The 60,948-nt window shown below is 34.4% G+C and overlaps 5 protein-coding genes, 1 long non-coding RNA gene and 1 pseudogene across 8 annotated transcripts; 4 read left to right on the top strand and 3 right to left on the bottom strand.

The window, feature by feature from the left end:
* Positions 1–19,752: 19,752 nt before the first annotated feature.
* On the top strand, positions 19,753–20,677 carry LOC148547259 (uncharacterized; annotated as a pseudogene).
* Positions 20,678–20,689: 12 nt separating this feature from the next.
* On the top strand, positions 20,690–21,268 carry LOC148547258 (uncharacterized). The gene has a single exon (XM_088495363.1). The coding sequence runs from the start codon at positions 20,690–20,692 to the stop codon at positions 21,266–21,268; it is 579 nt and encodes a 192-aa protein (XP_088351489.1).
* Positions 21,269–22,764: 1,496 nt separating this feature from the next.
* On the top strand, positions 22,765–24,399 carry LOC148547257 (uncharacterized). The gene is made up of 3 exons (XM_088495362.1): positions 22,765–23,118; positions 23,260–23,703; positions 23,983–24,399. The coding sequence occupies exons 1-3, from the start codon at positions 22,765–22,767 to the stop codon at positions 24,397–24,399; spliced, it is 1,215 nt and encodes a 404-aa protein (XP_088351488.1).
* A 7,245-nt stretch (positions 24,400–31,644) lies between these two features.
* Positions 31,645–32,586, bottom strand: LOC107613651 (signaling peptide TAXIMIN 1). The gene is made up of 2 exons (XM_016315745.3): positions 32,220–32,586; positions 31,645–31,988 (listed from the first exon to the last, which is right to left on the bottom strand). Exons 1-2 carry the CDS (start codon positions 32,327–32,329, stop codon positions 31,865–31,867), a joined length of 234 nt encoding a protein of 77 aa, XP_016171231.1. The 5' UTR covers positions 32,330–32,586; the 3' UTR covers positions 31,645–31,864.
* Positions 32,587–33,013: 427 nt separating this feature from the next.
* Positions 33,014–36,312, bottom strand: LOC107613650 (diiron containing four-helix bundle family ferritin protein, putative (Protein of unknown function DUF455)). Of its 3 annotated transcripts, none has more exons than XR_015896094.1 (7): positions 35,734–36,146; positions 35,280–35,521; positions 35,080–35,176; positions 34,174–34,357; positions 33,997–34,078; positions 33,526–33,633; positions 33,014–33,452 (listed from the first exon to the last, which is right to left on the bottom strand). XR_015896094.1 is itself a non-coding variant. In XM_016315744.3 (7 exons), the coding sequence occupies exons 1-7, from the start codon at positions 36,127–36,129 to the stop codon at positions 33,381–33,383; spliced, it is 1,146 nt and encodes a 381-aa protein (XP_016171230.1). In that variant the 5' UTR covers positions 36,130–36,312; the 3' UTR covers positions 33,014–33,380. The 3 variants fall into 3 exon arrangements, 2 of the variants coding, with proteins under 2 accessions (XP_016171230.1, XP_020964547.1); XM_016315744.3 differs by having other exon boundaries at positions 33,526–33,598; positions 35,734–36,312; XM_021108888.2 differs by lacking the exon at positions 33,014–33,452 and having other exon boundaries at positions 33,528–33,633.
* Positions 36,313–44,309: 7,997 nt separating this feature from the next.
* On the top strand, positions 44,310–46,030 carry LOC107612195 (uncharacterized). The gene is made up of 3 exons (XR_001613633.3): positions 44,310–44,517; positions 45,178–45,296; positions 45,414–46,030. It is a non-coding gene; the product is annotated as an uncharacterized LOC107612195 (long non-coding RNA).
* A 3,858-nt stretch (positions 46,031–49,888) lies between these two features.
* On the bottom strand, positions 49,889–50,839 carry LOC107610518 (uncharacterized). Its single transcript, XM_016312567.3, has one exon. It carries the CDS (start codon positions 50,837–50,839, stop codon positions 49,889–49,891), a length of 951 nt encoding a protein of 316 aa, XP_016168053.1.
* Between the last annotated feature and the right edge of the window lie 10,109 nt (positions 50,840–60,948).

The following is a 60,948-nucleotide window of genomic DNA, read 5'->3' as shown; positions in this document are numbered from 1 at the left end:
CACCTAGGGCACGAACTTGTCCTGGGTGCTCCTTTCCGAGAACTTGTGCTAGCGAGTCATTCTGTGAAAGGTGCTTAGAGGATCCATCCTACCTCTCAACATTCGCAATTATTTCCTACAAATATACAACATTGGAAAGGAAGAAGTTAACAGTTGCACGATATATACATTAAGCTATATATTGCTTCAAATTTTCAAACATGACTTACACTAACAACACGTGCATCGGGGTGGATATATGAGCCATCTTTTTTCTTATGAGTCATGATAAACAACTCTTCTCTACCAACGTGCCTTCCTTGCTCTCTCTCCTATATCGTTGATATTGACACAATTTAGTAAACAACAACAACATTTTTCAAGAAGCTTAATCAAAATCTTAATGCAAATGATGACTTATTACCACTTCATCTTTTTTTCTTGCCAAGGTTTTGGAGCCCCCAGTATGTGTATAAAGTTGCTTGCTCCGATTTAAAGTGTTCTGTTTACACTTTTTCTATGAACAAATAACAAAACAAATGCAAATGAGAAAGATATGATGAATATAAAATGTAAGGGAATTACTATGTATACACGTTTTTTTATGTGGAAATAATAAAATATACCAAGGCTTACCTGTGTTTCTTCGTTCAGGCAATAGTCAACGAACTTTTTCCAATCATTTTTGTCTATTCCTTTCGGGTGATGCTGAAGATTTTTCTCATAAGTCCTTATTTGTTTGTAACACCTATGAAACAAGTGGTGCCTTGAATCCTTCCAGTTCTTTCCTATCCTCTTCAAAATACCGCGCTTTATTTTTCCTCCGGCATCGTCCTCATAGTAAAAGATCCGCTGTAATTAGTTTACATTGTCATTAACGAAGACCAACAAACAAGTATAAGTTTGATATATTTAAGACATGCCACAACCATTACAGGCTAATTTAAATTGTTGAAGTATGACCCTCAAATCCAGTACAAGCAGTCGCAATTACGTATAAATGAGAAGTGCTTAAATGATGATGTGAAAAATACAATATAAAAATTTTACTAACCATATAATTTACCCATGCAAAAGACCTAAAAAAAACCGAAAACTAAAATTGCTTAAATTGTAGAAGCTTAAAGTTCTATCTTAAGGATGTCGTACGCATGATCCCTCTTTGCTTTGCTCACCAGCTTCCAATTTTCTAAGTGTATGGGGAACTGGGAATAATCCGCACCCAAACTCCCTATGAAACCATTCAGTAATCCTGCCACCTGACCAATCGGTTGCAGCTCACTATTAACGGGAGTACTATCTTCGTATTGGAAGGGAGGGCTATAGCCTCCTTCACGCTCAGCTTAGAAACTTTTCTCACACCATCCTTTAAGAAGTGTATGGGAAACAAAATTACTCTCTAATCATTGCACAAAAGAAAAATAGAAGTAAAGGACTATAAAGATAACTGTTTACGAAAATGGGAGGAAAAAAATGTTTACCGATAACAGTAACTTCCCAGAAATCTGTATCTTTGGCTTTCTTGTTGTTATGCTGACCTTCGACTACTTGGGCAGCAAACAAGTCGTCGATGTGGTCATCAAACGACGCAACTTCATCCGCCTCTGGGTCGTAATCCTCATCCCCTAATTCATGATCAGCCACTTCCGCGCGATGCCGAGTCTCTATGTTGTCTGTTGGAGTTTGAGGGTCATCAGCAGTACTCGACTATGCATTCCTATGATCGATGCGCGGTGCACGAAACGGTTCATTCATACGGGTTGCCGGAGCTCTATTAGCTGAGGATGATATCGGAGGAATCCTATCACGTAGTTCCTCCCGTGATGTCTGAGCTCCTCTAGTCGTGGTCCCAACCTTATCGCAATGTGAAACCATTTAGAATTATATCTTAGAGAACGAATTAATATTGAGAATTATTTTATTTCATAAACTAATAATTTTGCGGGGAGGAAAATTAATGCGGTTCGATGAGTCAATTGAAGGACATATAATTTTCACACAAGGTTACGTCAAGAAAAGTTAACCACAAATACTAACCGCTGTCTCTTCAGTACCGGCATTAGTTCCAGCATCTTTTGGAGGTTCCCGTATAATGTTGTACCTTGGTTTCCTAGGCATCCTTACAAACCTGTATAGAAAACAATATTAGTAGACAAATGACAAGCATAGCGTAAAAAAAACGCTTAAAGCAAATAGAGAATACAAATTATATCCCAAAAATAGGAAATAAAAAATTATGAAATGTATATGGAACACTATAAGGCACATTACATGATACATCATAGACTGATAGAATATTAGAATTTATTTTTTTAAAATAAATTAACAACATAATCAACTAAGTCTAATTAAATAAGTTTAAAGTAAAAAACATTAATTAGTTTTAATGTTAGTTGAAGTCTTACTATTTAATAGGATTAATAACTGGTTTCTCAATAAATTTGAATGTGTCATAATTAAAAATGTGTATATCAATTTAATTCTTGATCCGGTAAGTAAAACAACTTGTATAAGTGTAAAATTATTTATTATCAAAGGCCAATAATCAAGCTTGACAAACTGCAACAGTTATACTAAATTGGATATTCAATATTCGAATATATAAACAAATAATAGTGGTATGGTATAATATTACAATAAATAGAAAGGTGATTTGTTATGTAGAGGCGGGTTCCATAATGAATCTTGCACTAAAACTCTTCCCTGCTCCCTACTTACCTTACTTATATTTGGCGATAAAAAAAGGGAGTAGAATTTAAATCAAGAATGCACAAATAATCCAAATTCATCAACCAAGGTCAAACTCACATTAATAACACCTTCCTCACAGTATAAGCAGCAACCATACCAAATTAATTAGCTGATAACATAACTTCAACGACAATTAATAAACCATATCAAGAAGTTCTTATCTCATAAGCCATAACATAGCAGCAGCAACAACCAACAAAATAAACCCAGAATTAACATATGCAATCCAATAAAAAAATACAAAAGGAACGGAACAAAAGCAACTAAAATCAGTCAAATGGGGATGGCGAACAATGAAAAGTATAAAAAATAAACACATAAACAAAAAAGGCAAGAATACGAACCAGTGAAGGGATGGCATAGAGACGAAAAACACACGACAGCCGGCAGGAGAAAGGGAAAAATAGCAGCAGCTGTGGGAGAATAAGGGAGACTGTTGGATTCCCGAACCATGCCTTTTTATTTGTTTCTTGGTATCCAAAACGACGTTCAGATCTTTCATTTATTTTCAAGAAACAAAATAAAAATATCATGGGAGTTACACTTATCTGTAAATATAATACTTGAAGAGAAGAAAGGAAAATACGCATAATAAAGTAATGATTAGTCTAAAATAATGAAAGAAGATAAGGGAAATTACATAAACAATCTACTTAACACATGTTTTTAATGAAAGGCTTGATTTGATTAATATGACTGTATATATGATAAGTAGAATGACATATTGATATATAATTTTTTTATATATATGTATATAAAAAAAATAGACCAAAACTAGTTTTTAAAAATCCAATTTTCAAACCAGATATTTTAACAAAAAATTCACTTCTAAAAACCGGTTTTTAGAAATTCAATTTTCAAACCATAATTCAGTTTCTTTCTGCACAAGGCACCATTTTTAAAAAATTCGTACCTCTCAGTCCATAGCTCTAACAATTCTGAAATTTTTATGCAACCAACTAGACTTCTTAGAGTTTCAAGAAAAATTAATTTCATTTCATTCAGAGGCCCATGTTCTCTTCATTTAAGCTTAATTCTGCAGAAACAACTTTGGTGTATTTTATTGATTCTCAACTATCCTTAAGCTTAATCTTTCATATCCTTGGTTCTCTTATCACTTTTCATCATTTAATCTCAGCCTCAAGTGTTTGATTAGCATTCAATCAAGCACAAATCCAGCAACACAAACTCAACGAATACAGCTTCATAATTTCACTTTATATATAATAATTGATTGAGCTTCTAACTACCCTAACCCTTATTCTTAGTAGCTGATTTCTCTTAGTATAATTCTCTTGGTCTTAAATCACAAAGAACCTGGAAATTAATCAACTAATTAACCAAAATTAATCAAACTTAATAAAATAAAAAAAATGTATATGTGTTTAATCAGTCTTCAGTCAGTCTCCGTGGTACATGTATATGTGTTTGGACATACATTGGGTTTGCACTTTTGATAAACCCATATTTCATGAGTTCTTTTGTGCTTAATTAGAGTGATTTATTCAACTCTTCACCTACTTATTCACATTAATTGCATAGTTTTACTTTCCCTTCCTTATTATGTCATATAATGAAAAACATGTTTTCTAAGCTTTAAAAATTAATTATTTTAATTACCTTTATTTCCATTCGATGCCGTGATTAGTGTGTTGAGTAGTTTCAGATTTTCTAAAGGCAGAATGACTTAAAAGGATGAAAAAAGGAAACATACTAGAATGGAAGGAGGAAGCAAAATGGAGCTTTAAAGAAACTGGTATCCACGCGATCGCATGGATGACGTGATCGCGTGCCAAGCACGAATCAGCAGCGACGCGGCCGCATGCCTGACGCAACCGCGCGCCTCAAGCAGAATACACATGACGCGGTCGCATGACTGACGCGACCGCGTGGCAAGGAAAAGCTCCGAATGACGCGACCGCGTGACCCACGCGGACGCGTGACAGAGGCCACGCACCAGAAATTACAGAATACGCCCCCAGCGAATTCTGAAGCCCTTTTTGGCCCAGATCCAAGTACAGCAGCATAGACCAGAGGTTATAAAGTGTGGGAATGCTTCCATTCAAAAGGGAGCTCGCATATTTTCACCTTTCAATGATTTAGATTTAGTTGAGAGGGAGATCTTCTCTCTCTCTCTTTTAGGATTTAGGATTTCTTCTTGTTTTAAGAGTAACTCTGGATCCAGGTTTAATGTTCTTTTAGTATTACTTCTATTTATTTATTCCAACATTTGAATTGATTATTATTATAAATTGATCTAAGAATTATTCCATGTTACAGATTTCTAATTGAATTAATGATAATTTGAGGTATTTTCAGTTTATGATTGTTCTCTTGATTTAAGTTGCCATTGCTTCCCATCTAAGGACACTTTTATTATTTCAGCAATTTACTTTTTCCCCTTTTGGTTTTGGTTAAGAATTCAGTAACTCAACAGTTATTAAACTCAACATAATTGATAATCGTTATCTTGCTAATTAAGTTGAACTTAAACAATCCCAACCTTTTCTTAGGAAGTAATTAGGATTCAAAGGTCAATTAAATTAGTCCCTTGACTTTCCTTTGCTCCGGTAAAGGTTGACCAAGTGGAATTAAGATACAACTTTCATTATTGTTGAGAAGGGTAACTAAGTTGGACTTCTAATTTCCCTTATCTTGCCAAAAGTTGTTTTACAGTTATTATTTATTTTTACTTGCCATTTAATTCACTCGTCATTTAAATTACTTGCTTCTCACCTTCTAAACCCCGATTACAACCTTTATAGCCAATAATAAGAACACACTTCCTCGCAGTTCCTTGAGAAGACGACCCGAGGTTTGAATACTCAGTTAACAATTTTTAAAGGGGTTTGTTACTTGTGACAACCAACACGTTTGTAAGAAAGGTTGATTGCTTGGTTTAGTAACTATACTCACGACGAGAGTTTTTATAACCTCTAAACCATCAATCTTCTGCTCTTTCAAAATGGCGCCGTTGCCGGGGAACTGCTAACGTGTGCTTTATTATTGGTTATTGTAAATATTTTTCTTTTGCTTGTTTAATTATTGTTGTTTTTTTTTCCTTTTTCTCTTTATTTGCTACTATGAACTCTCACCCCTCTCGCTTTGAGTTTGGTTCTAATACTGTTAAAGGAAATAGAAGTTATAGCAGGAATGTGCATCAAGGTCAGACCAATCAAGGATGGATGGAACCAAGAGGATCTAATCAACCTTTTTGGCGGCAACACCCTCCGAGATATCCTGGACAAAGACCATTCTACCGTGCATACCCAGCTGTAAGACAAGGTGGACAACCTTGTAACTACCAACAAACCCCACCCCGTGCATATGAACCATCCTTTCAACATAACCTCGAACCACCACACTCACAAGCTTCTCTTCACCATTCGCCATCATATGATCCTTCCTTACCCCAATACCAATCTAATCGTTCCCAATCATCACCACTTTCCTTTGTATCATGTCCAAGTCTGTCAAACCGCGAAGCAAAGGATCGCCTGAAAGAAAAAATGATTAAATTTCAAACAACCATTCAACAACTGGAGCAAGCACTAATGGGCCACTAGGCGCTCAAATATACAAGGATCAACCATAGCTCCATGTGGACAGCCCAATGAAGAGCGTAGCATGAAAGAAATGCTAGAGACTCCAATGGACAAGACAGAAAATGAATTCGTACTAGAACAAGTGGAAGAAGCTGTCATTATTCAAAAAGAAGAGTTGGTTGAAGATCTAGGTGATGCTGAACTTCCTTGGGAATACAGAATTGAGGAAAACTCCGTCCAAGACACTACAGTTGATGCTAAGGAGGATACCGTACAATCTCCAAGGCAAGTCATTTACGAAGAATCAGACGGAATAATCCAAGAAGCAAATTTCCTTGATGATGATAGTCACAAGTCTAGTGCTCCTAGTGATGAACTTGCGTCCGCAAGTGAATTCTCTGAGATCGAAGAATCTTCCCCAAGTGAATATGAAGATGATGCGGAGGTAGATTTCTCTCAACCTCCAATCTATGACTCAAGTGATGAGGAAGACGCAGAAGACTTTGACCAGAATACAGATACAATCGAAGATCTTTGCAAGGAAGTGGAAGAATTCACAGAAGAGCACAAGGAAACGGAACTTGCAGAACCACCAAATACACCTATCCCAAGGCCATTGCCACCCAATACAAGCTTCAAGTGGGTACAATCCTTAACTTATAATTTTACTTATTCACTTGAATATGGTTTGCTTGAAACAGATGGCCAGCTTAGAGCTCTCTGCGACTTTAAGAGTAAGAGGGAAATGGCTCGTATTCAGAGCTGGTGCACCAGGTTCAATAAGGTTCCACGCTTCACCTCGAAGTACACGGATTGGTATCGTGCTCAATTGCATGGATCACGGAGGACATTTGGTCGCCACGGTGAGATTCTACTCTTTAACCCGCCCGAATGGAAACTTACAAATCAAAACGGAGGCGGATCTAAAAACACAGCTTGGGATCATGGATTATGTTCTGACATTCGTCATCCCGGGAGGCTGGATATCTGTTTAAAGCTGCGCAGAAGCTTTACATGCCTAGTTTGGGACCCCGGAGGCTATTGGCATTCCAAGCACTGGTGGAGATTTTTGGACGAATTTAAACACAAGCCACCATAACAGGATACTCTTCCAATGTCCAACTTAAGGACTTTAACTAAAAGTGCTAGGTGGGAGACAACCCACCATGGTATGGTCGCTTCTTTTTCAATTTATTTCTTGTTAATTGCTTTTAATTTTTCCTTTTTAATTTTAATTTATTAAACCTGGAATCATGCATAAGCATCCATGATAGTCATTGCATTCTGCACTTTTCATGCATAAAAAAAAAGTGGTTGCACGACGCGACCGCATGCCCCATGCGATCGCGTCATATCGCGAAAAACACCACCCATGCGACTGCGTGACCCACGCGGCCGCGTGATATATATATCGGCGTAAGGATCCAATGAACAGAAAGTTGGGCTGGAATCGTGCGGCCCTTGTGCGTTTCGCACAAATTGGCCCACGCGATCGCATGCCCCATGCGATCGCGTCACTTACCCAATACCAATCCCACACGACCGCGTGAGCGACGCGATCGCGTCGCATGGATTGCACATCGTCCCAAAAGGAGACAGAGAGTTGTGCTAAAACGGCGCTTGAGTCGTGCGTTTAGCACGACTTCCAGCGATGCGATCGCGCGACCCATGCGATCGCGTCACCCTTCTTTCCCCCTCGCATGCGATCACGCACCCCACGCGATCGCGTCACTCCCATTCTCGTCCCAACCACGCGACCGCGTGCCCCACGCGGCCGCGTGGATTCGAAAATATAACCCCCAGCCCGCAAACCCTATCAGTCGCGCAGCCCTCACCCCCAACCCTCTTCCCCTTCTCTGCCTCCTCTCCCTCCAACCACCACCCACCACCTTCCAGCCGCCATCGCACCATCACCCAGACGCCGCCGGCGACCCGCCACCGCCGCCGTACCACCCCCTCCCCTACTCTCTCCTTCCCTTTCCACCGTTGCTCGCCGCCACCACCGCCCACCACCGCCGGCCATCCACCGCTCCCCACCCCTTCAGCCAGCAACCCCAACCACAACCTCCCACCCCTATCCTCTCCCTCCAACCACCACCCACCACCTAAACCCTTTCTCCGACACCAACCCCCTCCGCCGCCACCACCGCGTCGCCGTGCACCACCACCGTGCCGGACGCCGCCGCAGCCACCTTCTTCCCTGTTCCACCCCTTCCGCTTACCAGGTTCCGCAACACGCAACCATTTTTTTATCTGTTCGTCACTTTTCTGTATTTTTTTATTCCGTTTATGTTCATAATTAGGATAGTTAGACTTGCATGTTGTAGTGGATTTTTAGGATGTTAGGTAGCTTAGGCTGTGGTTAGTGGATCTAGGTCTGTTTACTTGCACTGTTCTTACTTCTGTTTTACCCTATGTGCAAATCTGTTGCTGCTATAATCATGATTCATATGCTGCTTTCTTGTATGTTGCTGCTGTTTACATTGAGTTTTTATGTTTATTTTATATCTATGTACATGCGGCTTGATTTTTTTTAATTCATATGAACTGATTAAATTGCTGTTTATTTTCCGGGACAATCCAATTTTAGCCGGAATGCTACCCAAATTTTTTTAAATTATTTTCATTCATGTTTTGGTTTGGCATTTCTGAAATCTGTTTTACTTTGCTTTATCCAAACCTTTACATGCATGCTATGGCAGACTTTCTCATCCTTTTTGATTTCCTGGTTCATAAACTGTTTGTTCAATTATGAGTACTTCTATTCTTACCTGTGAATCCTTGTTACATGGAAATTTTCTATGCCACTTACCTTCCTAACTCACTGATTTTAAATTACTAATTTCTTTTTCAAATCCTACCCATACCAACCCTTTTGGTCTCTTTTCTGATTATTTTCACTTTCCTCTAACTTTCTAACCATGGCATATTGCTTATTTTTTTCCATTTAACATAAATTCAATCACATTTCAATTACTCATTTTCCTTATTCTATTTCTCCCCTACCGCTTTGAGTTTCCTTTGTTTAATTGCCTATTTGTTTTCCTATTTTTTTTATCCATTCCTGATTTTCTGTTTTTCAGGATGTCTGCCTCACACAGGAAAAGTAAAGGCAAGGCCACTGGCAAGCGCAAGAGAGGAGATTCCTCCCAGTCCATCATTTCTCTAATGCACGATACCTCATGGCAGGAGAAGAACTTCACACCGCAGGAGAAAGCTAACCAGCTGCTTCCTGCAAATGATCCTATAAAATTTGCAAACCGGTACTGTGAACTGAAGTACTCGGCTTTTGCAAACTCCAGAAATCTATACCTGGAACGTACCTTGAAGGTTCCAGAAGCCCTCCAGCAGTACACTACTGAGCAAATCAAGCAAAGAGGCTGGTACTTTCTGGAGAGACCACTGACAGAGGTCAATGCATCTTGGGTCCGGGAATTCTATTGCAACTACTACCTTACTACCCTAGATGCAGTGAACCTAAGGGGAAAGCAAATTCTGGTCACAGAGGAAGCCATAGAGACCATTCTCCAGCTCCCAACCAAGTCCGATCAGCTAGATGGTTTTGCACAGGCTGAGGAGGACATGGGCCAGATGCAGTTTGACTGGGATGCCGTAAAGGCACGGATAGCTCTCGACCCTGCTGTTCCTTGGGAGATGGGTCAGAACACTACTATGCCTAGAGGGATCAAGAGAGTGTACTTAAATGATGAGGCTCGGCTATGGCATCAGATCTTGAGTAATTTTGTGATGCCGAGTACTCACAAGACGGAGATCCCGGCTACCATGATCACCCTCCTTTGGTGTGTGCTGGAGGGTAAGGACATATACTTACCTCGTTTTATCCGGCATTATATGGCCAGGGCCCACGTACGAGGCACTCTCCCCTTTCCTTACCTGGTTACACGGCTAGGCCGTCAGGCTGATGTGCCTTGGGAGGATGCCGATGAGAGACCACCAGCAGCGGACTGCAGGAAGATCATCCCGCATAGCAGGAACTTCCTTGCTTTGGGCTACAGACCATCACCTGTCACTGCTACTGATGAGACAGCCCCTCCGTCTGCTGGACCCTCTTCATCCACAGCTGCCCCAGCTGCCCCTACTGCCACCACTGCACCTCCACCCGCCTCTGAGCCGGTCTATCGCCTCGTGCACCGTCTATTCCGCCAGCTTGATCAGATGGAGCACCGTAACAGGCGCCGGTATGAGAGATTAGAGTGCCGCAGCAGGCGACGCTATTCCCATCTGAAGCTGATGATCAGACAGGGCGCCGACATCCCCTCCGAGCCCAACACCCCTTCAGAGCCATCAGAGGATGAGCACGAGGAGGAGCCTCATTCCCAGGCAGAGACTCCTCAGCAGGCAACCACAGAGCAGACGCCCCGCATCAGGAGGTCATGCCCCAGATTGAGGCTGCAGATCCGGAGATCCCGCTCCAGTCCGTCCCACCTCCACAGCAGCCAGACCCTCAGCCCACCACCACCACGGAGACCCCAGCTACCATCCCTACCATTGATGACACTCCTTCACACCAGGCTTGATTGAGCATCGAGGACGATGCTTCATTTTAAGTGTGGGGAGGTCGCCATCTCTGGCGTTTATTTTGGTGAACCACTATATACTTTTTCTTTTATTTTGGATATTTTTCTGTATTTTTCTCTTTTTCTTTTATTGTTATTTTCTGAGTACTTATACATTGCTACTTGTGTATTTTACTCTATGTGCTGCATTTTGCATCTTTAGTTCATACTTTATCCATTTAGTTTATTTTAGTTATTTAGTTTAGTTTGCAATTCTGATTTATTAGTGGATTAATTAGTATAATTTACCCTTTTTTAGCATAAGATAGTATAGTTTAAATAGAAAAATATAAAAAGGAAGTAAACTAGAAACTTTAACAGAATCAAAACAACCCACACCTTGTATATATAGCATTACATGTTAGTTGACAACATTTCATCAAGGAGGAACATTAAAACTTTAAAAGCTACCCTAAATAATTTTTTCAAGAGAATAATGGGAATTTTTAACTAAACCTGCATACAATATATGAATGATATATGATGCTTGAGTTAGAGAACACACAGCCTGTGAGTCTTGAGCTTAAATTGTATGGTTGCATTCAAACCATAATTTCATTTCTGTGTGTCACATTTTTTTTTATTCTGATGTTCTTTAATTTGCTTTAATCTATATGTCCAATTATAGAATATAGAATAGATACATACCAAGAGAATGATTGAGGCCATCATTTGATTTTAGCTCACTCACCCTAAATTAGCCTACCTTTTACATTACCCTTGTTAGCCCCCTTGAGCCTTTCAAAACCCCTTTATTCTATTTAGCCAAATTACTAGCCTTAAGTAGAAAAACAAAATAAAATTCCAAGTGAATCCTTGGTTAGCTTAAGATAGAAAATTATAAATAGAGTTAAATGTGGGAAACCTTTTGGGAACATGGATGATAGAAACAAAAGGTAGAGAAGTTAAAAGGAATAAAATAAAATTTGGGAAGCATGCTCATGAGAAAATCTAAATGATTCAATTATCATGTGCATTAAAAAAAAAGTTAATTTTTTTCAGCATTTAAATAAAAGGGGATACAAAAGAAATTCCCCAATGCAAAATAAAAACAATGCACATGGGATAAAAAAAATGATAAAAAGTGAAACATGAGCATGTAACAATAAGTGGGAAATTATGGAAAAATAGGTAAAGAAGTTTTATCTTGCTGAATATGTATGTTAGGTGAGATCTTAGTCTAATTAAGGATTCACTTATTAGCTCACTTAACCCTATACATAAATCCTTACCTTTACCTTGACCACATTACAACCTTAATTAAGACCTCAGGACTTTTTGGTATGACTATATTCTATAATTGTTGATTGGTTAGATGAAAAACAAAGCTGTAGAAATTAAGAATAAAAAGAAAAATAGAGTGAATAAACCCAATAAACACTGAGTGACTAGAGAGTAAACACAAAATCCAGTGAGGGTTCAATAACTCATCAACATATATCTGTGCTCAAAATTTACTAATTGTTTTGCAAATTTGTACAATGTTTTCTTTCCCATCTCATTTGCTAAAGTACTTTATTATTTAAGGGTTGGCTATATATATATATATATATACATAACCCCTTGAGAATGTGAATTAACCTAGCTACATGTAAACTTTATATATGAGTGGATGAATTAGAATTGCATGACTCATTAGGTAGATGCATTTAGCATAGGTTGCATTTCATAACACTCCATCACTTTAACCTTAATTATTTACCTTGAATTTAGCATGAGGACATGCTAGTGTTTAAGTGTGGGGAGGTTGATAAACCCATATTTCATGAGTTCTTTTGTGCTTAATTAGAGTGATTTATTCAACTCTTCACCTACTTATTCACATTAATTGCATAGTTTTACTTTCCCTTCCTTATTATGTCATATAATGAAAAACATGTTTTCTAAGCTTTAAAAATTAATTATTTTAATTACCTTTATTTCCATTCGATGCCGTGATTAGTGTGTTGAGTAGTTTCAGATTTTCTAAAGGCAGAATGACTTAAAAGGATGGAAAAAGGAAACATACTAGAATGGAAGGAGGAAGCAAAACGGAGCTTTAAAGAAACTGGTATCCACGCGATCGCATGGATGACGCGATCGCGTGCCAAGCACGAATCAGCAGCGACGCGGCCGCATGCCTGACGCGACCGCGCGCCTCAAGCAGAATACACATGACGCGGTCGTATGACTGACGCGACCGCGTGGCAAGGAAAAGCTCCGAATGACGCGACCGCGTGACCCACGCGGATGCGTGACAGAGGCCGCGCACCAGAAATTACAGAATACGCCCCCAGCGAATTCTGAAGCCCTTTTTGGCCCAGATCCAAGTACAGACAGCATAGACCAGAGGTTATAAAGTGTGGGAATGCTTCCATTCAAAAGGGAGCTCGCATATTTTCACCTTTCAATGATTTAGATTTAGTTGAGAGGGAGATCTTCTCTCTCTCTCTCTTTTAGGATTTAGGATTTCTTCTTGTTTTAAAAGTAACTCTGGATCCAGGTTTAATGTTCTTTTAGTATTACTTCTATTTATTTATTCCAACATTTGAATTGATTATTATTATAAATTGATCTAAGAATTATTCCATGTTACAGATTTCTAATTGAATTAATGATAATTTGAGGTATTTTCAGTTTATGATTGTTCTCTTGATTTAAGTTGCCATTGCTTCCCATCTAAGGACACTTTTATTATTTCAGCAATTTACTTTTTCCCCTTTTGGTTTTAGTTAAGAATTCAGTAACTCAACAGTTATTAAACTCAACATAATTGATAATCGTTATCTTGCTAATTAAGTTGAACTTAAACAATCCCAACCTTTTCTTAGGAAATAATTAGGATTCAAAGGTCAATTAAATTAGTCCCTTGACTTTCCTTTGCTCCGGTAAAGGTTGACCAAGTGGAATTAAGATACAACTTTCATTATTGTTGAGAAGGGTAACTAAGTTGAACTTCTAATTTCCCTTATCTTGCCAAAAGTTGTTTTACAGTTATTATTTATTTTTACTTGCCATTTAATTCACTCGTCATTTAAATTACTTGCTTCTCACCTTCTAAACTCCGATTACAACCTTTATAGCCAATAATAAGAACACACTTCCTCGCAGTTCCTTGAGAAGACGACCCGAGGTTTGAATACTCGGTTAACAATTTTTAAAGGGGTTTGTTACTTGTGACAACCAACACGTTTGTAAGAAAGGTTGATTGCTTGGTTTAGTAACTATACTCACGACGAGAGTTTTTATAACCTCTAAACCATCAATCTTTTGCTCTTTCAACTTTCTTCTATGGCAATTCATCTAGTGTGGGGATCAAAAGATTTGTTTCCAACTCTTAAATGTATGTTTTGATCAAAGTTGTAAGAACTAAGAAGTAATCTTCCTAGGATGGGTTAATTAATTAGTGGTTTATGAGAATAAGAATTAAAGTTAGATAATATACTTTAGACATATATTGAACTATTTATTTATAGTGTTTGGATGATATGATAGATTTCTGTGTACTTTCTTCACATTTTTAGTAGTTTAATTTGATTATTAAAAAAAAGTTTATAACTGTATATATACATGAAAAAATCAAATATACGACAAGTAGTAATATTGACATAAGAGCAAAAGTAGTTGTTGGTATATGGCAAAAAACTAGAAAATAGATACAATAATTTGATATCCCAAGTGAATCAAATGCACCAAATGGTCAACGATGCATTCAATTTCACGATACAACATGGGAGTGAAGACATCACAACAATCGAACATGCAGAAGATGATGAAGACGTGTTACCGAGCTTATATGAAGTTCCAAGTCGCGCGGCGCGGGATTTTAATGATCTACTGTCAGATGGAGAGCAGGAGTTATATCCCGGATGCTTAAAGTACTCCAAATTATCGTTTTTAGTGAAGCTTTATCATATCAAGTGTATGTGCTGTGTGAGTGACAAGGCAATGACAATGATTCTTGACTTACTGCGGGACGCATTCGAACAAGCAAAACTTCCAAAGACAGTGTATGAAGCCAGGAAGACAATAAGAAAGCTGGGTATTGAATACGCCAAGATAGATGCTTGTCCAAATGACTATATGTTGTACCGAAGTGATGATGAGAACCTGACTAGGTGTAAGAAATGTGGGTGTTCAAGATGGAAGCAGAAGACTAAAAAGGGCTCTATTATTTGGCTCAACGTACCAGTAAAGAGAAAAAGAAAACCTATAGCAGCCAAGACTCTTCGTTACCTTCCCCTCATACCACGACTGCAGCGGTTATTCATGTGCAGCAAGACATCGAGTGATATGTTATGGCATAAACAGGCCTCTAATAACGATGGTTTCTTTAGGCATCCAAAGGACGCTGAAGCATGGAAAAAGTTTGATGCAAAGTATACTAATTTTTCCGCAGATCCGCGTAATGTTCGCCTAGCCTTGGCGAGTGATGGATTTAATCCCTTTGGGAATATGAGCACAAAGTACTCCATCTGGCCTGTGATTCTTATTCCGTATAATCTACCACCCTGACTTTGCATGAAGCAGACATCTTTGATTCTATCCATGCTTATTCCTGGGCCGAAAATGCCAGGTAATGACATAGATGTTTATTTGCAGCCTTTGATAGATGAGTTGAAGCAATTATGGGATGGGGTTGAAACCTATGATGCCAAGGAGGGAAACACTTTCAAGATGTGTGTGGCACTGATGTGGATTATCAGCGACTTTCCAGGATTGGGGAACCTATCTAGCTGGAATACGCACAGTGGGTTAGCCTGTCCTACGTGTAACTTGGCTGCTAAGCCACATCGGCTGAAAGACAGTCAAAAATAGTGTTTCATGGGCCATAGACGCTTTTTTAATCAGGGACACAAATACAGACTAGACCGGAATAGATTTGACGGGCAGGTTGAAGGTAGAGATCCGCCAAAGAAGTTATCCAGAACAGATGTATTGAGGCAACAGTCTAATGTGCACGTTTCATTTGGGAAGAATTCAACTGTAACATCCAAAAAAAGACGCAATGGTCAGGATGCGGATGAAGATGACTCACATTGGAAGAAGAAGAGTGTTTTCTTTGACCTCCCATACTGGAAGGACCAGATGTTGCGTCATAACCTCGATGTGATGCATATAGAAAAAAATGTGTGTGACAATGTGGTCTTCACTATCTTAAACGATAGCGGCAAATCAAAAGACAATCTTAAAGCTCGCAGAGATTTATAATGCATGGGTATAAGGCCTGAATTATGGCCGGGGGAAGGTGGTAAATATCCTTCTACAATATTTGCGATGTCGAATTCACAGAGGGATGTATTCCTGAAGACTTTGCAGAATGTGGTCTTTCCAGATGGTTACTCTAGCAATGTTGCTCGTTGTGTTGATTTACGACAGCGCAAATTATTTGGGTTGAAAAGTCATGACTGTCATATTTTGATGGAACAATTACTCCCAATTTTGGTGAAGAATGCACTTCCGAGTCCGGTGTCCAATGTGATTGTAAATTTGTCATCATTTTTTCGAGAACTTTGTGGGAAAGCCATAAACCCTATGCAGCTTGCTAAACTTCAGAATCATGTTGTGCAAAGAATGTGTCAGATGGAAATGATTTTTCCTTCATCCTTCTTCACCGTCATGGTTCACCTCATCGTGCATCTCGTTGATGAGGTTACTCTTGGTGGACCTGTACATTATAGGTGGATGTATCCAATAGAAAGGTTAGCTTGCTGATAAACCCCTTTAGTACATTCACATCAATTAATTGTATATATACTGAGCGTTTTATTGTATTTATATAAAAGGTATTTAGGATGTCTGAAGCAATATGTTCGTAATCCGGCACAACCGGAAGGCTCAATTGCAGAAGGCTATTTATCTGAGGAAATCCTGACTTTCTGTTTTAGGTATTTGGATAATATTGAGACTAAAATTAACCGACCAGGGCGAGTTGATGATGAGCCCGTCGACATTCTTCATAATTCAGGGAAAAGTATGTTCTCAGCTATGGAAAAGCATTAGGGGTTGTTTCGCATTTCGAACTCACTCCAATGAAAAAACATCAAGCTCATCGTCATGCGCTAGTCAACTGTGATGCCGTAGTTCCGTTCCTTAAGTAAGTATACGCATATATTTCTAAAACACCAGACTCTTTTCTCCCAGGGACTAGTTGGACTAATTTTCTTCTCTCCAATAAAGTACATTTAGGGAAAAGACAAAGCGAAGCTTGTGTCATCAGACAAGGTCGCAAGCTAAAATAGATAGTGTCGTCCATGCAGAATTTTCTCAGTGGTTCAATCATCAGGTTGACAGAATACTAACCTGACCAATGTTTTTTTAGTCTGGAATTAGTATTATATGAAAACTGATTTTAAAATAAAGCATGAATGTTATGTGGTTCCAGGTTCTTATGGAAAGTACGCTTCAATCGAAAGACCTGCAGTTGCTTGCGTGCGGTCCCATGATTCAGGCCAGACATTTTGGGGCGTACAATGTTAACGGGTACAAGTTTAGAACTTTAACAAAGGAAAATGGGATGAAAACACAAAATAGTGGAGTATATGTATCATCTAATACAAGAAGTTATGCAAGCATGCGTGACAATAGAGTGGCTGTTGGTGGTGTTCCGTATTACAGAAAAATTATAGATATAATTGAATTGAATTACAGCTGTTCCTTCACAGTGGTATTGTTTAAATGTGTTTGGGCTGATACCACTACCAGTAGAGGCATCAAACAATACCATTTGGGGCTTACTAGCGTTAATTTCTCTCGTCCAATACACACTGGTAATCGTGAAGAAGATGAACCGTACATATTGGAAGCTCAGCTTGTATACTATGTGGAGGATGAAGTAGATAAGGAATGGAGTGTTATAGTTCATGTGAAACCAAGGGATTTGTATGACATGGGAGAAGAGAATGAAGAAGCTGAAGTTGGTTTTTCTCCACAGTCAGGGTTGAACATGTCAGCGGAAGGTGACATTGGAGATTTACTGTTGACAAGGGAGGAAGATATGGAAGACCTCATAGAAAATCCCTCAGATAATTTCGATGATGTCGCGTAATGCTTTGTATGAAGCATTTTAATGTAATTTAAAAATGATCTTTCTGTCATAAACTAAGTTAAATAAACTCAGCGTTGTACGTTGTTTTCTTTGGTTACTTTATACTTGTGTAGTTTTTTTTTAGTTAAATATTTGTGTTATTGTGAATTCTCATGAGTTAAAGCAGACTTTTTGGTTCTTTCAACGATTTTAATACGGAAAAGTTAGTTTACGTTAAATCTTTATTCCTTCTACAGTTGTTGTTTTTCTTAGGGTTGCATTTTTTATAATCTTACTATGTATTACGCAATATAATTTCACTAGTGATACGTTTTGAAAACAATAGTGAACATAACATGACGGTGGAACAGGATCGATGAAAAATGAAGACTTTTCGTCATCCTCTGCAAGCACAACAATTGCTACAGAGTTTCTGTTTAAGAAAATTTCCCAAACTACAAACAAGGGTGATGGTAATTGTCGAAAAGTTGTGTTTAGTTTTAAAATTGTCTTAGCATCTTGTAGTTTGGTTGTTTTTCTAAGTCAGTATTTAATGACTCCAGAGTTCTCAATTCCTTCTATGTATACTCATTCTGTTATGTGCATGTTGATATTTTCAGTCGTACTTGAATATTCTGGAGAAATAGTTCCTGACAGTCTAGACGGAGAAGAGTCTGATTCAGAAGACATTTTAGATGATGTATCCTCTGTCGCAATCGATAGATCCATGCAGTTTGATCTGAATAAGGTTCCGGATGAAGAGGATGAAACTTTAGAAGACCAACAAGATAAACAAGATGATATACATGTTAAGAAAAAGTGCTTTGATCTGAATAAGATGCCATGGTATGGAGATGAAATATCAGATTCTCTGAAACGTGAAGCCCATAGATTCATAACAAAGTATTTTTCGCCAGGTCAATACGATGTTGGAGGGAAATTTTGATCTTTTATTATAACAGTTACGCTGATTTCCTTAGTTTAACTATTTGGGTCGCAGTTGTACATGTTTATTCTTGGTTTAGGTTTAGTAAGGCAAAACTTCAAAGAGGAGTAACTTTGATTTATGCTCTCTAGAAATTTATTTTAACTTCATAAATATCAGAATTTGATTTTATTTTCTTCTTTTACATCCATGAATGAATGCAATTTTTAAATGCCAATAATGTAATCAAGAAAATCTTAGTGGTAAATTTGTTCACATGAGTTAACATATAAAGGTTACAAGTAACTTGTGAATTTTTTATCGTAAAATGAATGTAGAAAAAGTGTTACGAGTTTAAGTAACAATGATTTAAACATATGTAGCTTCAGATAGTAGTCTTCACTTAACTAGATTATACCCAGATGGTTATTTCTAAAGAGAACAATGCAATATGTGGTAACAAGTATTTTGCGGCGGTTACGGCAGTTTAAACGTAATCGCCGCAAAATGCCTAACAAGAAGTCATCGGCGGACATATCGCGGCGGTTTTCGAAAAGACGCCACGAAATGCAAACCGGACCGGCAATATAGCGCGGTTTGAAGAAAAGCGCCGCTAAATGTAAACCTGACAGCAATATAGCGACGGTTTTAACAAAACCGCCACTAAATGTCGGCCTGATTGCAACCCCAACCTCTAATCACCGCTATATGTGCCGCCGCTTGTCTTTTCACGGCGATTTCACAAAACCGCCGCAGAATAACCATCGCTATCTTAAGAAATTGTTGTAGTGGCAGGGCAACACAAATCCCCTGAACATCACTCCACCTAAGGAGAAGCTCACCCTCAAAAATCCCTTTTCTAAAGAGATCACTAAGTTCCAGATGCCAAAAAAATTTGTGTTACCCACGGCACTGGAACCTTATAAGGGGTTTGGTGACCCCCGAGCTCACGTGAAGAAATTCCAATCCATGATGTTCTTTAACGGCGCGCTAATAACGAACCAATGCTTTACCGAGCTTTTCCCACTTATCTTGATGGCGCTGCATTACTGTGGTTTTCTAAACTGTCTGCAGGTTCAATTTCCTCCTTTGAGGAACTGGTGAGATCCTTTATTGACTACTTTGCTGCATCGAGAATATATGTCCATGGATCAGATTACCTGGGCACGATCAAGTAAGGCCAACACAAGAGCTTAAAGGACTACATGACCATGTTTGCCGAGGCTACTATGGAGATCCAAGACTTAGATCCGGCTGTCCACTTACACGCCCTCAAAGCTGGCCTCCGACTAGGCAAGTTCTGGAAAACCATTGCGATAACAAAACCAAAAACATTGGAGGAGTTCCGAGAAAAGGCTGCAGGTCAAATGGAGATTGAAGAACTCCGCGAGGCCCAAAAGCCGGACAGACAATCACAACGGAAGGACGAAGAAAAAACTTTCAGATCACCAGGCAACAAGGATAAAAAGAGGCCCTTCAAGCTCACACCAAAATACAACACATACACCAGATTCAATACCAAGAGAGAAAACATCATCAAAGAGATTCTGAATGCCAAAATTGTAAAGCCACCAGCTCGAGCAGGGAACTACCAAGACCAACGATTCGTAGATAGAAGCAAGCATTGCGCCTTCCACCAGAAGTTCAGCCATACCACGGATGAATGCATCGTTGCAAAAGACCTGCTCGAAAGACTGGCACGACAAGGGCTCTTAGACAAATATGTCGAAGGTCGAAAAGCCAGGGGGCAAACTCGGACAGGAACGAACACAAACAAGCAGTGATAGATAAGAACAAAAAAGAACACGCAACTCCTGATCCGCCAAGAGGAATCATCAGCCACATATCAGGAGGATACGCAGGCGGAGGTGAAACAAACTCAGCCAAAAAATGAAGCTATAAGGCGATGCTGGCAATCGAAGGAACAGTGCAGCCAAAGAAGAAGGAGGACCCAGATGTCACAATATCCTTCAATCAATCAGACTTCAAATCAGCAAGCCCTAACCTCGACGATCCAGTAGTGATCTCCATACAGGTTGGAGAGCTGTTGGTAAGAAAAACACTGCTAGACCCAGGTAGTAGCGCTAATGTTTTGTTTAATTCTACCTTTAAAAAGATGAAATTGTCAGAAAAACTAATACAACCCTCCTCGGGAGAGCTAATTGGGTTCTCCGGAGAGAGGGTCCCCATCATGGGACACATATGGCTAACGACCACAATGGGAGAGATCCCTATGTCGAAGTCTATTGATATCCAGTACCTAATAGTAGACTGTTATAGCCCTTATAATATTATAATTGGGAGACCTGCCTTGAATATATTCAAAGCGGTAGTGTCCATGTTACACCTGTGTGTTAAGTTTTCAGTGCAGGAACACAGAATAGCAACAGTATACGCTGATCACCAAGAAGCTCGGCAGTGCTACAATGCCAATCTAAAACAAGTCCAGACGAAGGAAATAGCTCGGCCGAGGCCACGATGTTAGCCGATCTCGACCCGAGAGAAGACCTCGGCGAAAGACCTTGACTAATGGACAACCTTCACCAAATAACATTAACAGCAGATGAAAAGCAATACACATACATTGGAGAAGCACTAGAAGGAAAAGAACGAGCAAGACTTATACACATACTGCGCCAGAACGCCGACCTATTCGCATGGACACCGGACGACATGCCGGGAATAAGTCCAGAAGTCATCTGCCACAAATTAGCAATCGACAAAACAGTCCGACCAGTGGCACAGAAGAAAAGAAACCTCGGAGAAGAGAAAAAACAAGCAGCACTTGAAGAGACCAAGAAGCTCCTCAACGCAGGTTTTATTAGAGAAATCCACTTCACCACATGGCTATCAAACGTGGTAATGGTAAGGAAAAGTTCAGGTAAATGGTGCATGTGCGTCGACTTTACAAATCTAAACAAAGCTTGCCCTAAAGATGCATATCAATTACCTTGCATTGATAAGTTAGTTGATAACGCCTCTGGTTTCAAAGCCTTGAGTTTCATGGATGCATACTCTGGTTATAACCAGATTTTGATGCACCCAGAAGACCAAAGCAAAACAGCTTTTATAACAGAAGATGGAAATTTTTGTTACAAGGTAATGCCTTTTGGCTTAAAAAATGTAGGTGCGACATATCAAAGATTAATAGACAAAGTATTCCAACAGCAGATAGGCCGGAATATGGAAGTCTATGTAGATGATATGGTAGCAAAAACGACTGCACAAGGGTCACACTGTGATGACTTGGTAGAATTTTTCAACCAACTCCAAGCATATAACATGAGGCTCAACCCGGACAAATGTGCTTTTGGAGTCCAAGGAGAGAAATTCCTTGGCTTCATACTAACCTCACGAGGTATAGAAGCCAACCCAAAGAAATGCAATGCAGTGCTGAGCATGACAAGTCCAAAGACAGTAAAAGAAGTCCAGCAATTAGCAGGAAGAATAGCAGCCCTATCACGTTTCCTACCCGCAGTGGCAAACCGATCTTATCATTTCTTCCAGACATTCTCTAAGGGCAAAAAATTCATATGGACGGAGGAATGTGAAAACTCCTTTATGGAACTCAAACAGCTCTAAACATCACCTCCAATACTCTAGAGACCAGAGGCAGGTAAGCCGTTGTATTTGTATTTATCAGTATCTAACCATGCCATAAGCTCGGTCCTAGTGATAGAAACAGGAAAAAAGCAAAACTCAGTATACTTCATTAGTAAGGTACTACAACCAACAGAAACAAGGTACCCGAAGATAGAGCAGCTAGCGCTGGCACTAATCACCACGGCAAGACGACTGCGACATTACTTTCAAAGCCACACAATCATAGTACGAAGAGACCAACCCCTAAGGCAGATATTAACCAGACCCGAGCTTGCCGGACGGTTAATAAAGTGGTCAATCGAACTCTCCGAGTTCGACATTCAGTATGAGTCGAGAAAAACTCTCAAGTCACAAGTACTTGCCGACTTCGTATCGGAAATGACTAATGAAACACAACACACAGCAACCAATTGGAGTATACATATAGATGGAGCATCAAACAGAGAAGAAAGCAGAGCTGGGCTATTGCTAAAAGAAGGGGAGAAAGTGATAGCCGAGCAATCACTACAATTCCGTAATGCAAGCAACAACCAAGCAGAGTATGAAGCTCTGCTAGCAGGACTAAAGCTCGCCCAACAACTCAGGATACCTCAGATAACAGTTTACTGTGACTCATCACTGGTGGTACACCAAATCAAATGCGAGTACCAGGTAAAAGATCCTTTGTTAGAGAAATATTGGCTCATAACAAAGGATCTCATCTCAAAGTTCAGTAAATTTGATATTATTCATGTAAATTGAGAACAAAACACCAGTGCCGATGTGTTATCCAAGTTAGCCACAACAAGGCAGGCGGAAAACACACCGGCCCTGTCCCAACTAACACTCAACAAGCCGAGCTTTGAGCAGGACACAATCTTAAGTATCATGCAGGTACCAGATTGGAGAACACCTTTTCTCAATTACATCAACACAGGTGCCATACCAAACGAGGAGCCGAACTTGCCGCTCTTCCGAAGAAGAGCAAGTTTCTATACAGTACTCGGAAATACCCTGTACAGGCGAGGACACTCCCAACCACTCCTCAAATGCATCAGCAATGAGGAAGCCGAAGATGTTATGGCAGAAACACACGAAGGGGTTTGTGGAAACCATATCGGCGGCCGAGCATTGGCCGCAAAGATATTGCGAACAAGATACTATTGGCCGATGATAAAAAGGGACTGCATTTTGAAAGTCAAGGCATGTGATAATTGTCAAAAGCACACCACCCTCTCAGAGATCCCGGCCGAGGAACTCCACACCATAGAGGTAAGCTGGCCTTTCGATAGGTGGGGATTGGATATCCTCGGACCTTTTCCGAAAGTGCCAGGCCAGGTAAAGTTCCTTTTAGTATCAATAGACTATTTCTCTAAGTGGATAGAAGCATAACCACTAGCACATATAACAGCAGAGAAAGTGCGATCTTTCTTATGGAAGAACATTATATGTAGATACAGTATCCCAAGAGAGATAATCTCGGATAACGGGAGACAATTTACGAACCATAAACTCGCTGCCTTCCTAACAAATTTCAACATTAAACATCATTTCAGCTCAGTCGAGCACCCGCAAACCAACGGGCAAGTTGAATAAGCTAACAGAATTATCTTGTAGGGATTAAAGAAAAATCTCGGCGAGGCTAAAGGAGAGTGGGCCGACCTCATTCCAGAAATCTTATGGAGCTACAATACCAGCATTCAATCTGCTACAGGAGAAACCCCTTTCAAGCTGGTATATGGTGCAGAAGCACTGATCCCAGTAGAGGTCAGCGTCCCAACGCTAAGGGCTGACCTTTATGATCAATCGAACAACTTGCAAGCTCGAATAGCCGAGCTGGATCTTGTGGAAGAGGAAAGAGACATCTCAGCCATAAAGCAACGAGCCAGGAAGCAGTTCATAGAGCGAAGACACAACAAAAGAGTAGTTCATAGGTCCTTCACTAAAGGAGACCTCGTACTCAGGCGAGCAGAAGAAGCTCAGAAACCTCCAGCACATGACAAATTAGCACCAAATTGGGAGGGACCTTTCTGAGTCCTCCAGAATCTCGGAAAGGGGGCTTACAAACTAGAAACTCTTAAAGGAGATCAACTTCCAGGAACATGGAATGTCTCCTCACCGAGGGAATATCAATCATGACACATGCTGTAAATCCGCGAATGATGGTACTCTTTTTCCCCTTCGAAGGTTTTTTCCCAAAACACATGGGTTTTACTCGGAGAGGGTTTTAATGAGGCCGGACGCCACAAATCTTTGTACAAATGTCACATATTACAAGCAAAACATTTATGTTATCATAGCAGTTAGCATATATTTCAGTCAACAACAGCTAAAATAATCCGAGCTTCATACTCGGCAACTATAACTGGCATATATTTCAGTCAATAAACATTCAAAATAATCTGAGCTTCATACTCAGCAACTATAATTGGCATATATTTCAGTCAATAAACATTCAAAATAATCCGAGCTTCATACTCGGAAACCAAAATACACACGCCGAGCATAATATTCGGAAAAATCAAACAAACAAAAGCAAATCAAGTTTTCTCAACGAACCCTAAGGGCTCACTCCGCCCTACCTCCTATATTAGAGCTACCGCTCTCCTTATTGATAATCTCATCATCCAAAAAATGGCCATCGATGACCATCTTCAATACGTAAACGCCATTGCTATTGCAAAACAAAACTACTATCATAACTTTGTCAAAATATTATATCTTATAAAAGGCTAAACAGTCACCATCAAACCGAGCTCTATACTCGGAAACCAGAAAGAGCACAACCGAGAACAATACTCGGAATTATCCAAAAACAAACAAGTTAAATACAAGTTCTAAAGGCCAAAGTACCATATACAGAGCTTACAAAATAAAGCATAAATAAAGGCCTAATCTGCCTTATCACCAATGCTGGACTCCTCACTATCACGTCCAGCAGCAGCCTCGTCATCCACAAGCTGACCATTCACGACCACCTTCATAACATTAAGCCTCGAAGGATCGGCTTCCGGGTAAAGTACCTTGACCTGAGAAACGACACGCTCAAAACCTTGAGCAAAAGCCTCGTAGATTCCACTTTCCAATTCTTTGATCCGAGCAGAAAGCTAATCATTCTCGGACCCCATAACCTTTAGCTTTTTAAAAGATGTCTTGTGCAGTTTCCTCTCATTAGCCAATTCCAGCTCTTTCTTCTCCATGGAAGAAGAGAGCTTAGCAATCTTTTTCTCCTTTTCCTGGATGATGCCAGACAACTCCTCAACACAGGAAGCCTCATTCTCCTCCCGGCCCAAAGCAAGCTCCTATGCCCTACCAATGGCCACAATACGAGCACCAATCACTCACATTACAGTTCTCCATCAAGGGCAAGGAAAGAAAAAGCAAGAAAACAAAGAAGAAAGGCAGGAAGAATCAAAACTGACCTTGCTTACTCATTTTCAGATAGGAAGAGAAAATAAACTTTTCCAAAACCCAGCAGTTTGAAAGAAAAGAAGTATAGCAAAAGATAACTCCTATAAAGCAAACGGTTACCAAACCTTTGCATTTACTCCAGATTGTCAAAAAAGAGAGAAGCATTAAAATCACTACTAAATCCAACGGACAGGGGTGCCTAAAAAAACGGGACAGTTTCACATCAATCATGTCATGATGGCGCGCAGAACGAAACCACTACTACAAAAACGTTTTGAATTCTGCACAGAACCAAGCCGAGCTTGGGGGTTATAAGGAACATACACGGCAACAACTCAGTGACCAAGGATTGCGGTATCCCTGGTTTGAAAGCTCGCCTTCGTCCTATCCAAACCAAGGCAAGCTTGGGGGCTATGATACGTCACCACTATCCTCGACCGCCCGAAAAGTTCGGCACGTGAACAGATAAGATCGGCCTCGCTCATTTGAAAATAAGAAACGTGCTTAACAAACCTAATCACCAAAACAGAATACCATAACCAACCTACAAACTCGGACTTATCCACAGTAAACGGGTAAAACAGCTTCTATAAAGCCGAACTAATATACTCGGCTAAGGATCAGGTTCCATTCTCAGTCTTCATATTTACTTAATTACTCTCACTCGAGATTATCACTAACTTAAGCGTCGGAGTATCTTTTTCAGGTATTCCCGCCGCGGTGTTCGATCCTGGCCGACGTATAGCTCTTCCTCTCAAACAGTCGCCTGCTCGAAATTGCTGAAACTCGACCACCCCAGTACCAGGATGAAACAATACCTATAATAACATTAGCGATAATAACTAAAATTATATTTTGATTAACTTGATAAATTATAATAAATAAATTTAATTTCATAAATAATTATATTTTTTGTCAATATATTATTACTAACATTTTTTATTTTGTCTATTCATTATAATTAATTTTGATCTGAGATATTCTTTACTAATTTAGCATATTATGGGATATCAAATAGTTAGAAGAAGTTAACAATTTTAATTTTTTTTTTCAATTAACAAGTAATTTGAGATAAAATTTGTTAGTTTGACATTAATCTAAAGAGCTATTAAGTTTAGGATTTAATTCAGTAAAATTATCTAGACATTAAATTTTATTACTAATTATGATATTATTTGTTATTTGACTAGTTGTTCATCTATATAAATCAGTCACTAACTTTGACAAAAAGTATTTTGGTCCTTAAAAAAAATACAAAAGTATTTAAGTATTTGATACGAATTTATATCAATAAATAGAGAATTAAGTAAAAATTCAAAAAGAACAAAATAAAAATCTCTAAAATTAGGATTAAAAAAAGGTAGAATTTTTAATTATCTCATGAATACTCCACATTATTACATCATATTCCTCATGAATTCAAGTGTTGTAAGTTAATTTGAATCTGATTTCAAATCAAGTCCAATGAACCACTATGGGATTATGTATTTAGAATTTAAAAATTAGCTACATTAAATAACATACTTTTTAATTGAGATATATTACAAACAAAATTATCATATTCTTGTAGTTATAGAATAATATTTTAAATTAATATCTCAAAAATTTTACCCAAATTTTTATGTTAATTGCTCAATCAACCTCTAAATTTACCATTAGCGATAGGGGTGTTCACATGTTAGATTGGTTCGGATTTTAGAAAAAAAAATCATACCAATTAAATTTAATTGGTTTATATTTAAATTTTTTTTGTAAGTGGACTTAAACTGATCCGAACCGATTAAACTCAGGTTAGATTGGTTTTCGGTAATTGGGTAGTATCCTACTAAAACTGAAATTAAAAAAATTTAAAAAGTTGTCTAAATACTATAAATATGTAATATAATAATAAAAGAAAGTAATAATTCAAATTTAAATAACTATTATTATTTGAAATACCTTGGGAAATAAAATTGTGTATATATTATTTAAAAATATTTTATTTACTTATTCTAATTAATGTTAAATTAATTGGGTAATCGAGTTGGTTCAGTTCTATGACTCCAAAATTAATACCTGAACTAATTAAGGTCAAGTTTAGGGTGATCTTATCTGATTATTTTTTGGATAAAAAACCAATATAATCGAATTAGATTAATTTTGGACGGGTAATTGGGTTACCATACCTGTGAACACTTTTAATTAGCGAATTAGAATTAAATTTCTAAAAAATAGGAAAAAAAAGGAAAAAATTCTACCACGAAAAAAAAAAGACTAAAAAAGGTGAATGATGGTTGAAGTGAGATTAGGATTAGAAAAAAATTATATAAATTATATATTTTTATTTTTTTTAATATGTAAGGTAATCAGGTCAGTTCAAGTTCGTGGATTCTTAAATTCGATAATCAAACCAATTAATGCGAGTATAATCAGTAAAATCTCATTTGATTCGATACTTGTCAGGTACAAAATTTAATATAATTAGGTCAGATCGATTGGATTTAACTTTATTGAGTTTGGCACAGAAAATACCTAATTACAAGATAGATTTAAAATAGTGTAAGAATTCAATTGAAAGCTTTTATACTTAATTACAAATTTAGTGAAATTATAAAAACTAACCAAGTAATTTAACCTTACAATGAATATTAAATAATGTATTTGAATCTATTAAAATCAAATACATTTTTTTTTCTTTTAAATTAATAAAACAACCTTGATTAGATAACAAGTATTTTTGTCATTTTAAAATTATCTAAAAATGTATCGTCATCTTTTTAAAATCAAATTTAAATTTTAACATTATAATTTAATTAAACAACAATGATCTTAAAAAGATATTTTGGTCATTTCAAAATTAATCTTAAATAGTATATTTTCATTTTTTAAAATATTTAGGACAAATTTCTAATTTTTAAAGCATTTAAAGACTAATAATACTAAATAGATATTGTAGACTTTTAACTTTTAACGTTACTCTTAAAAAAAAAAGTACTTTTATCTTTTTAAACTCAATATATATAAATTTTTAATCTTTAAAATAATTGAATAACTCTAATCTTAAAAGAGTATTTTTGTCTTTTTAAAATTTATTACAAACTTATTTTACTCTTTTTGAAAATTAAATTAAATTTTCAGTTACTTTTAAAAGATATTTTAATTTTTAATATTAATTCTAAAAAAATATTTTTGTCTTTTTATTTTTTAAATTTTTATTTTTTTATAATTTTATGATAATCTAATAGAATTTTTTATTTTAATAAATAAAATAATTATAATAGTTATTGAAATAAATAAATTAAAAAATTATTATCGAAATAAATAACACTCTTATTTTATTTACACTGTAATAATTTAATAGAATTTTTTATTTTAATAAATAAAATAATTATAATAGTTATTGAAATAAATAAATTAAAAAATTATTATCGAAATAAATAACACTCTCTTATTTTATTGACACTGTAAACGAGATAATTTTGCACGTATCTCATTTACAGTGTAAACGAGATAAAATGGGACAAATTTTTAGCCGCTATAAGATGTGTAACCCTTGGTATTCTCCACACACATTTCATATCTCTTTCTATCCCGTTTTTCTCACAAAAACAATGCCACAATGGTCAGTAATAGTGTGTACATAGTTATGTTTGTTTACTCCAATTATTGTATGGAAAATGACGACAACAGGGTGATATTTGAGTGTGAGAATCCGATACTGTTGTGAACTCAGCATGTAAGTATGTTATCGGAGTTGAAGAGTTTAATATTGAGCAACCTCGGTGATACAGACATCTTCCATCTTTATCTCGTTTACAGTGTAAACGAGATAGATTTGCACGTATCTCGTTTATACTGTAAATGAGATACGTGCAAAATTATCCCATTTACAGTGTAAACAAGATAAGAGAAGATTATTTATTTTGGTAATAACTTTTTAATTTATTTATTTCAGTAATTATTATAATTATTTTATTTATTAAAATAAAAAATCCTAATCTAATATCAATTCAAAATAAAGTAATGTAATATGATTTGACAATGATTTAGATTTTTTTACCGCATAAAAACATTTGTTTTTAGTATACTAGCCCAACACAATAATAATGATAAAAACACATAAAATACAACTTTTTTACTATTTTGTTTGTGGAATTTGATGCTCCAAGAGTTGTAAGGAGTATTTAATCGGTTCCTAAAAAAAAATTAAAAGTACTCATGAAGTTTATTAATACCAACAAAAGTACCCATAAACTAGAGAAATTAACGTATTAATGAAAGATGGGTTTCATACGACAAAAATATTCAAACCCTAATTTTTTTGTTGATTTTTTTATAAAATTTCCAAACTACTCTCACCCTCAACCTCAACTCCACCGCCACAAATCCCTTATTTTCTCCTCATAGTTCCATCGGTTTTTCCCTGACCTTCTCCATCGCACTCAAATTCCTCCTCCTCCACCACACTCAAATCCCTCCTTCTCATGGCCTTTCCCATCGCATTCACAGCCTTCATTTTTTACTCCCTCTTCATCGTCTCCATACTCTTCTTCGGCCACCTCGAAGACCTCTAGCTCCCCATAGAGCATCATCCACTCTCTCACACAAGTCTCCCTCGCTGGCACCCTCCTGTACCTTGGTGTCGCCGCTGCCGCCGCTTCCAACCTCTTTAGTCTCAGTGACAAAGCGAAAGTAATTGGAGACCTCCTTGATGGGAACATCAGCGTCGGACCGAACAAGAGTTCCAGGACGCAGCTGAAGACGTGCGGCAGGCGACGGAGCTTCTTTCCGACGATGGCTGTGGTGCCGACACTAAATTGAATGGTGATGTTGCGCTTTCAAAAATAGACGAAATGAACCTTTATGGTGGGAGCTCTCGATAGTAATGCAACAGAAGATTGCAGTGCTAAGATTAACAACAGAATTAACTAATACTGATGAAAAATCAGAGAAAGAACTATAAAGGAACAGTTTTAAATCGTTTCAGATATTTTCTCTTTTTTTTTCTTAATTTGGGAGACTTTCTTTGTGTGAAAATGGTAAAAAAAATGGAAAAGAGCTCATTATATTAGATTTCTCTACCAGAAACTGGTCGAGATCCTCCACCACCACCACCACCATTGATTTCGGCTTGGGTTGTTATAGGAGTAGTTTTGGACTCCATGACAAGGGTTTTAAATGTGTAGGTTGGGTTATGGAAGGTTGAAAAAGTGAGTTGAAGTTGAGGGTGGAGGTAGTTTGAAAATTTTATTAAAAAATCAACAAAAAATTAAAATTAAATACTTTTATCGTACGAAACCATCTTCCATAGGTACAACATTAATTTTCTTAGTTTATGGGTATTTGTATTAGTCTTCATAAACTTTATAGGTACTTTTAATAGTTTTCCTAAAAGAAAAAAAATAAACCAACCTCGTACAAATTTTCCCAAGCCAATTTTAACTAATCTAGTTGCCTTACTGGCAGGGAAGGAAGGAGGAAGGGTCATGTATTTAGTATTTACATTTAAATTATGGAAAGGTCAATGGTTCCAGCTTATCCTTTAGTTTATTTATCATTTGTTAAAAGAGAAAAGGTAAAAGACAAAGTGCCATGTACTAAAATAAAAGTGCCAAAACAACAACGAGACTCTTTTGTGTAATTCTTAGTCATGAGACAAAGTTCTGTGATGGCACCACTCGGCACAACATAGTTGAGTTGTTGACAATGGACTCTCATGATGTAGAAAAAATGGCAATCTTTCCAGTCATCTTTATCTTCTATAATTGTTGACACAATCAAATCCATTAGAGGTTCTTCAACTTTCACAACTTTGTTTTCAGTTCCAAATTACAAATCTAATTCAAATTCCTAATATAGTACAGTAAATAGGCAATAGTGATCAAGTTCTTCCAAAACAATAATCTCAATTCATTAATATAAATATGCAGAAAAAAAATCTACCAAGAACGAACTGGTCAATTTACAGGAACAAGATACCACGCAGATTAACAATAAATCAGTAGTAACATGGAGTTTCAAACTCTCATACCCAAAATACAGAAAAGAAGATAAAGGGGGAAAGTGAAACCAACACAGAATCAAAAAACAAATCTAAAACTTTGTTCACTTAACAGGGAATCTGAGAGGTGAACCACTCCATAACATGCAGTGGAGCCTTGATCAATTCCAAAGCAAGCTCCACTATAATCGTCACACACAAGCAGCACGGACATATGCATGTCAACAACAATCTGCACCACACACATGTACATATACAAATACATATCAGCTATTCAGCATCAATTGAAGTTTCGTTTTTGATAGCATAATCATGCAATTAGATCCAAACCCATTTCACATATAAAGAAATCACACAAACCCATGTCATCAATTTTCTATTTTAAGAAAAACAAAAATTGTATGATAATTGAAAATTGATCAAAGTGAAGAACTTTAGAGAGACAGAAAGAGGAATATCTTACCCAACGATCCAAATAACAAGACCAACGATTGAGATGAGGAGGCAGAGAAAGGCAAAGGGGAGACCCAATAGAAACCCCAAGGGCCTGCACTCGCCATCGCTGTTGCACATTTTTTTTATTTGTTCTCTACTATGATGTTCTTTTCTTTTCTCTGATGTCTGAGAAAATAAGTAGGTGTAGGTGTAGGTGTAGGTGTAGCTCAGTAGCTAGACAATTTATGTTTTGCTTGGGAAGAAAAGAGAGACACGTTTATTTCTGGCTTCAAGTAAAAGCAAATTGGAGTCAAATGATGTGGCTAGTACAGCAAATTTGCCAGGAAAGGAAAGTGATAAATTTTCCGGAAATCTGTTACCCTCGGGTACAATATTTCCCTGTCTCTGGAAACCTATTCGGATCCCTGAATTTTATAGCGTACATTTTATATTTATTTTTTGATAAATTGTTAACAATTCATTCATAATTGTTTTTTCTTTTTGTCGCGTATTTGACACGTTTCACTTGATAGCTACAAGAATTTTGTGCAGCTCATATTGGCTTTTAAGAGATTCTCTTTTGGTCCTTTTCTCAATAATTTGTGTGTACAAATCTTTTTGCAATTAGAATAGCCACCCAGGGCTTGTTCTATTACCTGCCAATTATACAAGCATATAAGTATAAACCCTTTTCATAAAGTCCAATATTAAATTGTGTTTTTTTAAGATTATGGGAGTTTATATAGTCTTTGCCTCCTCACGTCTAAAATTAACCAAAGCTGTAACAAAAGAATAAGGACCTTTGGATGCACACGGCACTCAGAAAACAAATAATACGGACTTAGTGTTATTCATTGACTTCATTCTCCACTAAGATGTTGCTCCAACAACCAAGACCTTTATAAAATTGTGTATTTACATCATAATCTAACTGGTGTAACGGAACATAAACAAAGTGAAATCATAATCCTGTTCCCCCATTTGCTTATGCTTTCTCAATTCTCATCGAACATGGATGGACACGTGGAATATCAGTCAAACAATGTTTGCTGATGAAAGAATTGCATCATGGAAGTTCATCAGTTAAAGTGCATAAATTATATGACACTGTTGGCGGCTTAGTAGCTAGTTCCAACACATCTTGGCGGCTGAAGAAAGAAATAGTTCATTTTATATTGTGCCAAGATTACTATTGAGGTGGCCTATTCAAACTTGAATTCTCACTTTCCATAGCAATGATGGAAGCCAGCCTCTCATAAACCTGTGACAATAAGTCCTGCTGCATCAACATTAAGCCAAGAGGATAGGAATAGCCAAAGATGGATGTTACTTACAGCTGACAGCTGCTTTTTCTTGCCATCTTCATCGTTTTTGTCCTGATCGCTTGTAGTTGTAGATGCATCATACCTAGACAGGAAAATTTAAGCTATATTCTATGCCCACTTAAGCCATGAACATTGAAAGCATAGAGTGTGTATTAGAGGTGTTATATTGTTTAAGGATAGGTCATAAATCGTAATTCACAATAGATATAGTATTTATAAGTACTAGGAAATTCACACCTCTTAAAGCTAGTTTTTAGAGTCTAATTAGACTAACATAACTCAAATAGTATGTTCGATTTTTCGATTGGATATTCTAAACCATGGTTTCAGCTTCGGCCCAAACCATGGGTTTCAGGATTCAAACAGAAAGCCAATCAGCTGACCCCCCCCCCCCCCCCCCCAAAAAAAAAAAAAAAAAAAAACAGAAAGCCAATCATCTTAATGGTCAAAAAACAACTACAAAAATCTGCAGGTTCTTACCAATCACGGGGAATGCCAGCTTCCGCACGAGCTTTATAGTTGAAGGGACCCTTTAGTTCCACATTGTATTCCTTTAGCAAGTCTGCATGGTTACACAAAAAGATGATGTTGAAGCTTCTGTGTCGTTAATATCTATCCAAGTAAGCACACACGGTGAAATTAGACAGGCTTCCCAACCTTTAAATGTGGAGTCTGGGGCACAGCCCAATTTTTCACAGACAGAAACAAACCAGTATACACCAACTGCTACATGTGCAACTTCCTCATCAGCAATTCTTGCTACAATTTTAGAAGTCCTGTTATCTCCAAAGCCAACCAGTTTTTGCACTAGGCGTGGCCCGGCATCAAGTCCTCTGGCCTCCTACGATTCAATAAACATACACTTATGATTTATAAAATCAGAATCATAATGCATAGCTTTTCTTCTATCCCTGTATTATGTGACACAGAGAAATCACTTCAAGGTAACTTATGAAACCTGAAGCCTTTCTAAGAAAGGCTAGTGAAAAGTTACTTATAAAATTCAATAAGCAAAATGCAAACCATTAGTGGAAAAGAATGATGGTCAATTCATGTCAATCATCATACTCATACTGCTTTCTCCTTCTTAAACTGATATTGCATTGATATCAGTCTTCTGAGTGCTATCAATACACGTATATCTTGATTTATCTTGCCTGTAATCTGTGGTTACTATCATAGTTTGAATAGCACAAATCCTCTAGACTAAGACAAATATTTATGAAGCTCATAACTTCATAAGTCATTTGTGCTTCTACAATTTGAATCAATATATGAGCCAAAAACAAATGTTTGTATTGGTGATGTTTAAGCAACTTGCACATGAAAGTAGTGGCCAGTAGAAAAAATGTAGTGTACCATGGAATTTAATTTTAAACCGGCTCGTGGCAGACTTCCCGTCACATATTTTACAATAGAGGCATGATACACATTAACAAAGAGGATAGATTTGTGAAAAAGGCTGCATTATGAAATTTATTAAGTAGTTTTTCATCAAATAGTACCAACGAAATGCTAGAAATATTTCACGTTAGAGGAAGATTGAGGTGGCAAAAAAGGTACCTGGACTAGTGGGATCACTGCCAAACGTGCAGCGACATTGTCAGATGATTTCTCACATTCTCTCCAAAGCAAATTGTGAGCTGGCATATCTCCATATCTAGTTTAAATGTAAAAAATGAGAACAGAAAATCAGCATAATCAATGAGAATAGAGTCATAGACAACAAAATGAAGTAACAACAAACAACTACAAGCCCTTACTTAAAACCCAGCTCGGCAAGCCTCTGTGAACACCATGCGAAATGACGACTCTCGTCATCAGCAACATGAGCAAAGTCAGCAAAGAACCCCTCCCCTAGAATATCACTATAGGGAGAAAACCGAACTACAGTATCCCAAGCCAAATCAATAGCATTGAGCTCCACATGGGCAAGATTATGAAGCATGTAAGCATTCAGAGGCAAGCCTGAATCCTTGGGAGCAGGAATTTCCTTAGGGGAAACCTTAAATCAAAGGAAGAAGAACTTCATAATGCACACATCATCACAAAGAAGCACAAATGCTTGTAGTAATTCGCTATACTGTTGAATAATCATGAAAGCAGCTAACACTTAACATGGTCTAATAATGAAAGTAAATTTGCACCGAGAAAGCTAACAGGGGAATTAAAACAAACAGGTAGCATGCAATATAGAGAGAAAGATGGGAAGCGAACCAATTTAGGATTTCGGGGTCTGGCGGGTTTAGGTGGTGGTTGGGAACGGCCAAGAGGGAGGTTGTGGAGGCGCCACGTGGAGTAAGCCAAGTGAGAGAGTTGAGACTTGGCCACAGGATCGGTGGTTGAGAGAACAACGGAACCAAGCTCAGCTAAGGTAGTCGCTTCCCGAAATGCGGGGTGGAAGAGAGGGTCGGGGTCGGGGTCGGGTATCGGGCCGCGTGGTCCCCAGGTACGGTCGTGATTGAGAGGGCTTTCCCTCCATGCTTGGAGACCAGTCCAAGGTGTAACCTTGCACGAAGAAAAGGAAGTGCGTTGGAAATGAGAGAGAGGGAAACAGTGACAACAGTGTGGGGCTGAGACCTGCATCCCTTGGAGGATTCTCAGACGCATCATTCATCACATTAACCAACTTCCTTTCCTCTCAAACTGTCATAACCAACTACTATCACTCCTATTGGACGGTTTCTTTTGGGCCATTAAATGATCTTCAATCAAAGCCCAATATGTGCTTTTCTTTTTCTTTTGTTTCAGGTCCGTACTTTTTTGGTTATTTTATTATATGGTGCCCTCACCACTAAAAAAAAAAAAGAAAGAACATTTACAAGTTAAATTAGTTCAATCTAGTTTATTTATAAAATGTAATTATGCTAATGAGCTTGGTTCTAATGGCATTTCTCCCCCTCCCCATTTCAAGGTCTAGAGTTCAAACCCTAGAGAATGCAATTAAGAAAAAATGTGATAAAATATGTGAGGAGTGTGTGGGTGTGTTGTGTATCTAGGATTGGGAGTTGTCCAATCTATTGGGGTACCTAGGATTGGAGGTTGTCCAATCTACGGACAAAAAGTCGACTTTTAATTTAATGTTTAAAACATGTCCAAGAACCAAATTCTTAAAAACAGAAATACTCAGTAGAATTTATTGTTATCCACACTATCTTTGACAGATTATTAATATTTAAACAGACTAGTAAGCTAATCACTAGATCAACCTAACTAAGTTGAATTTAATATTTTTTATTATTATTTTTAGTTATCAACCCAATTTTTTTAGTCTATTAATTCAACAATAAATTTTTAGACTACTCTTTTAAATATTAATGGCAAATAAATGACCTAAAATAATAAATATTATTGGTCTTCTAACATTCATCTTCTTAAAATTACTTTAATGATTAGTTATTAATTAGTGAATGTACATGTGATGCATGAAAAATATTGATTTTTTATTTATATCTAAAGTTTATTTAATAAAAAAATATTATTCGATATATTTAATATCATATTTTTTTATTTATGCAAACGCTAAATAAAAGTATAAAACAAAAAAATTCACAAAATAATGGGATTAATTAAAGAAAAAAATGTAATATGTAATAAATTAATGTCTTAATTTTTATGAGAAATATGAGTAAATATTTTTTTATAAATATCCAAAACTTTAATTTATATCTGCAACATTAATCATTGTATATTCATAAATTACATTTTTAATTCTGTATCAAATAAAATTTAAATATTATTTATATTAAAATTTTTATCCAACTAAAAAAAACACGATTAACAATAAAAAATACCAATTGATTAAATACAATATCTATATATTTGTATTATTATACATTATTTTTTATTAATATTAAACAAATCTTTCACTTTGTCAAAAAAGTTATGATTGAATCCCAATAATCTTTATAAATTATTATTGAACATATAGATTTGTACACTAATTGATTGTGTCGAATAAAAAATTAGATAAATTAATTGTCACTTTAAGAATGTATAATAAAATAAATAATTTTGATAATGCATGATTTGTGAATAATTTAATTAATATATAATCATTTTCTTTTAAATAATAATCTATTTATACGAATGATGATGATGATAATGATGATGATGATGGAGGAGAGTATTATAATTACGTAAAATATTGTCAATTATAATTGTAAATCTATTTAATAATAATAATAATGATAGGTTTTATCTGTTTTAAAATAATAATAAAAAATTAATTAATGATAAATTAATATTTAAAATGATTGATAATTAATATAATCCTATATTTATTATAGTCACTAATTGTAGCTATTAATTTAATATATTTTATACTTATGATTTTTTTATATATATAAATATATATTCGTAGACAACTAAATTTTAACTTGATGGGTATTTTCTTATAGAATAAAAATTTTTTTACTGTAACTATTAATATTTTACAGAATTATTTTTGTGTATTAATAATTTAAAATTATACACAAGTAAAATTAGTGTCAGATCCAGAAAATTTTAGAAGTGGGACAAAATATCTATACCAAAATAAATGTTATTGAGCATTGTTAATTATACTAAAAATATAATAGAGATATAAAAATTAAAAAGAGTTCATGAATACTTTTATTTTTAAAATACTATTTATTATATATTAAAAAATATTTTTTTTTATTTTAAAACTTAAACTTAAAACATCTTAATTAAATTTTAAATAACTTGTTATTCTAACTAATTTTACTTTTATTTACTTTTATACACTTTAATAATAAAAAGAGTGAATTAGTTAGCACGTTAGTGCTTATTGATACACTAGTATTTATAATTTGAAACTAGATTTATATATAAATACAAAAAAAAAACTAAATATGTATCTAAAAGTATGTTTATATAAAATAATAGAAATTTAATTTATAATTATTTTTATCTTTTTTATTAAATAATTAAAATTTTTATATATATTTTTTAATTTAATTTTGATAAACTGTCAAATTAAAAATTTTATGCATCTATTTAATTATGTATTGTAATTAAAAAAATAACTTTTTACATTCATCACATAAATAACTATCTAAAAGAATAAATGTAATTAAATGACTATTATGTAAAAAAATTATATATTTTAACATATCAAAATTAACTTCTATGCTTTTTAATAATTGTTCTACTACTCATTATAATTTTCAAATATTAATTATCACCCATTGGATTAAAAAATTTATTTGTTATAATATTTATGACATAAAATACTTTTAATCTAAAATAGTTGTTTCAAGCAACATTATTTAAGAGAAAAAATTAAAATGTATTATATAATTTTAAAATAAAAAATATTAATTAATAGATAAATTTTATTTTTTCTTATTTCAACTACTTTTTGAAGAAAAAAATATTGATAATTTTACTTATATTTAGAACACTGAATTTTAGTTTGGTAATTAACTAATTAATTAATTTTAAAAATTATATTAACATTATTCATTAATTTTTTATTGAGTTAATTAATTAATTTATTTTTTATTTTTATATTAAATAAAATTTAACAAAATAAATATTGTTACCTATTAAATTTAATAAAAATTATTTTTAACATAAATCTCAAAACAAAATTTTATAAATTTTTGTGGGGGTAAAAAGCATAATTATATTAAGAACAAATATATATATTTATATAAATTTTTTTTTTTAAATTTTAGTAGGAGCAAGTGCCCCCTTCCCATATATCTAGGTTAGGGATGGCAATACCATCCGAACCCGCGGGTACCCACTCCGCACCGAGGCGAGTTTTTAGCGGGACGGATTTTTAGGAGGGGCGGGATGGGGTCGAGTTTAGGTAATACCCGCCCCACTATATATATAATATATATGATTTTAATATATAATATGTATAATATATGTAAAATAATTAATAAATGATTAATAATATTGTATCATATTTAAATTTTTACTTTAATTTATGTTATGTATGTGATAATGGTTATATAAATTTTGAAATTTAATTTTATATATTGGATTTTAATAATTATAGGGGCAGGTAGGGGTGGGGCGGGTACCCACAGGGACGGGTTAGGGTTCAACGTTTTACTACCCGCAGATAGAAACGGGGCAGGTTCTATACGGGTTGTTGTACGGCGGGGCGGGGTCGGGTAGAGCAAAAACCCGTCCCTACCCGCCCCGTTACCACCCCTAATCTAGGTCTGTCCCTGAATAAAAGCATTATTTATTATTTGTTTACAATAACTTCACATAATTGATTAAAATATTTGTCATATTTTAAATTATTCTGTATAAATATTTTATTATGTCAATAAAAATTTTTAGTACCACTAATACTATTTTGTAGGATTTAATTTTTGTTAGACTAATAATTTAAAAGTACAATTTACTATTAGTAATATTTTTTAACTTAACTATTAGATTTTTTCTGAGTTATACTGGGAGCCAATAAAAATAAATTTATAAAAAAAATTATATTAACAAAATTAGAAAATAATATATCCAAAAATAATAGCCATAATATATAAATTGAGGTAACAATTTAAAATTCTCTAAAACTAATCTAATTAAATGTTAATATTAGAACTAAATTATTTAAATAATATATTTAGCTATTTTAGACCTTAGACACAAATAGATAAATAGATTTTAGTCAATCTCAAAACTACAACCAATTGAAATAATGTCATACCTACCTTAAACATTTAGAATTCGTACAAATTCAGACCATCCTTTCGTTAAATAAATTTCATCATCCACTATTTATATAATGCAGCAAGATATAGAATAAGCACGCCAAGAAACTAAATTGGCATTTATTCCCATCAATGGCATTACATTGACGTACCAGGAAGGTGGTAATTTCTGAAAAAAATCACAATGTAATATAAAAATATTTTCATTACAAAAAATTTTAAAAAAGAATATTTAAACACAATACTAATCTTTGAAATTGCATTTCCAAGGCCGACATAATTCTTTAAAAACTGAACCTAAATTGAAGAAATTTAATTTCATTATATGCTCCACTTCGAAGATTTTCTGCAGACATAGAAAGCATAAAGAGATAGAATTTGAACTTGGCCTATAAAGTTTTTTGAAAGCAATTGCTCGATAAAAAATCGAGCTCCTCCTAAGAAAACTAACTTTACCCATATTCCATTGGATTGGTCATAATATATGAGTAGTTCTAACCATTCTTTAGTAAAATAGAGTTCATTATCCCTTCGTTAAACTCTTACATCCATGTAATTAGAACATTGATAAGTGAATACAACCCGGGGTAGTATTTGATGGATGTGGTGCATTACAAATGATGCTGCAAAAGAAAACCGATGTAAGGTTAGATGAAAAAATTATAACTTGTACCTTAAAAAGATAATTTCAATGAAAAACGAAAAATACATTCTTATTCTATAAAGTAGTCAAGGAAGAATAAAAAGTTAAAAACTTAAATAAAATATTTTGTCTCTAAAACTTAGACTCATGAACCTTATATGTGGCACTATATATACCTTTAGTCACAGAAAATTAATTATTGAAATTGATATCAATATCAATTTATCTGTTATTAATACACACATACATAACAAAGCTATTAAATATAAATATCACGTAAATGTTAATTATGTATGATTGATAATTAGTATAATTAGAAGGGTTAAGTACGATTTTGGTCCCTAAGATATAGGTCGACAATTTTTTTCGTACCTAACCTTCTTTGGTATACAAAATCGTCCCTAAGGTTTAATTTAGTTTTAAAATCTTTCTTTTTACCAAAATGTTATAATTTATGAACAAATTATCTCTAACAAAAAAATATAAAAAAAAAAAGAGAAAGAGAATGGATGAGAGGGAGAAAGAATGGAGAAGAAGAAGAAGAAGAAGAAGGGAAAATGGAGGCAGCTCCCACTCTGCGCGTGATCTTCTTCCCCAATTTCTTTCTCCTGAACTCATTGTCTTCGTCATCTTTCTTCTTGGTGAACTCAACGATGGCGTCAAAAGCTCGGCAATGGCGCAACGGCCCCTTCTCCTTCTCCGATATGTTCTCCCTTTTTCGCTCGCGCTCTCTCGTCTCCTTCACAGTGCTTGACGGTGACTGCTCCACGTCGCTGTTAGTCCTTAGGGTTCCAATTCTGTTTCTATTTCTGATTTTGTTAATCATATTACTAATAACATTGTTTTCGATTCTGATTTTGTTGATCTGTTGTTTCTAATTCTAATTCTGATTATGATTTTTTTAATCCATTGTTAATCACATTATTTCTAATTCTGATTTTGTTAATCTGTTGTTCTTCTATTTCTATTTTTTTCTTCTGTTTTTAATTTTATGCTTCTGATTCTGCTTATGTTTCTGTTTTTATTTATGTTTTTAATTATATTTCTGCTTCTGTTTTTAATTTTGTTTTTGTTTCTGATTCTGCTTCTATTTCTGTTTCTATTTTTTTATATTTATTGTATTATTTCTACTTCATTATTGTTGTTGTTGAAGAAGAAGAAAAAGAAGAAGAGATGCTGCTGTGATGGAGAAGAAGAATAGAAACTGAGTATTTTAGTGAAGAAAGAGAGAAGTATTTTGGTCCGAAGGACAATTTGAAAACTAAGTTAAATCTTGGGACAATTTTGTATGTAAAAAAATGGTTGAGGACGAACAAAATTTTCGACTTATACGTTAGGGAACAAAATTATACTTAACCTTAGAATGATTGATAATTAAAATGATTGATAATTAGTATAATTATTCATTAAATATTATTTTCATATAATTATAAAAAATGTATTTTCAAAAAATAAACTGAAAAGAGAGGTACTGTTAACATAAATATCATATAAATGATAATTATGTATGATTGATAATTATATTTTAATTAATTATTGACAATTAGAATAATTATTTATTAAATATTAATTTTTATATAATTATAAAGAAGATATTTTTCTAAAATAAGTTGAGAAGAAAGAAGTGTCTTTAACATAAATATCATATAAATACTAATTATGTATGATTAACAATTAGTATAAACATAAATAACTATTTCTGTTAAAAGATTTCAATACTAATAAAATTAACCATGAATAATTTAAATAAATGTTATGGCCATAAATAATTATATCTGTTTGGTAATTTAATCAAACATTCGTCTCTCAGTAATTCTATTAATTTTTAATCCTATGTGGCTATTACTCTTATACGTGGTAATAATTATTTTTATTTTAAAAACTAAAATATTAATAAGTAAATTACCCATCAAATAGTCAATGAGTTATAATTCAAATGAAATAATCTTCCCATATTCATATTCATCTAAGAGATTGCAAATTCAAATCTCTCTATTTTTAATCCCAAAAAAAAAAAAAAATACCCATCAAATAACGTTTAGTTATCCCTACCCTTCTTTCTTTCAAACATTAGAAGAGTAATCACCAAAAAAAAGAGTAAATAGCCAAAATCGTCCTGAAAGATACCCCGATCTCTATTTTGGTCCTCGAAAGATAAAGATAAACAAAATCGTCCCCAAAAGAGACACGATTGGTCACGTTAGTCCTTCCATCAGTTGGATGATGACGTGTCACGTTAAGTGCCACGTGGCATATGATGACGTGGAGGGCTAATGCCACGTGTCAGGTCAGTGACACGTGGCATGCCACATGGCACTTGATATGTAAAAAAGTCATTTATAATTAAAATAGTCCTTAAAAGTTCAGACGTAAGTCATTTTCATTCCTAAAATTTAAAAAATTAATCAAATTAGTCCTTATATATATTTTTTATTTTTCTTGATAATATTAAATTTAAAATATTTTTTGATACTACTAATTTTAATATAAATGTAATTGACAATAAAAAATTAGTAATTGTATCTTTTCTTCTTAAAAATTTGTTCAATAAAATTATCTCTCTCCTTTAATTGTTGTCAAAATCTCTCTTATTCTTTTCTATTCTAAAACTTTTTTCTTACATTATTACATTTTGCTGGAATATATATATATATATATATATATATATACACACTCAAAATTGAAATGTATGTATTTGTTAACCTAAACAAAGTTATATGCTCAAAATAAAAATTTATATATGTTAACCTAAACAAAGTTAATAAAAATTTATACATCTTTTTTTTTTCATTACGGTATTACTTTCATTTAGGTTAACATACATAAATTTTGATTTTGAGCATATAACTTTGTTTAGATTAACAAATACCTACATTTCAATTTTGAGTGTATATATATATATTCCAACAAAATGTAATAATGTAAGAAAAATGTTTTTGAATAGAAAAGAATAAGAGAGATTTTGACAAGAATTAAAGGACAGAGATATTTTTATTGAAAAAACTTTTAAGAAGAAAAGATACAATTACTAATTTTTTATTGTCAATTAAATTTCTATTAAAATTAGTAGTATCAAAAAATATTTTAAATTTAATATTATCAAGAAAAAATAAAAAAAATTATATAAGGACTAATTTGATTAATTTTTAAAATTTTAGGGATGAAAATGACTTACGTCTGAACTTTCAAGGACTATTTTGATTATAAATAACTTTTTTACATGTCAAGTGCCACGTGGCATGCCACGTGTCACTGATCTGACACGTCAACCAATCATCTTGTGACACATGGCATTAACCCTCCACATTATGATATGCCACGTGGCACTTAACGTGACACATCATCATCCAACTGACGGAAGGACTAACGTGACCAATCAATCGTGTATCTTTTGGGGACGATTTTGATTATCTTTATCTTTCGAGGACCAAAATGGAACGATTTTGGCTATTTACTCCAAAAAAAAAAGTTAGAAGAGTGAGAGTCAATGTGAGTTTCGCGCGAAGAAAAAAGTGACGAAGACAGTGGCGATTCGCAATCGCTGATCAGTGTCATAAAATTGTTCATTGTGTGGGCGTTTGGACGTCGCTTGCGGTCGCAAGTTCTTCTTGATCTGTGGTAGCATCTTCGCGGAGGAGGAAGACCAAGCTTTAGACGTTAGTGATTCGATTCTGAAAGGTAAGCACTTTCACAATACTTGGATGTTTGAATATTATGGTATGATTCATGCATTCCAATGTAGTGGTGCAGTGTTGCTTTGGGATTATAGAGTTAGGGTTTGTGTTGTCACTGTTTGCAATTCTTTTGATGGTTCTTAAACCATTTTTTTTTTTGTGTTGTGACTGTCTTCTGATTTTTTCTTTTGATAATTTTCTTTGAGACTCTGTTTTATATTTTCTTATTCCTTTTTTTTTTTGCTGTTTGTGTTGAATGTGGATTAAGCCATATCCAAAAATAAAAACTGCATTCTTGAATTGGTGAATAGGGATTTGAAGGGAACCAAGAAAAATGGTGGGAATGTAGTAGAAAAAAAAGTTCACGATTTGGCCTTTAGCTCGTTGATTAGAAATTCTGAGTTAATTCTAAGTTCTAGGTAGTTAGTACAAAGTAGTGTTCATGAACAAAAAAAGTTATAAACATTGTTTATTGGCTTTGGTTCATTGGTTAGAAAATCTGAAAAATTATTCAACTTTTGGATTACATTATTTTATTTTATAAGATGATGATGTACATGGAGAAAATTTATGGCTCTTACTATTTCTATTTGTGAATTTAATATAAAAATTTTTTATTTATTTCTTCTGTTTTGAATAACTATGTAGTTCAATTTGTGTGTAGATGGCAACTACACATGTTATACTGTAGAAACAACAGCACTAGCTGCCGCACCAGGACAGAATGCACCTGCAGCAGAGCCAGAACAGATCCCAGCACCGGCACAACAGCCCACAGAGAAGGTATTGCATTTTCAACACACCCCAATGCAAAGTTACACAATTTAGCATCTTGGTTGGATTACTGTGATTTAAATTACACAATTCTTATTGCCTAAATTTTAGATTCTTTGTGAACAGGTGGCACCAATTATTCCACCTCCAATAATGCAACCTCCAGGACAATTAGCAGCAATAAGGCCAGCTCCAATTAGACCTCCAACACACATTAGGCCACCTAACAGCAAGAAGCCCCCGAAAGTAACCCAAAGAGGCCGCCACCAACTCTCCTAAACGACATCAGGCTTCCTTCAATGAGCAACCCATCAATAAGGCCTAGTGTGAGCTAAGAAACCATGATAGGTGCTAGTGTTGAAACTGCTACAAGGTTCGTACAATTTATGTCAACCCCAGGATTAAGGATACCAACAAATGGAACATCAAGTGGCAGTAACAATTCCACCCCTAATTAGGACCCTGCTCATATTGGAATTAGATTTGTCTCCTATTTTGAACATAGATTAGAACAACAAGATTTAGATTTTTTTTTTTGTGGTTTTCATAATTACTATGGATGTATAGACCATATATTGTTACACCATTTTGGTACTTATTTTGATCTTTTGGTATTAGGGTCTTGATGTGTGAACCACTGTCATGATGCTGATATTCATACTTATGTGGTTATAGTCAACTTAGTTGTAACTGTCAAATTGATGTATGCCCATTGGCTTGTTGGTATTAATATTAGCTTAATGTTAAAACTTTATTTGAGAGTATTCTAGTTGTGTTTTGTCTATTATATACAACGAGTGTCATATTCTTATCAATCTTTAAGTTTATTCATTGACATAAAAGTGAGAAGCTTGAACCAAAACTTCCTTATATATTTTGAGAGTTTTTAACCAAAAAATAAACCTTCTCATGGCAGTAAAATTAACACTTCATACTCAATAAAACAAGAATTAAGATAACAACAACTTCGTTTCATTACATCCAACACAAATACAAATACAATTATAAGAGATCAAACCTTCGGTTTTAAGTTAATGAATCCTAAACATTAGACCAACATTGTTACTCAATTTTACTCAAATTTGCATACTTCAACTCTTTAAGAATGGGTACATAGTGCAAATGAAACACAACAACAGACAAACAACAATACACATAACCCACACTCTCATACTTTTAATTTCTCCTTTAAGCTTCTCCATCTTTATAAACAATTTTAATTTGGCTGCATGGTCATCTTCTATTCTAGTTACATTTTGCACTGCATCATGAGTAGAAAACGTGCAATCATTGTTCAATCCAATTAAAGCTCTAGCTAAATCTTTCCATCCACCATCAATCTCATCTACCCAAGCAAAATATTTGCAATCTTGATTCTACAATAAACAAACCAAATAATATGCATCATTATTGGGCAACTTTTAAAATAAAAATTACAGTTTCTAACAAATATTTAGTAAATAATTTTTTTACTTACTGCCCATAATGAACAACGAATGAAGCTTCTTTCAGGATTTGTCAATGTGTTAGATTCTATCAACACTACATTCAACCCACAAAAGCACCTCCCATCGACCTTCTTCTCCTTCTTTCTCTTCCAAAGTGAGTTTTCGGCGACACTAAAACTCGCATTCGATGCTTGTGAATTCAACATTGGACGCTTGACATTTTTTCTTCGAAGCTATTTATGGTCTCTCTCCAAATTTGTCTAGTTTTACCTTTATAAATTGGGGCTTAGGATTTTGATGAGAAGATGAAAAGAAGAATGGCAGTCTTTGAAGAGAAAGAAATGTTTGGATGACATTACTAACCAACAGCCATGTACGATTAAAAATTAACGAAGCTACTTAGACTATCGTTTGGTTAAAACTATCAAACAGATATAATCATTCATGGGTACAACGCTTATTTAAATTATCCATGGTTAGTTTTGTAAGTGCCTGAAGTTTTTCATGGTCGGAAATGATTATTTACTCTTAGTAGAATTATTTATTAAATGTTAATTTTTATATAATTATGAAAGAGATACTTTCCTAAAATAATTTAAGAAGAAAAAAGTGCTATTAATATAAATATCATATAAATGCTAATTATGTATGATTAAGAATAAAAATGATTGACAATTAGTATATTTATTCATTAAAAGTTAATTTTCATATAATGACAAAGAAGATACTTTTCTAAAATAAGTTGAGGAAAGAGAATTATGCATACTGCTACCAGAATGCGCCACGTCAGCATTATTAGGTCATAATACTACCCGTTATAGAATAATATAATAATGATAATGATTGTCAGATTTTTTAACTCAACTATTTTATTTTTTCTTAAAAACTAATTTAATTAAATACTAATATTAGAACTAAATTATTTAAATAATATTTAAGCTATTCTAGACCTTAGACATATATGGATTAAAGTCATTCTTATAACGACAACTAACCAAAACGTCATAAGCTCGAACATTTAGAATTCGTGCAAAATCAAATCATCCTATTGTTAAATAACTTCATCATCCGCTATCTATGCGATGCGGAAAGGTATAGAATTATCATACCGAGAAACTAAATTGACCTTTATCCCCTCAATGGCATTACGTTGATGCACCAGAAGGTCGGTAGTTTCTGGAAAAAAATCATAATATGTTATAAAATTATTTTTATTATGAAAAGCTTAAAAGAAGAAAATTTAAATACAGTATCAATATTTGAAATTGTATCTCCAAACTTGACATGAATTTACCAAAACTGAACCTAAATTGAGAAAATTCGATATCATTATATGCTCCACTTCGAAGAATTTCAAGTAGACGTAGAAAGCATGGAGGGATGAAACTTGAACTGGGCCTATAAAGCTCATTGGAAGAAATTGCTCAATCAAAAATCGAGCTCCTCCCAAGAAAACTAACTTTACCCACATTTGATTAGGTTAGTCATAATATATGAGTAGATCCAACCATTCTTCAGTAACATAGAGTTCACTGTTCTTTCGTTGAATGCTTACGTCCATATAATTAGAACTCGAATAAGTGAATACAACTCGAGATGGTATTTATTAATAGATGTGATGCATTGTAAATGATTGCGACAAAAGATAATCATACTAAAATATTAGACGAAAAGAATAAGTTTGAGTGAGAACAATTATCAAATTATTAAAATAATAATATAATAGAATGAATACATAAAAAATACCATAAAAAAACTATGACTTGTACCTTAAAAAGATAAATTTTGATGAAAAACGAAGAATACATTCTTATTCTATGAAGTAGTCAAGGAAGAATAACAAAGTAAAAAAAATACTTTAACTCTCAGATCTAGACCCATGAAAATTTTTTTTATATATAACCTTTAGTAGTACAAAAATAATTATAGAAATTAATTATTGATATTAATATCAATTTATCACTACCAACGTACGTGAGTATTATATTTATAGCAATTAGAAGTACAAATTTATGTTTTATTTTTTATTTTTTATTATTGATATCTTAATCCTTTTTAAAATATGTTTTATTTTTTTAAAATATAATGTGTGTACCGTTTAGACCTTTATTATTATTATTATTATTATTATTATTATTATTATTATTATTATTATTATTATTATTATTATTATTATTATTATTATTATTAATTTGTCACCATTTTAACGTGTGTATCAACTTGCCACTAATTATGATTGATTAAAAATTATTGTATAATAATTAAGAATTAGAATTATATCAGTTAATATAATTAGAATGATTAAAAATATTACTGATTGATATATAATTAGTAAAATCATGCATTAAATATTAATTTTAATATAAAGATAAAAAAAATACTTTTTAAATAAATTGAGAAGAGAGAGGTATGCATACTAGCACCAGAATACGTCAAATAAGCATTTTTTTAGCACCAAAATATTACCCGTTGTAGAATAATACAAGTATAATAACCCGTGCCATGCACGTGATAAGATTGAAATTATAATTTTAAGTTATTGTGTTAAAATTAATTTTAATGATAATTTTTTAATTAATAAAAAAATAACATGTTATGTAATTTTTTTTCTTAATATAGTGTTAATTGTATTAACTGTAAAATAGTTATTAACCGATATTAGTAATCTACTTTCTTCAATAAATCAGACATATATACTCAATATGACCATAAATAATATAGTATTACTTAAATCCACCAACAAAATTTTATATGTTGGTTTATTGTGAAGTAAAAACATATCAATATCAGCTCAAAATGAACAACAAATTAATAGAGAATACTAATGCAGAAAGTTTTGCAATAAACAATAAATAATTTAAACCTACTAAATAATAACTCAATACTATTCTTTGATGTCTGCAAAATATATACCTAAAATCACACTATATCAATGTTAGTATATAAAATTATATGATTAACGTAATTATAAAATTGTTTATCAGGAGAATAAAATACAAATTTTTATGATAATTTTAATATTTTCAAGCTATTAATATACAATAAGAGTGCATTATCTATTAGCACCTAGAATTTGTCAAGTTTTTTAATAGATAGTAATAAATTTTAATAAATAAATAAATTTAAGTAAGAGATTTCGTTATTACCTTTTCATTATAGGCTCTCAAAAACTTCTCTATATACCACATTCATCGTGCAGTTATCTTCCAACTGCTCATGATCTTCCAACAGCACTCGCAGACCATCTTTACTCGTTACCCTTGATAACACAACATACAATTTACCATGGGTGAAAACTGGCCTTGGAAGGTATATTCCAACTTTTGATAGAGTTTGTCCCTGAGACTTATTTATTGTCATTGCAAATGACATAATAATTGAGAATTGTCTTCTTTGAAACCTGACCGGTAATATTTCATTATTTAGAATTAGATTCAGTCTTGGGATAAGAACAATACTTCCATCTTTGTTACCGGTTAAAGTCTCACATTCTATCACTTGATTTCCCATTCTTCTAACTTGCATTCTCGTTCCATTGCACAAACCATTAGTTTGGTCTATATTCCGCAACAACATAACAAGAGTGCCAACCTTCACAACCAACTTGTGTGGCGGTAGACCTGAACAATTTATTTCATTTAGAATCTCCGGTGAGAAAGCATCTAATTCAAATTCCATATTTCCCTCCTTAGCACACACAGAGTCAGAACTTAAGTAGACTCTTTCTTGTCCAGGTAACCCTGCAGTCATCTTGTTGTTGACATCAGTGACACAATCCAGAGTTGGTGCAAGAATTGCTCTATCCTTGAAATAATTTTCAACGGATAAATTGGATAACATATCTGGATACACAAAATCAATGAAATCATCCAAAGCTGTCTCAGAGTTCTTAACCAAAATGTCAGATGGTATATGAACGATCGATTCACCATCTGTTGTATCATTAGCCAAACCATCACCAATTTTCAGTAGCCATTCAGCAAAATTTCTGAGTTCTTGTACGTTGTTGTTTTCACCCAATGACAATCTCATATTTTTTGTAAGTTTCAAAACCTTACAGTTATGCCACAAATTATAACTCATTCTTCGGAATCTTGCCCCCATTTTAGGTCAAGGTCGCAGATCAACAAATTTTTCTTTAATAAAATGAAGGCAAGATATAAAGTAACATGTCCATAATACCAATGCTATGTTTTAAAAGCCTCCAAACTTTACCCAGTGTAATTATCATATAAGTAATTTGTAACTAAACAAAATCAAAAGGAAGAGATTTAACTTATCACATGGATAAGATAGTTGGGCACATAGTCAATTAAAAAAAATACTTGCATTATCATCCTAGAAATAATTATGAAAACTGCTTGATGAGCTATTCTTTGGCAACCTTCCTCGTCTTTGTTGCTGAAAAATTGTAATCTTCTCCAGCATCATGAGTTGGTTGTGAAATCCAGTTTTCACTCTGAGCAACCTCAGAAGCACCACCAGAAGTAGCTGTAGATTCATCTGTAAAAAATTAAGCTGGGTTTGCAACTAAGTTATGCTTGTCCCATGTAATCATAGCACCTCCATCACCAGTTTCATTAACTGTATAATTTTTACCAGTAGAACTTGAATTTTGTCCATACATGATGGGTGTGATAGACTTGGAAGATTCAATTTCAGGTTGGTTGTCACCTACCTGTGAATCAACGTTCTATAAAATTGAAATTATAAGGAAAGTACATCTGAAATTAGGGATTTTTATATTATTTAAATATAAGGGGTAAACATATCAATGCTAATAAGAGATGTACATTATATCCCGCCAATTAATTCAATATTTTGTCAATACCTGAATGGTTTAATAATGTTAATGTTGTCACATACCTTTTTTCACAGATATGAATTGGATAAACAGTTTTGTAAAAATTAAATTGACGAAATTTTTTTTTGGTAAATATATTTACCTTATTCATATCTGAATAATCGGCTAGAAGTGTTATCATATCAGAATTTGCAGGGAAGAAGGCATCCTAATGAAATTTTAAAAACACAATGAGTATAATAAAAAGTAACATATATACCGTGCTTACTTTAAAGCTAAAATACCTGTTCAATACTGTACTTCTATTTGAAGGAATTGATTATGGCCTCATCGTGACACAACTTCACGACTGTAATAGAAACCAGTTGGAAAGAATTGATGTTCTCCAACTTCACATAAACTTTGAAAAGGAATGTTTTATTCTTGAATTTACTTAACTCTTCAGGAAATTCAATCCTGTTTCCACCCTATATTAAATTGAATTGAAGAACAATAAGTGTCAACAATAAAATATTAAGACGTGAGTTATAATGTTCATAATTAGTATGTAAACATGAAATTTTTTTTAATACCCTCATTATATGTTTTGTCCTCAGCTCTGCAACAGAAATATTTAGATACTCACTACCAACAGTTTCATACACGATGAATGATGCATAGGATTCTTCATCAGCAACCTTCAAATTTAGTGAATACCTATAAATAAAGAAAAAAAATATATTATCGCGAATCTCATTTAGTAAACACTGGAATAAGGTTTATTTCACAAATAATGCACACCTTGGAGTAAAATTCTGTGATTCAGTTTTGCATCTAGAATATTTGTAACCATCTCCTTCTTCTCTCATAGCCAAAGGACAAACATTGCAACTCTTGTACCACCAAGACTTTTCCAGAGAAAAATCCTTCATTACTCCAATGGTCACACAAACTGTTTTCTGAAATTTAATAGTTTAATAAATTAAATCAGTGTCACCAAATAATTACACTCCATAAAAAAATCTGGAAAAAGAAAATCTTTGTCTGTAATCAAGTTATATTAAAATATCTATAAGATCCCTAATCTCAGAAATTGGTTTGTATGGAGTCTTATTCAAAAAATCATCTTCCTCTGAATATGGAGCTCTTTACTCAATTCGTGCAACCGGTGTTGGTGCCCCTGTCTCAATAGCCATTATCTTTTAATCAAACAAAACCAAATTTGCGTTACAATTTTGAAGATGCAACCATACACAATTATACTTACAATATAACTGTAACTTTAATAAACCAAAAAAAATTCTAACCTTTGTCTGAATTTTTTAACTTCTTCCAAATCAGCATTGATCATCAACACAGAGTTGTATGTTGTATTTGAGACTCCCATTTTTGCTTGCATTACATAAACAATAATAATATTAGACTTTTCAAAACGAAGATCACTTTACCAAATTATTCTCAAATGAGCCAAAACTAACAGTATATCAACAGAGGCAAAAACATAATGAAGAAGAGGATAAAAGTAAAAGATGAAGAAAGAAAAAACAAACGAATAGCTGTTCTAGAATGGCGAAAGGGCGCACACAGATATGAAGCGGTAAGATGCAATGACAGCGGTTCTAGAACGGGGCGACGATGGCAAGCACATACGACTGGTTTCTTCTTTAGGTAATTGAGTAGCCGCTAGGTTTCCAATAGTAAGTGAGGGGAATTGCTACCCCAACAACGTGACTTTTCAAGGGAAGAGGAGAAGGTAGAATTATGAGGGTAGGCATTGTTGTCAGACTCGCGAGTTAACTCGTACGAGTTTATGAGTTTAGGTAGTAGAATCGAGTTAACTCGGACACAAACTCGTTTCTGGGTAGACTTGGATAGACTCGAACAGAATCGGTCAAACTCGTGAGTTTGAGGGCGAGTCAATGAGTTTGATTTCGGTGCCCATTTTCGCCAAAACGGCGTCGTTTTGGACCGAAAAAAAAAAGAGAAAAGGGCGTCATTCATGTAACCCTAATCCCAATTCTCAAACGACTAACACATACAGAACACTCTCTTCTCCAAGCCCTCACTCAGTCACTCTCTTCTAGTCTTCTCCAAGCCCATTATTCTTCCCCACCATTGTCTGCGCTGCCATCCACCATTGTCTGCGCCGCCATGCCGGAGGCTGGACAGATCCACCGCCATCTTCTTCCTCTTGGTACAGCGCCGTCACCATCGTTCATGTCCACTCCTCAGTTCCTCGGTGAAGCTGAAGACTGCGCTGAAAGTTCCTCGACGCCTCGTTTTTTCCCACGCCGGAGCACTCGACGGGACGCTTCACGGCACGCTGTTCCTCGCCTTTGGAGTTTGGTCTACGTTCCTTGCCTGACGTCTCTGTTCTGCGGTTCTGAAATTCTGCACTGCCGATTTCGCTTCACTTCGGCAAGGGGTTCCGGTTGCAAGTTGCCTGAGCTGCCTCTCTTCTTCTTTGATTCTGCCTGAGCTTCCTTCTCCAAGGTAATTTTTTGAACAAATTTAAATAATAATTTTGGTATAATGGTATGATTTATGCCATTTTGATTCTGAAATTAACTTTTTAAAATTTTTTAGTTTGAATTCTGGTGTGATGAATGACGAAATATGGATTAATGAATCTGAATATCTGATAGTTACATATTTGTTAATGAATGATGAAATATGGATTACTGAATAAGCTCTGGTGTTAGATACTTAGACAGTTAGGCTGTTAGTTACTTAGATGTTTTTTTGTTAATGAATCTGAATATCTGAAATACTGAAACTCTGAAATATTAGTTTAGTTTAGTTTATTGAAAACTGAAATCTGAATTTAGGAAATCTGAAATGTTAGTTTAGTTTAGTTTATTGATTGCTGAAATCTGAATTTAGGAAATCTGAAATGTTAGTTTAGTTTAGTTTAGTTTATTGAAAACTGAAATCTGAATTTAGGAAATCTGAAATATTAGTTTAGTTTAGTTTATTGATTGCTGAAATATGAATTTAGAAAATCTGAAATGTTAGTTTAGTTTATTGAAATTTGAAATCTGAATTTAGAAAATCTGAAATGTTAGTTTAGTTTAGTTTAGTTTAGCTTAGTTTAGTTTATTGAAATCTGAAATCTGAAACTCTGGATAACTTTGCTAAATTAATTATTTGGTTTGTTGATTTAGGGATAAAAATACAAAATGTCTGAAACAAATGATGTTTCTGATGAAGATGGTGAAGATGATGATGTTGATGCCATGGAAGATGAAGATATTGGAGGATTTTAGTTTTAGACTTTTACTTTATTAGAACATTTAATTGTTGCTTTGTTATTTTCTTTTGTTTTTCGGTTGTGTTATATGAAGCTTTGATTGTGTGATTGTGTGTTTTATGTTGAACTAGATGCATATTTGTGAAGGATTTGAATTTGTGGTCTAGAATACTTGTTATAATTGTAGTATTATGTTAATTTATTATGTGTTTTGATATTAAAATTGTTAAGTTTGAATGCCTATATTATGTGTTTTGATATTAAAAAATTTATAACAGGTAAACTCGTACGAGTCGAGTCTAGGTCAGCTCCACGAGTTTACCTAGACTCGCGAGTTTGACAACCTTGAGGGTAGGTGAGGGAGTTGAATCACTGAATAGTTAGGTTAGGGAGTATTTGCTCTGTCTGTGATTGGGCTTGAGTGGCTTAGGGAGTTTTTGAGCTAAATAGAGTCAATTTGGACTGTGTCCCGTAAAAAAAAAAATCTATTTACGTTAATTTTTATTTTTTTATAGGTTATAGTTATTTATTAAATATTTATTTAATACATTATATGTTAATATTAATAGTATTTTTTAAAAGAATATTCATAAAAAAAATATAACATGATTATAAATATAATATAAATAAATATGTTAAATAAAAGGTTAAATCAATATGCTTATCAATGCCCTTGTTGAATTTTGCAAATTGGATAATAAGTATGTATTCAGTTGCTTGGTGATTACGTAGATAATTGAGTAATTGAGTTGCAAATTGATCCCACAGTGTGCATCTTATTTTTTCCTCATTTCTAAATAAAAGCAAAAATTAAGAGAAATAAATAATAATATATAATAAAAAATAAAATATTTTGCATATGAATAGACAATTGTTACAAAATAATTCTATTTGTGAAATTTTAAATCTTTACATACTGCAAATCATGGAGATCAACTACAATGTAATGACCACTTTTTCTTGCTTTTGACCATGATATAAGTTCTTTTCTGGTCAAGAGTCTAATAACATCTAATTGAAAAAAAATAAATTAAAAATATGAAATTAAGGACAAATAAATAAATAACACAATAAGAATAATAATACAAATTAACTACGTATCAAATAAGTTAGATTTTTCATTTGTTTGTCCCAATATATCAGCATGATCGAGAAAATTGAAATAATTGTTAGGAATTTTACGATCATCGACCGTATTTACTATACGTGACTCTTTCTTAAAAGTTATTCTACACACGTGTGCAGTCGGAAGATAAATTGCGCTTGATTCCTCAATAAGAAAATCTGAGAAGATATAAACCTTCCCCTCGATCAGATCATTCTTAAACATTTTTGCCAAATAATGCTTGATTGAACAATGAATTTTATCACACTGTAAAACAAATTAAAAATAAAGACTATTAGTACTTATAACTCTATTAAATAAACTTAAAATATGAACAAAAAATATTTATAAACTGGACCTAGCATCACTTGAAAAAATCATGGAGGATAATCAACTTACCTTATTGTAACACCCTACCACACAGAGTCTTATGCTTAAGTCATAAAACAGAGGTGGCGAGGTATTACGACCTCTAAAAATAAAATTTAGTATGTATAGTAGTGTAAAAAGATTTGTAACTAGGAGCCTTTGAAGAAAAAGGGGTAAATCAAAACCGTTAAATCAAAACGCGCAACACTCCGATCAATAACGTAAACGAAACAGATAAAGAGTAAGTTGACGCTAAGAGATACACAAAAGAGTGCCAAAATACATATATCAAGACTCAGGACTCGGCTTGCGAAAATAACCGGCCTGAGCATATAAGTATATATACATATATATAAGGTAATCCCAAAAGAACCCAAAAGACAAAATACAAAACCTGTTTCTCCAAAATAACCTCTAAGAGGAGTTAATACAAAATACATATACAGTAAAAAATGTAAGTATCTAAACAAGTATATAATAATCAAAATAAAATCCCCAAGGCTAAGGATCTCCGCCAAAAGGAAGTCTCCAGCATGCCTCAGCGAGGAGCAGCCTCTCGTCTTACATCTGAAAACCACAAAATCCGCATGGATGAGAACCGGAGGTTCTCAGCATGGTAACAGTGTCAAATATCTAACATGTAATGTCCTGGGAAAGCCGAAGGCAATCATAGAACTTCCAGATCATAATCAAAGCGTATGAACAATTCTAATCCATAAGAAACAAAAACAGGTAACTAACTAAGGGTCTCCATTCTAACTACAAATCCCCATTCCAATTCCTGCAAACCTCCCAACCACCAACAGTAATTGAGATGCAAACACAAGTATATCAAACAAAGAAATGCACAAGTAGGAAGCAGATAAGACAATTAGGCAATTAGCAAGTATAATGATGCAGTCAATTAGGCAATCCAGTCAAATCACATATAATGCATATGATGCATGCCTGTCCTAGTGGCTGATGAGTCTCATTTGTCGGTTATAAAGCCAGCCCGACAAGTCCTGGTAGCTAACCATTGGACTGTCCCTCTGTCGTGCATCCCCAACTCGAGTTATCTCATAACATAAACATCATATATACATATATCCAACACCCTTACTTGTGTATATTTACGGGGGCGAGCTCATCCGGAACTTTCACAGTGTCTGGCCACACTTACGACATAGGGTCAGCAGAGTATCGAGTCTCCACCTAGAGCACGTGGTGGCTAGCCACTGCTTTCACCCAGGGAAACTCGTATCTCAGATAGTTGGAGTGCAACAATCACAATAATCACAATTCAGCATATATGCATATAAATCACAGCCATATATTAACATTCATCTCAGCCATCTGGCTTACAAATCATAATCTCATAGCCGTAATCATCATCACACACCGCCATTCGGCTCATATCATACTCAGCCCTTTGGCTCATATCATATACAGCACTCCACCATACTCCTCAACACCTCATATCATCATCATTCACCATACTCATCACAACATCCCCTTTTCTTCCTCCACAAGTTATCCTATTTCCTAGTTTACTCTCATTTACTAGGCATTTTACATCAATTTAACATTTAGGGGATAAAATTGGGGATTTATAAGTGTGAAATAACATCTCGAAAGGTTACAAGCTTGTTGGGAATGTGAAAGACTTAAAAACAGTAGTTTTAGAAAGGGACTGGGTCGCGTGCGTACGCACAGGGGTGTGCGTGCGCACGCCCAGAAGCATTTTTAAACGTGTGAGTACGCACAGAAAGAAAAATCTCCAGGGTTGTGTGTGCGCACAAGGTGTGCTAGCGCCACCAACAGCAAGCCATTCCCAACGTGTGCGTGCGCGCAGCTCGCAAGGCTCCCTTGGCCATGCGCGTGCACAGAGCGTGCTAGCGCTCCCAACAGCAGCCCTGTTTTCGCGTGTGTGCACGCATAGGACTGTGCGTACGCACAGGCTCAAAATTCCGCGGGGTGTGTGTGCGCACAGGGCTGTGTATATGCACACAACCCAAAAATCATAAATTCTGCAGAAGTTATAGAATTCAGATTTTTTGCCCAAACTTCCAACGATCATATTTCCTTCCACGAAATTCAGATTTCAACCAAGTTTAAACCATTTAAAGCTTATGAAATTATCTTTCAATTAATATAAAAATCATCAAATTCCGAAAACAATAACTCAAGATATGATCCGTTGAAGTTTATCAAAATTCCATTTTCACCAAAACTCATAAACTCCCTATTTTCAAAACATACTCTTACCAATCCATACAAAATCAACCTAAAACTCAACCATTCCAATCATCAATCATTTCCAAACCTCTTTCAATCATCAATCCCCAATTCCATCATATTTTAGCCAAATCTCACATCAACATCAACATTTCATATACCAACTTCAAAACAAATATTCAATTTATCCATATCACATACAACATTACATACTTTACCCACCAATTCAACCATTCACAATCATTTCTACCATCATTCATACATATTTAACTCAATTCAAATTCCATCCTTCATGCATATTTAACTCAATCTAACTTATTCAATAACCACATCAACATTCCAAAGCCCTATCCTAGGGTCATTAGCCTACGTTTTCACACCACATTATATTTTAGATACAGGAAACCGAAACCATACCTTGGCCGATTTTCGTTCCACTCGGAACACTCTTGGATTCACTTTTTCCTCAACTTCCAATGTCCCAAAACTCCCAAAATCAGATTTTCAAGCACAAAACTTCTTCCCAAGCTTTCCAAAATCACCAATTAAACTCCAATACACATATATATAATGCCTAAGCCACAATATCACACCAAAACACAATAACTCAATATCCAATACCTTAAATTTAACATTTTCACTAGGGTTTGAGATGTCTTACCTTATCCAAGGATCAAAGAAGCAAGAACAAGTCTTCCCTTCAAGTTAATTTGAGCCTATAACATCTAAACTCGAAAATCTCAATACTTTACTCACTAAAATTTCGAAAATGAGGGCTGAGAATTCGAAGATGAATCTATGGCTTAACTCAAGAATAATGATATGAATTTTGTAGAGCTTGATGCCGCGGTCGTGTGGCCACAAATGGTGCATCAATCGGAGCTCCGGATCAAAAATTATGATCAATTGAATGTGGAATAAGGATTTTGGAACTTCTCCCCTTTTCCCTTTCTTAATTTCAGCGTGTTTGTTGTGTTTTGACTTTTGAGGGGAGAGAGAGCTGAGCTTCGTTAATGAATGAGGCTTGGCTGGGTCCTTGGCCCAACTTGGGTCCGGTTGGTCCGGTTTGACCCATTCAGCCCAATCTTGGGCCGATTTCTTTAAAATTGGTGTCGAAATTCTCGTTTTAATTTTCTCTATCATATTAAACCATAAAAACCTTATTTCTCACTTTCTAGAATATATTTTAATTTATGAGTTAATTAGCCATTAATTAACCGGATTTTACATTTATCATCTATGAGAACCATTTCTATAGGTATAAACCATCTTACTCTTGTCAAATTTGGATAGAATTTTCCATAACCTTATAATCCTTGCCTTTATTTTCCATTTTTTTCATTACATAATCTACCGTAGGTAATACTGTTGATAGAATCATAGTTAGTAACCATTGGGTATGAAAAATAATAAATAGAAAGAGAAGTATATCTGAGGTATGAATTTTTTAGATGATAAATAATTGTAACAATTCACTATTACGACATATATATATACACACACACACTAATTATACACGGTACGAATTTTTAATGGAAATACTTGCCACAATTAGAAAAAAATTATATAAATAGAGATACTTGCTAAGTATATATAAATGAGAAGATATATAAATATATATAATATAATTGCTATATATATGTAACAGATATAAATTGCTATAATTATAGAGACTTACTATAATTATATTAAATTTAATTATGAACGTAAATAAATAAAATAGATAATAATCAATATTATTTTTTTACATTTAATATTTACTATAATATAAAAAATATTGAGAAAAAATGTAGATACTGACTTTATTTTATTTTATTTTACGTCATAGATTTCTTTATGATTATATATGAATCACAATAAATAAGATGAATCGGTTGAGCAACTAACAAATTTAACGGATAAACGTTGTTTTCCATTTATGAAAAAAATGAGGTAACATGCATGCGTATATTAATATAGGAAGAATATATATTCAGAAGCATTTCTCTATTATATCACTTATTTACTCACAACTTTAAAATCTTCAAGAATATTCGATTGTATTATCCTTTAAGGCAAAAATCCATCCTTTATTTTCATTAAATATTTATATTAATTCAGTTAGAGAAATGTTTTAATAAAAGGAAAGATTATTATTATTATTATTATTATTATTATTATTATTATTATTATTATTATTATTATTATTATTATTATTATTATTGAATAATAACGATAATATATATATATATATATATATATATTGAATTATCATTAATATTAAATTGGTTATTTATATATATATATATTTTTTTTGATAATAAAGGGGCCACAGGCCCAACGACAAGAAGAAGGCTAAACAATAATTACTCTTGGGAATTTAATTCCCCTTATATCTGCCAGAAGATGCATCATCAACAGTGACGGGGGATGCCTAAAAACGGTGACTCCCTCTTCCATTGTGTGTCCGAGCTTCGCCATTGAATCAGCACAAAAGTTTGACTCTCTAT

Source organism: Arachis ipaensis, chromosome B8, assembly GCF_059453495.1.
Source record: "Arachis ipaensis isolate K30076 ecotype BB chromosome B8, ASM5945349v1, whole genome shotgun sequence".
In the NCBI taxonomy this organism is placed as follows: Eukaryota; Viridiplantae; Streptophyta; class Magnoliopsida; order Fabales; family Fabaceae; genus Arachis; species Arachis ipaensis.
Note: the sequence above shows the minus strand (reverse complement) of the source record. Positions and strands in the feature narration are given on the sequence as shown.

What these genes read in the sequence shown, in the direction of transcription:
- LOC148547258 (XM_088495363.1), top strand. Translation starts at nt 20,690, where the DNA reads ATGCTGGCAATCGAAGGAACAGTGCAGCCAAAGAAGAAGGAGGACCCA.
- LOC148547257 (XM_088495362.1), top strand. Translation starts at nt 22,765, where the DNA reads ATGACTAATGAAACACAACACACAGCAACCAATTGGAGTATACATATA. An exon ending in GTAAATTTGATATTATTCAT is followed by an intron (nt 23,119 to 23,259) that starts GTAAATTGAGAA and finishes AGTATCATGCAG; the next exon opens with GTACCAGATTGGAGAACACC. An exon ending in TTCCGAAAGTGCCAGGCCAG is followed by an intron (nt 23,704 to 23,982) that starts GTAAAGTTCCTT and finishes ATTATCTTGTAG; the next exon opens with GGATTAAAGAAAAATCTCGG.
- LOC107613651 (XM_016315745.3), bottom strand. Translation starts at nt 32,329, where the DNA reads ATGTGCAACAGCGATGGCGAGTGCAGGCCCTTGGGGTTTCTATTGGGT. An exon ending in CTTGTTATTTGGATCGTTGG is followed by an intron (nt 31,989 to 32,219) that starts GTAAGATATTCC and finishes TGTGTGGTGCAG; the next exon opens with ATTGTTGTTGACATGCATAT.
- LOC107613650 (XM_016315744.3), bottom strand. Translation starts at nt 36,129, where the DNA reads ATGATGCGTCTGAGAATCCTCCAAGGGATGCAGGTCTCAGCCCCACAC. An exon ending in GACCCCGAAATCCTAAATTG is followed by an intron (nt 35,522 to 35,733) that starts GTTCGCTTCCCA and finishes CTTTGATTTAAG; the next exon opens with GTTTCCCCTAAGGAAATTCC. An exon ending in GCTGGCATTCCCCGTGATTG is followed by an intron (nt 33,599 to 33,996) that starts GTAAGAACCTGC and finishes TTTCCTGTCTAG; the next exon opens with GTATGATGCATCTACAACTA.
- LOC107610518 (XM_016312567.3), bottom strand. Translation starts at nt 50,839, where the DNA reads ATGGGGGCAAGATTCCGAAGAATGAGTTATAATTTGTGGCATAACTGT.